Raw genomic sequence first — 72,089 nt, 5'->3', positions numbered from 1 at the left:
AAAACTAAACAACAATAAACAAGAAAAGAAAAAAAAAACTACTACTACTACAATAACAACAAAAAAGAAAATAACAACCTCTCCCTCCTTCTCTTTCTCCCTCCCTCTCCCTATCCCTCTCTTTCTCTCTTTCTCTATTATGTTTAATATTTTCTCCCTCTCTCTCTCTTTCCTTCTTTCCTTTGTCTCTTCCTCTCCCTCTCTTGTTTCCTCTCCCTCCCTCACCCTCTCCCTCTCTTTCTCACCCTCCCTTACCCTCTCCCTCTCTTTCTCTCTTTCCCTATTATGTTTAATGTTTTTTCTCTCGCCTCTCCCTCTCTCATTTCCTTTTCTCTCTTCCTCTCCCTCTCTCATTTCCTCTCCCTCCCTCTCCCTCTCCCTCTCCCTCTCTTTCTCTCTTTCCCTATTATGTTTAATGTTTTTTCCCTCTTTCTCTTGTTCCTTCTTTCCTTTTCTCTATTCCTCTCCCTCTCTCTTTCCCTATTATGTTTAATGTCTCCCTCTCTTTCCTCTCCCTCTCTCTCCTCTCCCTCCCTCTCCCTCTTCCTCTCCCTCTTCCTCTCCCTCTCTCATTTCCTCTCCCTCCCTCTCCCTCTCCCTCTCTTTCTCTGTTTTCCTAAACCGGTTTATTGTTTTTTCTCTCTCCTCTCCCTCTCCCATTTTCTCTCCCTCCCTGTCCCTGTCCCTCTCCCTCTCTTTCTCTCTTTCCCTATTATGTTTAATTTTTTTCCCTCTTTCTCTCATTCCTTCTTTCCTTTTCTCTATTCCTCTCCCTCTCTCTTTCCCTATTTTGTTTAATGTTTCCCTCTCTTTCCTCTCCCTCTCTCTCCTCTCCCTCCCTCTCCCTCTTCCTCTCCCTCTCCCTCTCTTTCTCTCTTTCCCTAAACCGGTTTACTTTTTTTCTCTCTCCTCTCCCTCTCTCATTTCCTTTTCTCTCTTCCTCTCCCTCTCTCATTTCCTCTCCCTCCCTCTCCCTCTCCCTCTGTCTCTCTTTCTCTCTTTCCCTATTATGTTTATTTTTTTTTCCCTCTCTCTCATTCCTTCTTTCCTTTTCTCTCTTCCTCTCTCTCTCTCTCTCTCATTTCCTCTCCCTCCATCACCCTCACTCTCTTTTTCTCTCTTTCCCTATTATATTTAATGTTTTTTCTCTCTTCATCTCCCTCTCTCTTTCCCCTATTATGTTTAATGTTTCCCTCTCTTTCCTCTCCCTCCCTCTCCCTCTTCCTCTCCCCCTCTCATTTCCTCTCCCTCCCTCACCCTCACCCTCTCTTTCTATCTTTCCCTATTATGTTTAATGTTTTTTATCTCTCCTCTCCCTATCTCATTTCATTTTCTCTCTTCCTCTCCCTCTCTCATTTCCTCTCCCTCCCTCTCCCTCTCCCTCTCCCTCTCTTTCTTTCTTTCCCTATTATGTTTAATGTTTTTTCCCTCTTTCTTGCGTTCCTTCTTTCCTTTTCTCTCTTCCTCTCCCTCCCTCACCCTCACCCTCTCTTTCTCTCTTTCCCTATTATGTTTAATGTTTTTTCTCTCTTTCTCTCCCTCTGTCATTTCCTTTTCTCTCCTCCTCTCCCTCTCTCATTTCCTCTCCCTCCCTCTCCCTCTCCCTCTCTTTCTCTCTTTCCCCCTTTCCCTATTATGTTTAATGTTTTTTCCTTCTCTCTCTCATTCATTCTTTCCTTTTCTCTCTTGCTCTCCCTCTCTCTCTTCCTCTCCCTCCCTCTCCCTCTCCCTCTCTTTCTCTCTTTCCCTATCTCTCCCTCTCCCTCTCTTTCTCTCTTTCCCTATTATGTTTAATGCTTTCTCCCTCTCTCTCTTGTTCTTTCTTTCCTTTTCTCTCTTCCTCTCCCTCCCTCACCCTCTCCCTCTCTTGATCTCTTTCCCTATTATGCTTAATGTTTTTTCTCTCTCCTCTCCCTCTCTCATTTCCTTTTCTCTCTTCCTCTTCCTCTCTCATTTCCTCTCCCTCCCTCACCCTCTCCCTCTCTTTCTCTCTTTTCCTATTATGTTTAATGTTTCTCTCCCTTTCCTCTCCCTCTCTCTCCCTCTCCCTCTTCCTCTCCCTCTTTCTCTCCGTCCCTCTCTCATTTCCTCTCCCTCTCTCAATACACATGAATTTTAACAAAAACAAGTAAAAGAGAAAGAGCAAACACAAAAACAAAGCAAGAAGGAACAATGCACTCACCGTAAAGACTTGAAGATGTATTCGGAGGCTCCTCTTCGTGACGGTGGCGGTGAGAAGCTTTCCTTCTCCCTGTTTCTCTCTTTCTCTCCCTCTCTCTCTCAAATGCAAGATGTTTGCTCTCTCTTTCTTGTATGCACGCAAAATAATGCACTTGGGTTTTAGCCCACATTTTTTCTGTCTGAGCACCATCGCTATTTGCATCGCTATTTTGCGTTGGAGAATGCCATCACTATATCTCCATATCCTTGTATTGATGATGAGAGATAAGTTTGAGATATTGAAAATACTAGATATGATGCGGATATTGAGAATGTAGAGAAGAAATCTAAGGATTATGGGAACCATACTAGAGTTGCAGGGGACTCTATAAATGCTAAGCAAAGTGAAGGTGTTGCAAGTGATGCTATGGATATTGTAGAACCCTTGGATACTTGGAGTGTCAAGGTTGCTAGGGATATTGAGATTTTTGGTTATAAAAAGGTCAAAGGTGCTTTCCACACCCATGACCCATGAAAATTTAGGAGTGAGAAAGGTTGCAAAGTTCTCTCTCATGGTAGTATGTAGAAGAAGGTTTTATCAAAACAAGCTTGCTAGATAATATCATCATGTATCTTCTTCAAGGTCTAGATTTTCAAAGGAAGTCTATTGTATTTTGAATTCTTATGGCTTTCTCATATTCATTTTGATTCTTGTTATGTCAATTGAACTGCAAGATTCTTAGAGACCTGAGTTTCAGGTCTTCAATTTTAGCTCTTTTGAACTTCACCCACACACTTTAGCTATCTAGAGCTCCAAAACCCAAGCCTCTCTAAACTTAGTGCATGCATGTGGGGCTTAAACTTGGATTTGAGCCTCACATTTGTATTTTACTATTAACACTAGCAAAAGAGATCTCAATGTAGTGTATAATTCCTCAAAGTAATAGCTAATATAATTTTTATTTTTCCTCATAGAGTTAGACCACAAAAGAGAGAAGAGAGGCAATACCCCTCAAATCGAAAAAGTGTCATCTAGTGGAGAAACTAAGTGCCATGATGGTAATGCTAGCATTAATAAAGAAGAGGTGGGAGAGATGGAACACAATGGTAAACTTGTTACACAAGCATCACCAAAACCTTGAATTGACTTAAGTAGAGAGATTGAGAGAATACCCATGAAGAGAGTTGGTGTAGAGGATATTGAAAACAAGGATAAAGGTAGTGAAGAGCTTCAACACAATAGACTTGTGCGACCAACAAGATAGAAGAATAAATTGGCAAAGGGACAGAAATAGTTGCATATGAGATAATGAAAGAAGACAAAATAGATCGAGGAAGGGAGCAAGTGATGGAAGCCTAAAAGGAAAATGAAGGTACATCTTTTTCCAATATAATCCATTTTCTCAATATCATCCCTTTTTTATATGATCTTGTTTGCAAAATACAAAAATACTAAGTAAGATTTCTGTTTGAAGATGTAACTCCTATTGAGAATAAGAGGTCAATTGTGCAAATATTGGAGTAACCTATTAAAAATTTACGCTTAGACACACAAAAAAATAGGCCTTTAGGAAGCTTAAACACTTTTGAGAGAGATGAAGATATAATAGTTTTTGAATCGTCACCACTTAATATAGAAATGCAGTAAGATTTAGAAGACAATATTATAGATGAATATGAGAGTATGAGAAGGTAATAAATTTTTGTGATACTTTTGGTAATGCAAATTTGTCTTACTACGTCAAATTTTTTTTCAAATATTTACAAGTAGGCCTAAAGCCACAAACCCTTTAAGCCTTTCAAGTAGCTTATTAAGGGCTACTTTGCAAAATTGATACTTCTTTTTTAATACACTGAAAATAGTAAAAAATTTAGACTTGTGACACTTTTAGATGCTTAATGAATATGCCTTTGCATTCACTCTTCCCCTTAGGGTCAAAGAGCAGTTCTATGTAAAATTCACTTAACACTCCGTTCCTTTGGCTAAGGCATATGTTAAGGTTTCAAACACTGTACAAGATGTAAGTTCTATAGAGCACCTACATTGATCAATAACACACCCTTCTTCCCAAACAAGTATAAAAGTATCAATCTTCTCTTTGCTTAGGGTTTCTTATCCCTAGAGCTCTCCACTTGCCTTTGAAGCCGGGAACTGTTGTTTGTACCTAGCCTAACCCCTAATTGATTTGACAACATAGTAGTTATCCCATGGATGTCAAGGCATCTTAGTTTTAATTCTTATACCCATTGTTGTACTAACTATGCACATCCTCAAGATCCCAATCTATCGAACATGAGCTATCAGCTTGTGATACGAGCAAGAGATTGGGCAAAGAACTTAGAGTTTTGAGAATGGATTTATTTTAGGCTAGAGTGCCTAGCATGAAGTCAGTCAAGCGTGCAAGCTACAACATACCTTCAGTGGGGTGAAAAACATTACTACTAAATTGCAAGAATGGGAAATCAACAATACCTTGGAACCTTATAAGCCGTTTATGCTATGCATAAATTTTATCGCATAGTATCTAGTCAAAGTTTTACTTCTTTTGATACAAATACTTTGCAAACTCCATCTTTTGAATATTTGGGGTGAACTTTATCCTTTCAATGAAACTATTCTCGTAGCATAGTACAGGTCTAATGCATCTCATGCGGGAATCAAAGCAAGCATAGTACAGGTCTAAGAAAACTTACAATCGGTGCCATAGTTGGATTAGTAGTGATGCCCTCACTCGAAGTTTTGTTGCTCCTTGAGGGATTTCCATCTACACGTGACATTTTCCACTTGGGGCCATCCTCGAACTTCTTCTCTTTTAGACGCGATTTGCATAAGACTTCACCAGCCACTAGCTCAAGAAGAGCGGCGATTGGGAAAAATCATCTTGCGGGTTAGGGGATGAGCTCGGGGAAAAGGAGAAGAGAAAATGAGTGTGGCCACCCTCTAAGGACAGGAAAGAGAGGAAGAACCTTCTAGAAGGTCCTCTCTCTCTCTCTCTCTCTCTCTCTCAGCATGCTGTCTTGGCATCCTTTTTCTAAAGGAATTGGTAAAGGAATTGGTAAAGTATATTAGTTTGTGATTCTCTTTCCCAAGTATGCGTGGAGAGAAAAGAAGAATAAGAAAATCTTTGGCCAAATTGATTCATCTAATGAAAAGATCGAGCCATGGACATGTGTCTTCATCCAAAGATGAGCAGTTGATGTGTATGCAAAAGTCTTTGAAACCAAACCTTTGATCTATGAAATTTTTCTTTTTTAAATGGAATGGCTAGTATACTTCAAGGTTTTCAAAACTGAGTTTTGAGAGCTTTGTTCAACATAGCTTTATGCTACATCATGGTTGGTTGAAGGAGCAAGGCTTGCGATTGGAAGAGCACTAGTCTTGTACGACCCCCTTTCAAAAAATGGAACTAATCACTAATGGTTATGAATCTATGTTTGCCATTGTAGTTTATAAATGTATTTGTACACTAATACCTATACATAAATGCGTAGCATGTGTGTTTAAAATCCTTTGAAAGCAATCGTACATCTCTATGGATGCATATCTATCTATAAAGAAACTAGACCTTAACTCAAGTTGCTAAGCTAGATTTTATACACTCTACCTTTCTACACAGAGCATGATGCGAGATGCATCTCCCTTTGTGCTTTGCTAGCAAAGGGAAGAAGTCTCGATGTTTAAAAAACGCATGGAGCCCTTGAGGTATGGTTGGCTTTGCAATTATGCGTTTCCACACAAAGCTTAATTCAAAGCTTAATTGACAATGAGGGATTCACAGGGTGACACCAAAAGGTACATTATTTGAAGGTTTTAGGAAAATAATTATGTAAAGAGTATGCACTATTTGACTCACATACTATCAGTTACTACCTCGAACTCCTTACTGAGGTCTAGAAGTTTTAGGATAGGTGCTGATACCAAACTTTGCTTCAATCTATCAAATCTCATTTGTTTGGCAGTCAACCATGCAATGGATGTTTGCTTCTTCAGTAAATCCATCAGAGGTGCTGCAATCAAAGCATAGTTTTTTATGAAGACCCTATATCATCCTGTTAATCCAAGAAAACTGCGTATTTCTTTGACAGTTGTTGGTATTGGCCATTCTAGAACATCTCTGACTTTGGCCGGATCCATTGAGATTCCTTCCGCTGATATGATGAATCCTAGATATTCAATCTGACACTTAAAGAATGCACACTTCTTTATCTTAGCATAGAGCTTATGTGCTCTCGTTGTCTCAAGGACAATCCGAAGTTGGGGTTCATGATCTTCTTCCTATTTAGAATAGACTAAAGTGTCCTCAAAGAAGACGAGTACGAAGTCATCAAGATATGGCCTAAAGATATTCTGCATTAACCTGTTGAAGGTGGCAAGGGCATTCGTGAGCCCGAATGACATAACTAGGAACTCAAAGTGTCCATATCAGTTACTATTTGGCTAGTATCAGTTACTACCTCACTAGAGTAAACTTGTTACCCAATAGGTAGTGTCTCCAAAGCTTTAGAGCATGGATGACAGCTAACAGTTCTAGATCATGGGTAGCATAATTCTTCTCATGGCTCTTCAGTTTCCTTGAAGAGTATGCTACAGGGTGACCTTCTTACATGAGCACACATCCTAAAGCAAGCGTGCTAGTATTAGTTACAATATAGCTGCCATAAATTGGTAAAGGAATTGAAATTGCATACTGTACCTACGCATTATCGCATAAAAGCTACATTTTTAGGCACTAGGTACAATGGCACACAAGAAGTACAAGATTTAGAAATTCAAATTGGTTCATACATTAAAAGAAGAAATTTCTTAGTTGTTCCATTACAGTTAAGCGACATTATTCTAGGAATGCCACGGAGACACCAGCATAATCCAAATATAGATTATTCCACGCACACAATGAATATTAATTTTCAAGGAAAATCTATTACATTATATGGTATGCATGCATCTCATATTTTTCCACTGCTTTCGCATACTCAAGCAAAACGTGCACTACGCAAGAATACTAAATCATATCTCATTTGGGTGAATGAATTGCACGCAAAGGAAAATTATATGCACCCTAGGCATAAGGAATTTCTTGCATATTTTAAGGACTGTTTTGCAGAAGACCTACCACCAGGTTTACCACCTTCACGTCCAGAAGACCATAAGATTGATTTAATATGGTACACAACCACCTTGCAAAGCACCATATAGGCACAATCAAATAGAGCAAAAAGAAATCTAGAGTCAAGTTGAAGAATTACTAAATAGAGGCCTAATTCGACCTAGCAGTTCTCCATTCGGTGCACCTGTACTCTTAGTCAAGAAAAAGAATAATACCTATCGTATGTGTATTGACTACCGAGCATTAAATAAGATCACTGTAAAGAATAGGTATCCTATACCTAGAGTTGATGACCTTATGGATAAACTGCAAGGATCTTCTATATTTAGTAAAATTGACCTTAAGTCTGGATATCATCAGGTGAGGCTAGATAGATCCGACATATTTAAGACCGCATTCAGGACACAGTTTGGCCATTACGAATTCTTAGTCATGCCATTCGGATTAACTAATGCACCTGCTACTTTCAGTAGAATGATGAACCGTATCTTTCTGAAATATCAGTATTGTGTGATTGTTTTCTTTGATGATATTTTGGTGTTCAGTCAAAGTGAAAAAGAGCATTATGAGCATTTATCATTAGTTTTTCAATTACTGAAAGAAAATCAATTGTTTGCAAATCCTGAAAAGAGTGAATTCTTTAAGACAGAAATAGAATATTTAGGTCATATTGTATCAAAAGAAGGAATAAAAGTTGATCCTAAGAAAATTGATGCAATATTGCATTGGCCTATTCCTAAAAATGTACATGAATTACGCTCATTCCTTGGTCTTGCTAGTTTCTATAGGAAGTTTGTACGTAATTTTTCATTACTTGCTTTACCATTAACCAAACTTCTTAAGAAAGGAATTGTTTATCAATGGACTGAAAATCAGCAGAAATCCTTTGACTTACTGAAACGTGCATTAACTAATGCCCCTGTTCTACAATTGCCTGACTTTGACAGACCATTCTTTCTAGTTGTGACCGATGCTAGCGGATCAGGAATAGGAGCCATACTAATGCAAGACAACCATCCAATAGCATATTCTAGTTCTAAGCTGAAACCCTCTGAGCTCAAATATTCCACTTATGACAAAGAACTATTAGCAGTTGTACAAGCATTAAAACAGTGGAAGCACTATTTAATGGGTTCAGAATTCATGATAAAGACTGACCAGCAAAGAATTAGACATCTACTTAGCCAACCCCAAATTTCTGACCGTCATATCAAATGGGCTTCCTTCATTCAAAGTTTTCATCCTATCATTCAATACTGTAACGTGTCCACTAGAATCCTCTAGGACACGTCTTAGCAGTCCATCGGAAAGGTTGTCTAGAAAGTTCCACCCGGCACTCCCATGGAATGTTGCGGGTTTTGCCATCTAGGACTTTCCGCGTCTGCCACGTAACGGAAGTGTCCTGGCCGTTTCCCACTTAGGATCGACCGGAATTGTTTGGTCATTTACTAGCAACAACTAGCGTCAGACCCAAGCGAACTACTTTACGCAGAAACGCCAGGTCTAAAGCGGATTCATGCTGCACTTGGTTCAAGGAGAATGGGAAACGAGAGGGATGCAAGGCTCGACCTCTCTGCCATAAGGCATAGTCCCATTCCGTTCCCCTAAAACAGCGTGAATCGGGTAATAGTTAATTCCAAGTCATCGTTCTCGTTACTTGCTTTGGGGATGACGATCGTTCTCTGTTCGTCGAAGACTTTGAGAAAAGTTCCCGGCTAACCGGGACCACCCATCCGTAGGACGGACCCATGGTCCATCCTCCGCACTTTCCTCGGTTTGTTTTAGTTATGTAATTACCTACCACATTAGTTTGACATATAACAAACAGCTTCCTTGATTAACCCTGTTAAGCACTGGTTCCTTCACATAATCTTATCACAGGACATAAAGAAAACAATGCCAAACAACTTCTTTATTATCATTTTATCCTTTTATCTTTGCAATACAAGGAGTTTCCGCCCGTAGGCGTATTCATAATCCGCCCGAAAGCTATCCAGTAATCCACCAGGGATCACTAATTCCAAGTTTCCGCCCGTAGACTAGTATGCGGGCCTTGAGATCCAATCCCGAGTCACGTTAGTCTCTTGTGCAGGGCCCGGAAGGCGAGGGATCTAGAGCCAGAGCCCCCCTGGCACCCAAGCGTCCTCCTGCTCCAAGTAGAGCTCAACGGCAAGACCTCTCACGGCGGGTTCGGTCCACGTTCCCGGCGCGGCTAACAACCCCCTTGGTTAGGGTCAGGCAGGCAGTCGGGGGTAACTGAAGCTGCCTCTCCCTTCAGGCTTCAACCTGAAGTATTTAGATATGTTTTCGTCCTTTAGTTCATTGAGCAAACAATGCAAACAGTGCTTCCTAAACTGTTACAAGCACAATCAAATTCCAGTGGTCGTTTAGCTGGCAAACTGTTAAGGAGTGACTCCTTTTCTCCGAATGCAACCCGCATTCGATCCGGAATCAATTGCAACTTGGCAAGATTCCAAGTATTCTTGGGTTAGGGTCATACCCTACCAATACTTTAGGTTTTGTTGTGATAGGTTCCAGCGACCGTGTCGCTTTAGTTTATTGTCTGGTCATTTGCTCCAAGGCAAATACCTAACCTTCCTTTTCCTTGGTAATTATCCCCCAAGAAAAGTGAATAACAGGATGATTACTCATCCTCTTGTAAGTTAAATTCTTTCAATAACTTGCCAACCTCATTTCGAGAGATGATAAAACTCTCTTGTGGACAAATCTTAAGTTTATACAATATTGCAGCTTTTTGCACATGTATTGCATCTATTCCACGGGATCATTCTACCCATTGCTTAGCGTTTTCCGGTCACGGAATTTACCTCTAGCCGAATAGCAGGGTTTTAGGGTATCCTCCAACCCATTCCTAATTATGTTGGCCCATGGTCTTAGAAGTTTGCAACTCCGTCGGAGTTTCGTCATTTTGAACGAATGATCCTTAGGATAAAACCTTAGATCATTTCATGCATGAACATCCAATTGATTCGACATTTCGTGAATATGTGTAAGATCTTTGGGTTTGCGGGTTTTGACTTGGCAACAAGTGTAAAACTAGGTCGAATTCTTATTGCACTTGGCACTTGGGATACCTATCATATCGACTGAGCCATGCCCATATGAATCCCTTGTGTTTTAGGTTACTTAGACAACTCAATAGACTTGTCTTGCGTCAAGGATGATCCTTTCCTCAAGGTAATAAACTAAATCTAATGGAGAAAAATGGTTACAACTACACCAATACACGTAAACATGCGATTTATTGCTTCTATGCAACACATGATTCACGATAACTTTATCTTTCCTTGGTGCGTGATAATCTGGATACTAACTTTTCCTAGGACCTACTAGGCCTTACATCAATAATCATACCTACAACCTTGTTATCTACACTTTGGCATCTTATGCTTTGATTCCTAAATGCGGCTCTTAATGAATGACATTTTTCGCATGACGACTACGCAATACACAACATTCTCCCAGCTACGAAGTAGTCAATGAAACTCATACAAGGCTAGTGTTAACTTATTCCATCTTACATGCTATTTGCAAGTCCATAAGATCATTTTCGTACTCTATTATTACTTTTCGGATAATATCTTATGGTGTTAACCTTGCCTCATGAAATCATTACGAGAAGGATGTTGCCTAACATGCGGCACACGCTTATTCCTACCATGTCTAGGACGAAAGAGAATGCACTTATAAATTCCATTTCTTTGCCTAAGTTTAGACTCATTACTTTGATAATGTACCAAAAAAACTACATGCGACTAGTCTTCTAAGGTGGATAACTCGTTCAAATTCATGATATATTTCCAATCTTGCCTAATGTTTCAAGAGATGCTTTATCAAATGTATTTTTTTCCAATTTCCATATGCATTAAGCGTAAAAATGCAATTCCCTTCATGAACTAAGCGCGCCTAATCATTTCTTTATGCGGAAATAACTCGAAAGAACCTGGACTTGAGGGCTCGGGGAGATGTCCACTTGTATATTCGGAGATGAGCCTCCCGCGGTCGCACCTTGTGATCTTTTGGGGCCATCGTAGGCGTAGATTCGGCTTCTGATTTGCCTTTGTGGTTTACGGATTGTCTTGCCTTGGCATGCAACCTTCCGACCTTTGCCTTTCCTCGTATGTGGAAGACTTCTTTGCGGGATGGCGCTTGCGGAAAAGGCTTTAGAAGATCTTTAGGGAAAACCCTGGGTTGGCACGGAGTTGATTCTTGGATGGCTTGCGTCTTTAATGTCTTTTTACGAAAGCCTTTTCAATGGGTCTAGTGGGGGTCTTTACGGCTTCACCTTCCCCTCTTCAAAGTCCCGGGGAGGGTATGAATGGGCCTTTGGGAAATGTGGTGGGAAGGGGCCTTAAGGAAGCCCCCTCCTTAGAAGCTTCTAAAGAAGCTTGTGAGAAGCTTCTGCTTCTACAGAACACGTGGGGGGGGGGGTCGTGATCAGCGTGGCGGCGGACTGAAGGCCTGGCGATTGGCGGACTGGGCGGCTGCGGCGGACTGGGCGGCAGAGCGACCGGTGGACTGGGCGGCAGCGCGGCGCTCCACGGCGACCTCCTTCTCCTCTCAGCCAGCCTCCTCCCTTCACGTCGGCACCTCCTCCTGCTCCTCTAGCTCTCCCTCTCTCTGCACGGCCCGTCCTCCTCCCAGCTCCTCTAGCACACCCCCTTGCTAGGGGGTGTTTATATAGGTATGGGGGGTGGGGAAGAGGGCCTCCACACACGTGGAGGACTCCCCCTCATGCAGACCTGACATCACTTCCCCTTGGCCATTCCCCCCCACACTCCCTCTCCTCCAGCCATGCATCGGCTGGGGGAAGAGATAATAATAAAAAAATTTGCCTTGAATTTATCTATTTGCCCTTCCCAAGCGGTCGTTTCCTCGTGGTTTTACGGTCTTTAACCCCGGCCTTTAATTCTCGACGTGGAGACCTCATTTTCGAGTGTGCATGGTGTGGATTAGGTTACCAATAATCACGAAGTAGGGAATACTCTTGCACAGGGTTTACACGGCGTGCGGGAAGTTAATATTTGCGGTACGGGGTACGCGGAAATATTACATTCTCTCCCCCTTAGAAGAATCGAGATGTCCTCATCTCGAGATAAACTGGGGATATTGAAGATTGAGAGAGCTTTCATCCATCCATGTAGCATCCTCTTCGGGATAATCTTTCCACTGGACGAGGCATTCTCTCAAGGTTCTAGATCTCAACTGTCTCTCCCTAACATCTAAAATCTTTTCCGGTCTTAGTTCAAGGATTCCTTGACTAGGCATTCCAATTTGTTGGTCATCAAGTACATGATTTGGGTTGGGTACATACTTTTTCAAGAGACTAATATGGAATACATTGTGAACTTTTAGGTTATCAGGAAGTTGCAATTTATAAGCATTGGGTCCTAGGCATTTGAGGATTTTATATGGTCCACAATACCTTGGACTTAGCTTCTTGCATTTACCTAGAGATAAAGAACTCTTTTTCGGCCGTACACGAATGAAGACCATGTCTCCTTCTCCGAAGATCCTCTCTTGGCGCTTCAAATCCGCATATGCCTTTTGTCTATCTTTGGCTGCTTGTATGTCTTGTCTTATTGACCTTATTTGGTCATCCATGTCCTCCAACATTTGTCTTGAAGCTTCCACTCTCAGGGTAGGATCAGAAAAATTTAGAGGACTTCGACAATCATGACCATACAATGCCTGGAAAGGAGTCATTTGAATGCTCTGCTGGTAAGAAGCATTGTAGGCAAATTCTACTAACGGCAAATATTGAATCCATCTCTTTGGCTCTCGACAGCAGTAAGCCCTAAGCATATCCTCAATGATTTGATTTACTCGCTCTGTTTGTCCATCTGTTTGGGGATGGTAGGCAGTGCTAAAACAGAGCTGAGATCCAATAGCTTCAAAGATAGCTCTCCAGAAGTGTGACGTGAAAAGAGAATCTCGATCGCTCACGATCCTTCTAGGTAGCCCATGTAGCTTGAATATTTCTTTGATAAACACTCTAGCAATGTCGGAGGCTTTATAGTTTGTCTTTACTGGAATCAGGTGTGCAACCTTAGTAAGCATGTCAACTACAACCATAATGGAGTTGTATCCTCCTTGGACTTGAGGTAAGCCCACCACAAAATCCATACTGATGAATTCCCATTTCATTTGGGGAATGTCAAGTGGTTGTAATTTTCCTGGCATCATGACATGTTCAGCCTTGATACGTTGGCAAGACAAACATTCGGTGACATATTTGAGGACGTCACCTTTGAGCCTCTCCCAATGATAGCTCTTCCTGACTGCATTGAGAGTTTTTGCATAGCCAGGATGTCCTGCGAAAGGGGAGTCATGAGCTTCCCACAATATCTTCTGCTTAAGTGACTGGCTTGCTGGTATACATAGCCTTGTTCTATAGTAAATAAGTCCATTGTCAACAGAAAATTCATGATACTTGGCCTGTAACTTCAAATTCTGATCCTTGGTAGATATTTCTTTTATCATTGCTTGGTAGGCTAAGTCATGGCATGCTTCCTCTCTAGCCAATTCGAGTATAGGGTTGCTTGGTATAGATACCTTTGTAGCCAGAGATCTGGCCGTTGATGGATTCTGCAAGATTAGTGAGTTTAGGAACGCCTTGCGACTGAGTGCATCGGCAACCACATTCTCCTTTCCTGGCCGATACTTGATTTCAAAATCATATTCCTCCAATACTTCAATCCATCGACGTTGCCTCATGTTGAGCTCGTTCTGGGTAAAAATCCAGTTGAGACTCTTATGATCTGTTACTAGAGTAAACTTGTTACCCAACAGGTAGTGTCTCCAAAGCTTTAGAGCATGGATGACAGCTAATAACTCCAGATCATGCGTGGCATAATTCTTTTCATGACTCTTCAATTTCCTTGAAGAGTATGCTACTGGATGACCTTCCTGCATAAGAACACACCCCAAGGCAAGAATGCTGGCATCGGTTACTACCTCGAATTCCTTATTGAGATCAGGAAGTTTCAGAATAGGTGCTGATACCAAACATTGCTTCAATTGGTCGAAGATATTTTGCTCGGGAGTTGACCATGTAATGGAAGCCTGCTTCTTTAGTAAGTCGGTAAGAGGTGCTGCAATCAAAGCATAGTTTTTGATAAAGACCCTATACCATCCTGTCAAGCCAAGAAAACTGCGTATCTCTTTGACGGATAATGGTATTGGCCATTCAAGCACATCTCTGACTTTGGCTGGATCTACTGATATCCCTTCTGATGATACTATGAATCCTAGATATTCAATCTGACGTTTGAAGAATGCACACTTCTTCATTTTTGCATACAGCTTATGAGACCTCATTGTCTCCAAAACAATCCGTAGTTGAGGTTCATGATCTTCTTCCTGTTTAGAATAGACTAAAATGTCATCGAAGAAGACAAGCATGAAATCATCAAGATATGGTCTAAAAATATCCTGCATTAGTCTATTGAAGGTGGCCGGTGCATTTGTAAGGCCGAATGACATAACCAAGAATTCAAAGTGCCCATATCTTGTATTGAAGGCCGTTTTTGGAATATCCTCATCCTTGATCCCGATTTGATAGTAGCCTGACCTGAGATCAATTTTGGAGAAGATCTTTGCACCTTGAAGGCGATCAAGAAGCTCATCTATTCTAGGAATAGGGTACTTGTTCTTGACTGTTGATTGATTCAACCCACGGTAATCAATACATAGTCGAAGTGTCCCATCTTTCTTTTTCTGGAATAGGACTGGAGCTCCCCATGGTGAATTGCTAGGCCGGATGTAGCCTTGGTTTAACAGTTGCTTGAGTTGTTCCTTCAACTCAATAGCTTCCGGAATGGACATTCTATAAGGTCTCTTTGCAATTGGCGCAGCTCCAGGTATTAGCCTTATTTCAGGATCAACTTCTCTTGGAGGTGGAAGTTCAGTTAATTCCTCAGGGAATACGTCAGCATATTCTTTTAGCCAAGAGGGTCCCTCATGAGACTCTTGCTTTTGATCTAACTTGTTGAGTTTGATCAAGTAAACAGGTAATCCTTTCCTAACCCCTTTTATGATCCGCGATACTTTGGCTAGCTGGATTCTCGGCACTCCTGCCTCACCTTGAGTCGTAACAAACTCTCTGTTAGAGTTTCGAAAGGAAACTTGACCCTTTCCACAGTGGATGTGGGCGTCATTGGGCTTAAGCCAATCCATCCCGAGTAGGCACTCATGGATACCTAAATTCATGACTCTGAATTTGACTGAGGTTTTCTTTCCTCCCAGATAGAACTCCTCCTTAGCAGTTTGCCTAGCACAAGTTACCTCACGACTGTTTGCCAATTCCACAAGTAGGGTGGGTGCTTCTACTGTGGCTATTCCTAATCTCTTAGCACATGCTAGTGAGATAAAGGAATGTGTACTGCCACAATCAATCAAGGTTTTGAAACCTTTACCTTGATAGTCCGACGGTGTTTGAATTACCGAGAACTGACGATTCAGCCCCTTTTTGTGTAAAGCGGCATGGACCGTTGCTCTTTCGAATTCCGCTTCCATAGTCGGATCTTCCTCTTCTTCTGCATTACATCTTTGCCTATTGGTAATGCAGGCAGCTCTTCCCCTTCCACGGGCGGCGGCTCCCTGACCGCGGCCAGTATTTTGACGGTGTCCCTCACTAAGCTTGGGACATTCCCTTCTGAAGTGACCGAGTTTGTTGCAGTGGAAACATTGGAGGTTTCGGCCATTACTGTGAGTAGGAACAAAGTTGTTGACGTTATTTGTCCTTGCTTTCTTCCTTTGCCCCTGATTGTGGCCTTGAACTCTCTTAACCTGAGGTCTGAATGCTCCTCTGCTTGGGTCGCTATAAGACCAATTCTTAATATTCCTTCGTTTAGCTTGTACTTCCTGAATTATAGGTGCCGCTCGAATGAGTGCATCCTGAAGATCTGATGGTCGCATAGATTCGAGACGGGTATTTACAGGTGGATTTAAGCCTGCGCAAAATTTGGACACTTGCTGTGTCGTGTCCATTTGTGGCGCATACTTTAAGAGTGAGACAAACTTAGAGTAGTATGCATCAAGCGTGAGTCCTAACTGTTTTAGCTCATAGAACTCATTCATTTTCTGAGTACGATATGCGGGTGGCAAATATCTCCCTTTCACGGCTTGCTTTAACTTCTCCCAGGTAACGGACCCCTCTGAAATCCCTTGATCCCTGCACCATTGCTTCCACCATAGTCTGGCTTCACCAGTGAGTTTTAATTTGGCGAGCATGGCCTGATTAGTAGGTGCAGTGCCGGCGGCTTCAAAGTAGTCCTCCATAGATTCAATCCAAATCTCAGCGTCTGACTGGACGAATCTGCCTCTCCTGTCAAACTCGGGTGGCTTTATCTGTTTGAGGAGGAACTTCTTCTCCTGGATCACATTCGTACTTGCCGTAGGGGGTGAATTTGGAACTTTTACCTGGGGTTGCGCCTGAGAAAAAGTTTTCTTATTATATGATAATTGACATTAGCTTATCTTTAGTTCAACTATTTCGTAACTCATGAAGCTATTTAACTTTTTTGCAACAACCTTGATGCACAATCGGATAGTGATAAAAAGAAGTCCTTATTTATATTTATATGGCGTAGCCTCATACAACATCTCGAGTGATGATAATCCAATCATTACATTTAGTTTGGGGAGAACAACATTGTATTGGATTTGTCTACAGGAACTGTGTAATAGTAGGGTTTTGGGTCATGTATCTTTAGGAATCGATAATTCATCGGAAGTTCGGGATATCCTTTCCGCTGGAATCCATACTTCCCATGGCGGCCCAATACCTTAATCCTATCAGCTGGAATTACACGGGTTACTTCCTCATATACATATGAGTTTAATTCAACTCTACGACCTCGAATATGCAAAGTCGAATTCACGTGAGCTTCCACAAAAATGAACAGCTTCACGACTTTCAAATCTTCCAACCACTTGATCCTCTTCAGGTTGGTCTGTAGATAAGCGAACCGGTGGGCAGCTATGTAGTAGATTCCTGAAGACCCAGTCCATCTTCGCTCTATATATAGAGGTGATGGATTATAAATCTGCTCCAAGATGTTCATCATTTCAATTCTCTGCCTATAATGCGGAGAATGCATCGCAGTCATGAACATGATCCGGAACACCAAAAACTTATTCCACGCCTCGTAATTCTGCAAGACAGTATTGAAGATGAGAAAATGTTTGGACAGGAACAATTTCTTTACTTCTCTTCTAATGAAATCTTATGAAAACAATTCCATTGTAAGTCGGCTCTGATACCAACTGTAACGAGTCCACTAGAATCCTCTAGGACACGTCTTAGCAGTCCATCGGAAAGGTTGTCTAGAAAGTTCCACCCGGCACTCCCATGGAATGTTGCGGGTTTTGCCATCTAGGACTTTCCGCGTCTGCCACGTAACGGAAGTGTCCTGGCCGTTTCCCACTTAGGATCGACCGGAATTGTTTGGTCATTTACTAGCAACAACTAGCGTCAGACCCAAGCGAACTACTTTACGCAGAAATGCCAGGTCTAAAGCGGATTCATGCTGCACTTGGTTCAAGGAGAATGGGAAACGAGAGGGATGCAAGGCTCGACCTCTCTGCCATAAGGCATAGTCCCATTCCGTTCCCCTAAAACAGCGTGAATCGGGTAATAGTTAATTCCAAGTCATCGTTCTCGTTACTTGCTTTGGGGATGACGATCGTTCTCTGTTCGTCGAAGACTTTGAGAAAAGTTCCCGGCTAACCGGGACCACCCATCCGTAGGACGGACCCATGGTCCATCCTCCGCACTTTCCTCGGTTTGTTTTAGTTATGTAATTACCTACCACATTAGTTTGACATATAACAAACAGCTTCCTTGATTAACCCTGTTAAGCACTGGTTCCTTCACATAATCTTATCACAGGACATAAAGAAAACAATGCCAAACAACTTCTTTATTATCATTTTATCCTTTTATCTTTGCAATACAAGGAGTTTCCGCCCGTAGGCGTATTCATAATCCGCCCGAAAGCTATCCAGTAATCCACCAGGGATCACTAATTCCAAGTTTCCGCCCGTAGACTAGTATGCGGGCCTTGAGATCCAATCCCGAGTCACGTTAGTCTCTTGTGCAGGGCCCGGAAGGCGAGGGATTTAGAGCCAGAGCCCCCCCTGGCACCCAAGCGTCCTCCTGCTCCAAGTAGAGCTCAACGGCAAGACCTCTCACGGCGGGTTCGGTCCACGTTCCCGGCGCGGCTAACAACCCCCTTGGTTAGGGTCAGGCAGGCAGTCGGGGGTAACTGAAGCTGCCTCTCCCTTCAGGCTTCAACCTGAAGTATTTAGATATGTTTTCGTCCTTTAGTTCATTGAGCAAACAATGCAAACAGTGCTTCCTAAACTGTTACAAGCACAATCAAATTCCAGTGGTCGTTTAGCTGGCAAACTGTTAAGGAGTGACTCCTTTTCTCCGAATGCAACCCGCATTCGATCCGGAATCAATTGCAACTTGGCAAGATTCCAAGTATTCTTGGGTTAGGGTCATACCCTACCAATACTTTAGGTTTTGTTGTGATAGGTTCCAGCGACCGTGTCGCTTTAGTTTATTGTCTGGTCATTTGCTCCAAGGCAAATACCTAACCTTCCTTTTCCTTGGTAATTATCCCCCAAGAAAAGTGAGTAACAGGATGATTACTCATCCTCTTGTAAGTTAAATTCTTTCAATAACTTGCCAACCTCATTTCGAGAGATGATAAAACTCTCTTGTGGACAAATCTTAAGTCTATACAATATTGCAGCTTTTTGCACATGTATTGCATCTATTCCACGGGATCATTCTACCCATTGCTTAGCGTTTTCCGGTCACGGAATTTACCTCTAGCCGAATAGCAGGGTTTTAGGGTATCCTCCAACCCATTCCTAATTATGTTGGCCCATGGTCTTAGAAGTTTGCAACTCCGTCGGAGTTTCGTCATTTTGAACGAATGATCCTTAGGATAAAACCTTAGATCATTTCATGCATGAACATCCAATTGATTCGACATTTCGTGAATATGTGTAAGATCTTTGGGTTTGCGGGTTTTGACTTGGCAACAAGTGTAAAACTAGGTCGAATTCTTATTGCACTTGGCACTTGGGATACCTATCATATCGACTGAGCCATGCCCATATGAATCCCTTGTGTTTTAGGTTACTTAGACAACTCAATAGACTTATCTTGCGTTAAGGATGATCCTTTCCTCAAGGTAATAAACTAAATCTAATGGAGAACAATGGTTACAACTACACCAATACACGTAAACATGCGATTTATTGCTTCTATGCAACACATGATTCACGATAACTTTATCTTTCCTTGGTGCGTGATAATCTGGATACTAACTTTTCCTAGGACCTACTAGGCCTTACATCAATAATCATACCTACAACCTTGTTATCTACACTTTGGCATCTTATGCTTTGATTCCTAAATGCGGCTCTTAATGAATGACATTTTTCGCATGACGACTACGCAATACACAACATTCTCCCAGCTACGAAGTAGTCAATGAAACTCATACAAGGCTAGTGTTAACTTATTCCATCTTACATGCTATTTGCAAGTCCATAAGATCATTTTCGTACTCTATTATTACTTTTCGGATAATATCTTATGGTGTTAACCTTGCCTCATGAAATCATTACGAGAAGTATGTTGCCTAACATGCGGCACACGCTTATTCCTACCATGTCTAGGATGAAAGAGAATGCACTTATGAATTCCATTTCTTTGCCTAAGTTTAGACTCATTACTTTGATAATATACCAAAAAAACTACGTGTGACTAGTCTTCTAAGATGGATAACTCGTTCAAATTCATGATATATTTCCAATCTTGCCTAATGTTTCAAGAGATGCTTTATCAAATGTATTTTTTTCCAATTTCCATATGCATTAAGCGTAAAAATGCAATTCCCTTCATGAACTAAGCGCGCCTAATCATTTCTTTATGCGGAAATAACTCGAAAGAACCTGGACTTGAGGGCTCGGGGAGATGTCCACTTGTATATTCGGAGATGAGCCTCCCGCGGTCGCACCTTGTGATCTTTTGGGGCCATCGTAGGCGTAGATTCGGCTTCTGATTTGCCTTTGTGGTTTACGGATTGTCTTGCCTTGGCATGCAACCTTCCGACCTTTGCCTTTCCTCGTATGCGGAAGACTTCTTTGCGGGATGGCGCTTGCGGAAAAGGCTTTAGAAGATCTTTAGGGAAAACCCCGGGTTGGCACGGAGTTGATTCTTGGATGGCTTGCGTCTTTAATGTCTTTTTACGAAAGCCTTTTCAATGGGTCTAGTGGGGGTCTTTACGGCTTCACCTTCCCCTCTTCAAAGTCCCGGGGAGGGTATGAATGGGCCTTTGGGAAATGTGGTGGGAAGGGGCCTTAAGGAAGCCCCCTCCTTAGAAGCTTCTAAAGAAGCTTGTGAGAAGCTTCTTCTTCTACAGAATACGTGGGGGGGGGGGGTCGTGATCAGCGTGGCGGCGGACTGAAGGCCTGGCGACTGGCGGACTGGGCGGCTGCGGCGGACTGGGCGGCAGAGCGACCGGTGGACTGGGCGGCCGCGGCGCTCCACGGCGACCTCCTTCTCCTCTCAGCCGGCCTCCTCCCTTCACGTCGGCACCTCCTCCAGCTCCTCTAGCTCTCCCTGTCTCTGCACGGCCCGTCCTCCTCCCAACTCCTCTAGCACACCCCCTTGCTAGGGGGTGTTTATATAGGTATGGGGGGTGGGGAAGAGGGCCTCCACACACGTGGAGGACTCCCCCTCATGCAGACCTGACATCACTTCCCCTTGGCCATTCCCCCCCACACTCCCTCTCCTCCAGCCATGCATGGGCTGGGGGAAGGGATAATAATAAAAAAATTTGCCTTGAATTTATCCATTTGCCCTTCCCAAGCGGTCGTTTCCTCGCGGTTTTACGGTCTTTAACCCCGGCCTTTAATTCTCGACGTGGAGACCTCATTTTTGAGCGTGCATGGTGTGGATTAGGTTACCAATAATCACGAAGTAGGGAATACTCTTGCACAGGGTTTACACGGCGTGCGGGAAGTTAATATTTGCGGTACGGGGTACGCGGAAATATTACAAATACCAACCTGGAATAGAAAATGTAGTTGCTGATGCATTGAGTAGAAGGCCTGCAATTCATAATATTTCTATCATATCTTTTGATTCTTTGATTGCTATGAAAGATACATATCACCAGGATATTACTTTTCATTCTGATTGGCAAAAATTAGTTCAAAATAATTTCATCCCTGTTGATTCATTGTCATATAATGATGGATTTATGTTTTTTGAAAAGAGACTGTGTGTTACTATTCCATTCCGATCTTTTGTTTTGAATGAAATTCATTGTCCCCCATATCAAGGTCATAGAGGTATCATATCTACATTACGCATATTAACTAAAGATTTTTATTGGCCGCATACGGATGCAGATGTATCTAATTTCGTTTCTGAATGTTTGATTTGTCAAAGAATAAAGAGACATCATGGTAAACAGTATGGATTATTAATGCCTTTGTCTATTCCATCTAAACCTTGGGAACATATATCTATGGATTTCATTACTGGTTTACCAAATACTAAATCTAATCATGATATGATTTGGACAATTGTAGATAGATTTAGTAAGCAAGCATATTTCATTGCATGTAAGAAAACTTTAACAGCATCACAAGCAGCACAGTTATTTTTGAAAACTGTTTTTACTAACCATGGATTGCCAAAAGTGATTATTTCAGATCATGATTCTAGATTTTGTAATAATTTTTGGATTACACTGTTTGCAAATCTAGGCACAAAGATTGATTTCTCATCTACATTTCATCCAGAAACAAATGGACAAACAGAAGCCACAAATAGTACCATTTTAGATCTTTTACGTGCATATACTATCTCTAAACCTCAGACATGGGATACTCATTTGCATTTATTACAGTTTGCATACAACAATACACCGCACACATCTACAAAGAAAGCACCTTTTGAAGTCATTTATGGATATAGATTATCTACACCTGTTGCATCTTTGTCTAATAGAATTCAGAGTGCTGATGATATTGCTACTATGCATAATAGTATTTTTGATGAGGTTAAGGATATGATTGCTAAAGCCCAACAATCATATACCAAACAAGCCAACAAGAAAAGACAAGCTATGAATTTCAAAGTTGATGATTATGTTTGGCTTAGAATAGAAAAGCGTAGACTGCAAAGTATAGATAGACATCCAGTTGTCAAATTAGCTCCTAGATTTTATGGACCATTTAGAATCATTCATAAGATTAATAATAATGCATTCAAGTTAGAATTGCCATCTCATTGGAAAATTCATAATACATTTCACATTAGTTTATTGAGACCATTTAGAAGCCAATTACCTATCCACCCTGTTTATGAAAACCCACCTTTATTAGAGGAAGAGACTGAAATACTTGAACCAGAAGCCATCATAGACACTGACTACATGACCACTAGAACTGGCCGAAGGTATTCTAGATATCTAGTAAAATTTAAGAACCATCCTGTAGAGGAAGCACAATGGATGCACGCTAGAGACTTAAATGCTTTCCCCACTCTGTTAGCTCCACATTGAGCTAATAGCAATTGAGGTCAATTGCTATCCCACCCCGGGGGTATGATGCCAGGAGGCATATTCCACAGTGGATTCCGTGCCACGGTGGATTCCGTGAGGTTTTACGGTGGATTCCGTAAACTTAGATGACCGGGGCTCATACACAAAGAGGATTCTTTGTGCGAGAAGTTGATGGGGACGCCTGTCCTTTTCGGGCGTTTCATTAATTTAGTGTGTACATGGGTGATTCCATAGCGGGTGATTCTGCAAAATGCATATTAAATTAATAAACGTAAATGAGTTTAGAGTGCGCACTCGTAATAAATTAAGGTTGGGATTTATTTCTAACCAGTTGATTTATTTATGTAGCTAAAGACTGCTAGGTATTCACTTTTGTCGGTTTAATTGTATTGTTTTATAACGATTGTGAATGCTTCAGTTGATGTGTAGAGATAGCAGCAGTGGCGGAGGAAAGCATTGGAGTCTAGCGAGTATTCGATCTTTGGATTATATTTTGATAGGCGCCACGCCTATATTTTGTTATGTCTATTGAGACATTGATTATTGATTATTATTTTGTATGCGTCTATGCGCACGGATATGTTATTTCTATTTGGACATTGAGATTGGGCGTGCCAGACTCTATGGGCACCGTCCATTAGCTTTATTTTCTTATTTTTGTAGAAAGCAAACTCAAAAGATAAAAGCTTGTCATATTTTTGTAAATTGGGCTATTATTGAGCATGAATATTGAAATATACATAAAATACATGCTTTGTGAAGCGCTCACACAAGGCATGGGGGAGATTGAGCCCAATTTGTCTCTTGCCTCTTGTCGTGCATGCTTTTATATTGTTTTTTGTGCAAAAAGGTAGAGTTCATTGTTCTTGGGGACCTTCCGGGATTCACCACGTGAGCATTCTGCGTCCGATCTGCGCACCAATCTTCTCTAGGCTTGATGTTGAACTCCAACACATGAAGCATGTATGTCTCCAAACCGTGAGCTTCAGGTCTATTCCAGATGTGTCCTCTAGCAATCCTTAGTAGTCCACTTGTAGGGCATTCTTGTATTTCTTCTTATCTTAGATCCGGATTTTCTTGTACCACTTTGACAACTTCAGCAATCTTCCTTGGCATCAATTTTTTCAATATTTTTTACACGCACACACGCACAAGCATTCATTCACACACACGCAGAGATAAATGTACACAGATAATATTATTTACAATGGAACAAAGTCCCAGCACATGCACATGTTTGAGATGATAACTGGAAACACACTTAGGGAAAAGCTAAGGTTCATACACACACAAACGCACAAGCCACATGCAGAACAAAATGCAAACAAAACGATTAGGTATACACAAAACACGAATGTCACACACACAAACTTTTTGGTGGATTCCACACCTCGGATACGCAGCAACACGACATCCACCCCCTCTGATCCTGTGCATCCTCTGGATGAGCCAACTACCCATGATCATTGTCGTCAAGATCCACGAATAGATCAATCTCTTCATTGTCTATTTCTGGTATATCAGTAAGGTAATCTTGTCTCTTCTACTGGAGTTTCTTCTCGTTGTTCTTCTCTTGCAAATTTTTCCAATGCATAATCCTCCTCTTCTCTTTTCTTGAAAATCTTGATTCTTTTTCCTGCAATGGGCACTCTAAGCACTGTCCCATCCAATTCTGTCAGCTCATATGTTGCATTGCCAAAGACATGTCTGACTATGTACGGCCGAAACCATCTTTTCACCATCTTCCGAAGTGCAGTATGCTGATTTTCAAGGCTGTTATCAAAGACTAATACCCAGTCTCCCTCTTCTATTGCTCTAGGCCGCAAAGCGATGCCTGCTGTCAAACATGTCCTTATTTCTAAGTCTAGCAACCTTCAACTTGTCAATAGCTAGTTGAATATCTTTTGGTCTTCTCTCCAATTGCCGGATCCGAGGAGCTAAGAGCTCCTCTCTCGTCAAATCCTTCTACCAAGGTAAAACTGACCAAGTCAAAGCACAAGTCTCAATCGGCATAATCGGTTTCTGTGAGAAATGCGGGATCTAGAGCATGGCAAAATCGGAAGCTATGGAGGATGAAATGAGAAGTGTGGACTCATGATGGAGAAGACAAGGACACTGTTTGTTACACAAGTGAATTAGGTTCCAAGATTGAGACTTGGACTCATAAATACAATCTTGTGTATGTGGACAATGACATTGACACTTCACTGAAAAGAAAAGAGTACTATCATTTCTTTAAGAAAGGAAGCAAGTACAATGCTTTATAGGAAAGTATGAAACTGTAGTAGGCACCATTGTGCATATGGGATAAGTTAGCCTGCATATCCTTGACCCTGAGGCTCCATACAAAGAGGCTGTTTTGTTGAGTGTGATTGCTAATTCTCAACACCCCTCCTCAATCACAACTAGAAAAGCACAAAGTGTGTAGAGGCTGTAATGAGAACCACTTGCAAAGTGTGGGCATACCACAAACATGGAAAAACACCAGAGGCTATCGCAGAAAAGGCTAAGTGTGGGTACCAAAAACATGGTGGACATCCAGAAGCTGTAACAGGGGCCTCACAAAGTGTACAGGGACTGTAATGCCAAGTTACATAAGGAGTTTACAAAGCTTATGGCAGGAAGCATTAGGGCAAGGAAAATACAAGGCTATTAAAACAATCTATCAGAATTATGAGAGTACAAGGACTGATGAGTCTTGTCCTTCCGATCCTGGTGGTCTTCATCTTCATCTTCTTCTTCCTTTGCTCCACTTTCTTCTTCTTCTTTGACTGCGACTAGATAGGCCTTTTGGGATCTCTTTCTTGCATGGTAGAACTTCTCGGTGTGTCCGGTCCTTTTGCAGAAGTCACAGAAGAGCTAATCCTTCTTGCCTTTGTACCTGTTGCCAACATATAATGCATGCTCATCTCTAGAGGTACTTGGTTCTTCTTTAGTTTTTAGCTTCTTTTCTTCTTCTAACAGTGATGCCTGGATATCAACAAGTTCAGGATTTGGCATGTTGATTAAAGTTGATACATTATTATATTCAGGAGGCAAGCTCTTAAGTAGAACACCGATGCAAACATCTTCATCCATTTTAATGTTGATTCCTGCAAGTTGGGTTAGGAGTCCTTCCATGTAATTAAGATGTGTGGCAAGTGATGTGCTGGACTTCATTTCAAGCCTGAAGGACTCAATCAGGAGACCATACTTTGATGATTTAGATTGTGCACCGAACAGGGTGTCAAGTCTTTTCCATGTATCCTGTGAGGTCTCACAGTTATCCACATGGTGGATATAACTGTTGTCTAGCTCCAGTTTGATAATGGCCTGAGCTCTGTCATCATTCTTTTGCCAAGTAGTTGCAAGGTCCGCGTCCCGAGGTTTCTTCTCTTTGCCATTTGTGATGGCCTAGAGACCCTTCTTCATCAGGATAAGCTTGATGCGGGTTTGCCAAGTGTGGAACCCGACCCCTTTGAATCGAGCATTTGGAGAGCCTTTGCCCATGTTAGATTTACGGGAACAGTAGCAAATCAACTTTAGACTTATTAGATTTGAGCAACATAAGAATTGGTTGAGAGACACAAGTGCTAAAAAACACTAACTGAGTGTCAATGAATACCAAATCTGCAAAAGTCTTTTACTCTTTTAAAATCCAAGTGATCTTCCCCTTCTTGATTTGATGCTGATGCCTTCAGATCTCAATGACAGTACTTTAATGGACTTCAGAGAGTATTGCTTAGTGATTAAAATCACTGTTGATAACTTCAGTGAGAGAAACAGTGAAAAATGTCAGAATTTTGAAGCTTTGGCTATGGTGGAATTAGGGTTTCTGAGACATGGGCTTGGTTTTTTTCTGATTGCAGGAGCTACAGTGGATCATTTTCAAAAATTTTTATATGTCTAGGAAGCTGACTTCATGGACTACCAAAGCCCTATCATAATCGTCAAGATTGTGGCCTGTATGAAGCACGCAAACAAGTCGAACAGAAGCAGGCGCAGTTCTGACAGGATTCCGCGATTTCCGCAATGCTAGAGCCAGGGCACAGTAATGCAGTTGATTTTTGTGCCAGGATGAAGCGCCTTGAGTAGAGGAACAACTCCCTAGAAGAAATCGTGGGCTGAAATGGCCTGATTGAAGAGTTATGGAAGCTCCAAGTAAGGTAGGTCCTGTCTGGCTATGGTAGACACAGAGCAGAGATTGAGGATTTTCACAATGCTGAGCTCCAGATGGTCCAATGTCCTGGATTGATGTGATACAGGGAAGCTTAGTGAGTTGGGGAATACTTTTCCAGAAGGAAGCTCCAAGAGATTTGACCTATGGAGTGAGATATAAGCAGCTCAATCTGATAGGGTACTACTGGCTATGGCTGCCATGGAAGCTTCAGTGAGAGTAGAGTTGGGAGATGAAGTCATGAGCTGACATTGAGCTAGACTGAGGTTGAAAGGAATCAAGAGAGGCTAGACAAGCAATGCCATGCCCAACTGGGCTCTGATACCATGTGAGAAATGCGGGATCTAGAGCATGGCAAAATCGGAAGCTATGGAGGATGAAATGAGAAGTGTGGACTCGTGATGGAGAAGACAAGGACACTGTTTGTTACACAAGTGAATTAGGTTCCAAGATTGAGACTTGGACTCATAAACACAATCTTGTGTATGTGGACAATGACATTGACACTTCATTGAAAAGAAAAGAGTACTATCATTTCTTTAAGAAAGGAAGCAAGTACAATGCTTTATAGGAAAGTAGAAAACTGTAGTAGGCACCATTATGCATATGGGATAAGTTAGCCTGCATATCCTTGACCCTGAGGCTCCATACAAAGAGGCTGTTTTGTTGAGTGTGATTGCTAATTCTCAACAGTTTCTGGCCATACATAAACTCTACGGGCATATATCCTATGGTAACACTGTGAGTCATACGATCAGCCCACAAAGCAAATGGTAGAAGTCTCGGCCATTCTCCAATCCATCCTTTGCATGCTTTGGCTAATGCTTTCACTATCGGTGGATGCCCTCTTTCACTCTTTCCATTTCCCTCTGGATTGTATGCTATGGTTAGAGCCAACTTGATTCCTAGTTGAGAGAAAAACTCCCTAGCTTCATCTGCTTCTAATTCACCACGATCTGTAGTGATCTTACCCACACAGCCATACCTGTAGAAAATTTCTTCCAATAAGAACTTACACACTGCACTAGTGGTCTTTGTTCTCAAAGGTCTACCCTCAACATGATTGGTAAGATCCTCTCTAGCCAATACAATATATCTCATCTGCCATAGACCCATCGGCATAGTAACCAAGTCAACTACCCACTTATAATGAACCATAGCGGATAGGTCGGGTGAAGCTCGTCTCGATGACGCACTACGGAATACATCTGACAGTCTCTGCAAGTCTCTACAAAGCGAGAAACATCTCTGTACTTGCCTTTCCACCAATATTTTTCCTTGATTTTCTCATAAGTAGCCCACACTCCTCTATGACCAGCCTAAGGACTATCATGAAACTCTCTCATCACCTGTAACTAGGTCTCTTTATCGCAGACAACCCGCAAGGGTAATCCACCTCTTTTCTTCGGGTGCTTTTAAAGAAATCCGTCCTTAAGAAATTAACCATAGGCTTTTCTCCTGATCTTCTTGAACTCTTTTGCTTACTGTACTAAGGTACTTGCCAATCTGCAATCAATCTCCAGTATAGAGTTCTTCTATGAAAGCTACAATATCATAGACATGGCAAACACGATCAACCATAGCGGCTGAAATTTTTGCATCATCCTCTTCTGCAAGTAGTGTCTCCTCATCATCATATCTGGCTCTAGACAGCATATCCGCCACTGGATTATCCTTCCCTACTATGTGTTTAAATTCTGGATTTAATGACTTGATGTATGCGATCCATCTCAGCATAGATATGTCCGGAGTAGAGCAACTCGTAATCATACCTATCAGTGGCAAGCAACCTGTCTCTACCACAATTGGGGTTCCAATAAAGTACTCCTTGTTGCATTTGAGAGCCGTAACAATCCCCACTAATTCTCTCTTGATTTGTGGATACCTCCTCTGTCTCTCGTTTAGGACTTTTGCCCCAAACCGAATAGCGTACATGTTTCCATCTGCATCATCTTGACCCACAGCCCAACCTATGCCAATTGGACTAGTGTCAACTGTCAATACAATAGGCTTTCCGCAATTATAATCTGCTTTCCTGAAAGTAGGAGCAGTCTGCAATAACTTCTTCAATTTCCGCATGGCTCTAGTGTGGCTCTCATTCCAATAAAATTTCTGCCCCTTTCGAAGCAGTTGATATAAACAATCTGCTATGTGTGCAAAATGGGGTATCCAAATCATGTAAAACACACAGGCTCCAATGAATCTCTGTACCTCTAAAGTGGTAGAACAATACTCTATGATCTTTCCTATAGCATCCACCTTTGCAGGTGAAGGTTTCCTGCCATAATACCCACACATATGTCCAACAATGACGACCTCATTTACTCCAAAAGCAGATTTCTGCCCTGATAGTGTCAAGTTCACTTCTTTTAACCTGGCCAAAATCTTTTCACAAGCTGCAATATGATCAGCCACAAAGTATCTGCATCCTTGCTCATTTAGACTCTCATTCTTCTCTTCTTCTACACACCCCTTAATGGGCACATCATCCAAGAAAGGCATGGTAAGCTGAGATATGTACTCGCGAAGGACCTTATGCATGGCATTCATTATATGCGTGACAGAACTAGTGGCACCTTGAGGCAAGGTACACATCCTGACAAGCCTAATAGGAGTTCTCATAGTGGTTAGGTCCCTGCTTTCCAAGGCTAGCTGAAACAGATCATATCTCGAATATAAGTCACCTAAATAATAGATGGCACATCCAACAAATGCTTTTGCAAACTCATCCACAATTGGACCTATACCAACATTCCTGATAGTAACTCTGTTTACTGGCTGCATGTCCTGTATAAATCAGAGAGTACCATTCTTCTTTGGAACCGTAAACCACCTATTTGAGTATGGCACAAATGATGGCTCTAGGATTCCCATCCTGATTTTCTCATTCAACAAGTTAACTACCTTTGGCAAGTGTGCCCTAGGAAGTCGAATAGGTTGAAGGTTCCAGGGAATATGAGGGATAGTAAAGATCACCATAGGGGCAACAATATCCAGATTCACACAGCCAATCTCATGCGAGAAGAAAGCAAACCCCCTTCCATGTCGCTCAAGCATATCCTAAAAGCACTTCTTCTCTGAAGGTAGCAAGAAATCACAATTTCCAATTTTTAATTCAGCAAGAGTCTCTGCTGAAAATTTATGGCCTATATGCTCTAGATTTCTCAAAATTGGCTGCTTGGCAGCCCTCTCTATTTTTGCTAATCACTGTCAGGTGGAAGCGGTCCAGCTATCGGCTTCACCTTCTTATCCACAGTCTTGTATTTCGTGTCAACCCTGGCTTCATTATGATCCTCTGCACTACTCAAATCTTGCTGTAAATCAGCATTTATGCCCTCTGGTGGCTGAATATCCTCAGCCCTCTACTCTATGGACTTCATAGAAACAGCCCTAAACTCTGGATGTTGAAATATTTCAGCAGTAAACTCTATTGCTTGAAAGTTTTCAGCCCTCTATGTCTTTGTAGGCTAATCATAATCAGCCGGAAACTCAGTTTGCTGAATTTCTTCAGCACTCAACACTTTTTGCTGAGTCACCTCAGCCTCTGACTCTATCTGTGACACAAAATCTGACATTTCATGAAACATGTCTAGGGACTGCACCGATACATTACTGGGACAACTCTACATATCGGCATTCAGTATATTTTCCATCTCTGTCATCGTATTTGTACAAACCATACTATCATACATCCTATCTATATGCTCATCATCCTCTAAAATACTTGCATTTTTCAAATCTTTCTCATTCCTGCATATGTATTGCCTAGCAGCTCTAGGCAACTCAGAAATCTTCTGATAACTCATCAAACTATTTGTTGACATTTCAACAAAATTGGAGGAGAAAACACTGCTTCCAGGAGACGAGAACTCCAATCTCCTCTGCTCTGTACCACTATCGTCTCGCGGGACAGCGATACCTAATGAAAATCTGAATCCCTTGCAGTGGGCAAAGGCGCATCTCGAAGAGTATCCCTATTTCTAGCATGATTTACATACATAGTCATAAAATGGACTGCTCTCATACCATCTTTACTGCGAATCCGTGCATAAGCAGATCCGTCATCCATTACTTTCGTCTCCATGTGCATCTCTGTGATGAATGACCGTCCTAGGATTATGGGGTAAGAGCATGAATTGTGCACAAAGAAATGGAAATCCTCCTCTACATCTCCAATAGAAATCCTGACACTGGGATAGGTAGCATACAAATCACCTCCAGTGTTGTTGGCGGCTCTCATATGCCACCCATGCTCTACATCCATAGGCCATCTATTACTTTCATAAACTCCGTGAACTATGAGATTAATCTCTGAACCATGATCCACCAAAGCAACATAAGGCACCTGTTTCTCTTGAATTTTTACAATTGTTTCTGTAGTTGCCCTAGCCCAATGACTCTGTGAAAAGTGACTGCGCGGTACCAAGATAGGCTCATCAGTTTAAGTATAATGCATAGGTTGAACCCTCTTCTATGTCTGCGGAAAAATAGAAGCATTCTCGACCATAACCTCATCCTCATCCTCATCCAACTCCCCAATCAAAACTCCCTATGTATCAGTAGTAGGCAATGTATGTCTTTTTCTCTTCAAGACTTCTTGGAACTGATCTTCAAACTCTCTTTTCGAGATGCCCAAAACCTTAGAAATAGTAAAAGTCACCTCACTGCCAAGTATCTTGTCATTAAAGATTTTCTTCATATCCGTGGATTTCTCAATATTAGACATTAATCTAAATCCTGGCTGCTTTCTTTGTCTAGGTTCCTGCCTCTTTTCTTTCTTCTGAGCATCCTCCATTTGTCGTTCTGGCCCTGGTCTCAAAGACGGCCCTGCAGTAGGTGGAGTAACAAACTCACCCCCTCTAGTCTTTTTAGTTGCATTTGGATTCTCTTCATCTCTCTTACGCTTCTCCTCAACAAGTACATCTGCTCCATGAGATTTAGCTAGGTAGGCATAAATAGTGTACCTGTCAACAGGTGAATCCCAACCTGTCTCAGATCTGATACTAGAACCTGCACTAGACAAAACAGTCTACTGGATTTTTCCCTTGTTTGCCATCTCTATAGCATAGGTCCATAATGATGATTGATTCTCTGGCCCTTTCTCAATTTGGACTCCATATGCAGAGGCATCTCCTCTAGCTGCTACATAAGAAGTACGCACAGCCATGTCATCCACTAATTTCTTCATTCCGCCTTTCCCAAAATTGGTAGCAACCGGAGCTCCTATTTCAGTCAACCAGATCTTGCCATCTTGTCCCCAAAATACCAAGTTCTTCCTCCTTGCATCTTGAAAATATTCGGAATCCCTGCAATGCTGATGGTCTGTACTATCACACGAAATACATCTTCGATCTCTCCTAGGTGCACTAGGAGCACTAGAAGAAATAGTAGGCATGGTCAAGGCAAACTGCTCTTTTAATTTTCCCACCAATTCTGCTTTAACTGACTCTAGTTTCAAATCTGTTACGTCTTTGATTATGTCATCAAGAGAGGAAGGAACCAAAGGAGTGGATGATTTTGGAGCAGAAGGAGCTGGCATTGGTCTAGGAAGAAAAGGAACGGGAGGATTAGAAATAGTAGGCACTGGCATAGGCCAAATAACTGGCTGAGGAAGAGAAGAAATGACAGGGGTAGAAGCAGACATAGGAGCAAAAGATGACGTTAGAGTCATAGATCCATTCTATAGGTGGGTCTTCCATATCCGCCTCTTGGTCAAAGTTGAGATCGCATCCTGAGCATCCTGCCAATCTGTTTTAAGACCCATAGGCTTCGTGCGATCCTCAAGAAGCTCTCCTAATTCTTCCTGAAGAGCAGGATCTGTAGCTTGCAAGAAAAGCTCAACTTTCTCAATATCCAATGCTCTTTGTTCAGTGGCATCAAGCTGACTATACCTCTCTTCAAATTCTCGTATCAATTCTGAAGCAACTAGACCTTTGTTTGGCATTTACAGCCTCGTTTCCCATGATTTTTCCCCCCTAAAAGCTTTTTTATAGCTAAGCTTTTTGTAGCCTCCAAATCTCTATGCAAATAGTCCATCCCCTTGGATACATCAATAGCTACTCAAAGAAGGGTTGGCAGTTTGAAGATACCACGCTGACTGTGAAGATAATCATACACACTTCCACCAGACATGAACTCTCATGTTCATCCATCAAGAGGCTTGCTTCTTAGGATAAACAGGGTGAAGAGTCTTCTCTAGGCTTGATGTTGAACTCCAACACATGATTGTGAAGGGTTGGCAGTTTGAAGACACCCCGCTGATTGTGAAGATAATCATACACACTTCTACCAGACATGAACTCTCATGTTCATCCATCAAGAGGCTTGCTTCTTAGGATAAACAGGGTGAATAGTCTTCTCTAGGCTTGATGTTGAACTCCAACACATGAAGCATATATGTCTCTAAACCATGAGCTTCAGGTCTATTCCAGATGTGTCCTCTAGCAATCCTTAGTAGACTACTTGTAGGGCATTCTTGTATTTCTTCTTATCTTAGATCCGGGTTTTCTTGTACTGCTTTGATAGCTTCAGCAATCTTCCTTGGCATCAGTTTTTTCAATATTTTTGACACGCACACACGCACAAGCATTCATTCACAAACACGCAGAGATAAATGCACACAGATAATATTATCTACAATGGAATGAAGTCCCAGCACACACACAAGTTTGAGGCGATAACTGGAAACACACTTACAGGAAAGCTAAGGTTCATACACACACAAACACGCAAGCCACACACAGAACAAAATGCAAACACAACGACTAGGTATACACAAAACAAGAATGTCACACGCAAAAGCTTTCTGGTGGATTCCACACCTCAGATGCACAGCAACACGACAACGAAGTTGAGGACTATTGTGGCCCCAATGTCTTTGGCATTGGAAGATCCTATTCCAGATAAAGGATGGAATTTTTCGTGCCATGTGATTTGGACTACACTACAAGGATATGAGGGTATAGCGACGGCCATTAGCGTCGAGAAATAGCGGCGTCGCTATTTGCGTCCCATTTGCGACGCAAATAGCGTCGCATTTGCGACGCAAATAGCAACGGTACCCAAACAAAAGAAACGTGGGCTGAAACCCGAGCGCGTCAATTTTTCGTGCAATCACGAAAGAGAGAGCGAGAGGGAGAGCGAGCATCTTGATGAGAGGGAGAGAAAGAGAGAAAGAAGGCTTCTCACCATCACCACCACCGCCGCCGCCATTTGCGAAGAAGAGGAGGAGGTATACGGAGGGCGAAGAGGAGCCACCGTCGCGAAGAGGTTCCGCCAAACCCTTCTTCGAGCCTTTACAGTGAGTGCATTGTCCATTCTTACTTTGCTTTTGTGTTTTCTCTCTCTCTTTTACTTGTTTTTGGTATAATTCGTGTGTATTGAGAGAGGGAGAGGAAATGAGAGAGAAAGAGAGGGAGAGGGAGAGGGAGAGGGAGATGAAGAGGGAGGGAGAGGAAATGAGAGAGGGAGAGGGAGAGGGGGAGGGAGAGAAAATGAGAGAGGGAGAGGGAGTTTTCCCTCTCTCTTTTATTTGTTTTTGGTATAATTCGTGTGTACTGAGAGAGGGAGAGGAAATTAGAGAGAAAGAGAGGGAGAGGGAGAGGGAGGGAGAAAATGGGAGAGGGAGGGAGAGTAAATGAGAGAGGGAGAGGGAGAGGAAGAGGGAGGGAGAGGGAGAGGGAGAGGGAGGGAGAGAGAAAGAGAGGGGGAGGGAGAGGGAGACATTAAACATAATAGGGAAATGAGAGAGGGAGAGGGAGAGGGAGAGGGAGAGGGAAACATTGAAAGAGAGAAAGAGAGGGAGAGGGAGAGGGAGGGAGAGAGAAAGAGAGGGGGAGGGAGAGGAAAAGAGAGAAAAAACATTAAACATAATAGGGAAAGAGAGAAAGAGAGGTAGAGAGTGAGGGAGGGAGAAGAAATAAGAGAGGGAGAGGAGGAGAGCAAAAGGAAATGAGAGAGGGATAGGAGAGAGAAAAAATGAGAGAATGAGAGGAGAGAGAAAAAGAGAGAAAAGATGTTAAACATAATAGGGAAAGAGAGCAAGAGAGGGTGAGGATGAGGGTGAGGGAGGGAGAGGAAAAGAGAAAAGAAAATGAGAGACGGAGAGAAGAGAGAAAAAGAAATGAGAGAGGGAGAAAAGAGAGAAAAAGAGAGAAAAAACATTAAACATAATAGGGAAAGAGAGAAAGAGAGGGAGAGGGTGAGGGAGGGAGAAGAAATGAGAGAGGGAGAGGAAGAGAGCAAACGGAAATAAGAGAGGGGGAGGAGAGAGAAAAAATAAGAGAAGGAGAGGAGAGAGAAAAAGAGAGAAAAGATGTTAAACATAATAGGGAAAGAGAGAAAGAGAGGGTGAGGGTGAGGGTGAGGGAGGGAGAGGAAATGAGATAGGGAGAGGAAGAGAGAGAGGAGAGAGAAAAAGAAATGAGAGAGGGAGAGGAGAGAGAAAAAACATTAAACCTAATAGGGAAAGAGAGAAAGAGAGAGTGAGGGTGAGGGAAGGAAAGGAAATGAGAGAGGGAGAGAAAGAGAGAAAAGGAAATGAGAGAGGGAGAGGAGAGAGAAAAAATGAGAGAGGAAGAGGAGAGAGAAAAATATTAAACCTAAAATAGGGAAAGAGAGAAAGAGAGGGTGAGGCTGAGGGAGGGAGAGGAAGAGAGAAAAAAAAATGAGAGAGGAAGAGGAGAGAGAAAAAACATTAAACATAATAGGGAAAGAGAGAAAGAGAGGGAGAGGGTGAGGGAGTGAGAGAAAGTGAGAAAAAAATGAGAGAAAGAGAGAAAAAAATGAGGGATAAAAAATAAGAGAAAGAGAAAAAAATGAGAGAGAAAAAGAGAGAAAAAACATTAAACCTGATAGGGAAAGAGAGAAAGAGAGGGAGAGGGTGAGGAAGGAAGCGCATACAAGAGAGGGAGAGAAAGAGAGAAAAGGAAATGAGAGAGGAAGAGGAGAGAGAAAAAATAAGAAAGGGAGAGGAGAGAGAAAAAGAGAGAAAAAACCCATATACCTAATAGGGAAAGAGAGAAAGAGAGGGAGAGGAAATGAGGGAGGGAGAGAAAGAGAGAAAAAGAAATGAGAGAGGGGGAGGAGAGAGAAAAAAATGAGAGAGGGAGAGGAGAGAGAAAAATAGAGAGAAAACATTAAACCTAATAGGGAAAGAGAGAAAGAGAGGGAGAGGGTGAGGGAGGGAGAGGAAACGAGAGAGGGAGAGAAAGAGAGAAAAGGAAATGAGAGAGGGAGAGACGAGAGAAAAAAATGAGAGAGGGAGACGAGAGAGAAAAAGAGAGAAAAAACATTAAACCTAATAGGGAAAGAGAAAAAGAGAGGGAGAGGGTGATGCAAGGAGAGGAAATGAGAGGGAGAGGAAGAGAGAAAAGGAAATGAGAGAGGGAGAGGAGAGAGAAAAAACACTAAACATAATAGGGAAAGAGAGAAAGAGAGGGAGAGGGTGAGGGAGGGAGAGGAAATGAGAGAGGGAGAGGAGAGACAAAAAATGAGAGAGGGAGAGGAGAGAGAAAAAGAGAGAAAAAACATTAAACCTGATAGGGAAAGAGAGGGTGAGGGTGAGGGAGGGAGAGGAAATAAGAGAGGGAGAGGAAGAGAGAAAAGTAAATTAACTATTGTTGTTTGTAGTAGTAGTAGTAGTAGTGTTTTCTTTTCTTTTCTTGTTTATTGTAGTAGTAGTAGTAGTTTTTCTTCTTTTCTTGTTTATTGTTGTAGTAGTAGTAGTAGTAGTTGTTGTTGTTTTTGTTTTCTCTCCTTTTCTTGTTTATTATAGTGGTTGTAGTCGTGATAGTGGTAGTGGTAGTGGTAGATGTGGTGGTCATAGTCGTGATCGTAGTTGTGGTAGTGGTAGTGGTAGTGGTAGTCGTGGTCGTGGTCGTGGTCATGGTCGTGGTTGTGGTTGTGGTCATGGTGATGGTCATAGTCGTAGTCGTGGTCATGGCCATTGTAGTCGTAGTCATAGTCATGGTCATGGTCATTGTAGTCGTAGTTGTTGTCGTATTGCTACGCATTCGAGGTGTGAAAACCACCCAAAAATTGTGTGTGTGATTTGATACTTTGTATATACTTAGTTGTTGTGTTTACATTTATTTTCTGCGCATGAGTATAGTGAGGAGGAGTTAGAGGCATACTGGTGAACATGATGAGATGCTTTCAGCCTATGTTGATACATGTTGCTGCAAAAAGGTCTGGAACCATTGCTTGCCAAAATCCATCAGCACTATTGCTCGTAGACTCAGCAGAGGGGAGCCATTGACAGTAGGACGGATTCACGGTTTGAGCTCAATGACTGAGGCTGCTCCATCTGTGGCAAGACATGTTGTGGCAGGGCACAACGAGTTCCATTCCGGAGGCTTGCATTTCCATTCCTCGAAGCGATGGCAGGTTCGAGTTGGTGAGATCATGTGCTCCATCATGTGGTTTTGGGTTTTCTACAGAGTGAAAGAGGATGGCCCTGTCCTCCTGGGTTTGCGGCATCCATGGGAGCACGGTGGCCATGGCCATGGGCACACACAGGTGCATGCATATGTGACTACACACGCCTCGGAGGAGAAGGAAGAAGCCAAGGCTCATCATTGAATTTGAAGAACAGATGAGTTGCGGACCATTGAATGTGAAGAACTGATGAGTTGTGGTTTAACGTTGATCCTTGAATGTGAAGAATAGGTGATTTTCAAACTACAATTGTTGGAGATATGCAGTGTAGTCAAGAGCTTTTGTATAAGCTAAAACTTCTGCAAGCTCTGGAACAGATAATTTGAATTTGAACCAAAAATAATGTCATGTGAGCTATCGTGGGCAAAGGAGGGATTTTTTTTAAAAGAGCTAAAGAGGGAGGGAAAAAAGAGGCGTATGTGACAGAAAAAGAAGAGGAATTACGCTAATCTGGGAAGGAGGGAGGAACAGAGCATTAGAGGAAAAAGAGTGCTCTGCAATCTGGGAAAGAAGGGGAGAAAACGAAGAAAAGCTGGAGAAAGCTCGGAATCCAGACTGAATGCTGGAGCCTTGCGCAAGAGAGAGGAAAAGGAACGCTTGCGTCAAATGAAGAATTACAGAAGAAAATAGGAGAAACAGGGGATTGGAAGGGGAGCTACGAGAACTGTGGTGTGCCCTCTGACGAAGAAGAATCGTGCTTGCTTCATCTCCAGTGGATAAGCTGCCATAGCTATCGACAATCTAATTTTTCCCTGTGTCACTCGTAATTAAGAGATCAGAGAGCTCTAGTGTTTCAAGAAGAGATGCAACAAACGGAGTAGAATTCTATTGAATATTCAGGTCGCCTTTGCATCAATTCCTTTACTTCCTTCTTTCCCATCCCTTGTCGGCACTGTAGTATGGAAGATGTAGAGGGAACTTACCTTCTCATCTCACTGGAGCACAAATCAGACAAGGCCAGATCCGGTGCAAGATTGTAGACGATAGGGATGTAGAAAGTGTGATAAAGGAAGCTCTAAGAAAGAAAAAGCGAAGAAGATGAGTCAGAAAAGAAAAGACGACTGCAGGAGGCCGAAATGAAGCTAAGTGAGGAGGAAGTAAGAACCAGGGACAGGGAAAACCATGCTTACTAAGGCTGTTGCTCACCATACAACTGCTGCTTTCATTCGTGTAGTTGGATCGGAATTTGTCCAGAAGTATTTGGGTGAGGGTCCTCGAATGGTCAGAGATGTGTTCCGTCTTGCCAAAGAAAACACGACAGGTTCAAATTATTACGTGCGTATCCTCAGCACCATCGACAGAGAGCTGCTAAAGCCATCCTGATTCACGCGAACGCTGCCTGAAGCACTATGAATGCAACCATGGACAGCTACAATTACACACTCTGAACAGCGCACTAATGTACCAACCCGCCATCATTTCCAGCATGTCAATCTATAGTAATGTGACAAACCACTTTTCTCTCTTTAACAAAGATAGAGAGACAGAGAACAATCGAATAATCTGAGTATAGAAAGTTTACATTAACATTTATTCAGTGGGACATTGACAGAAATTCGTTGAGCCAATGCATCAAGCATATCCATCAGTAACAAGTGGATTAATCGAGCCTGTTCTGGTCATCAGACATATACAATCAATCATGGAGTGATGGAGCATGGCAGCAGATTGCGCTTCAATAACTGTCCTCGTTACAAGCACAAGGAAATCATTTCCACATGAACTACTTGCTCTTTCTGAAAGCTGAAGTTGCATTCAGCCTGGTCACATACCCTTTTTCTCTGCTTATGCTGCTATGATTGGGCTGCTGCTGGTTGTAGTACATGGGCTTTCAAAGTTCTGAACTTAGCACTGATGAAGGTGCTTAAGACATAGTAATAACTATGAATGGGAAGAGATCAAAGACTACAGTAAAAGCACTATAGAGTTTGACAATCTGACTTGTAGTAAACAGAGAGATAGAGCTTTCATTGCATGTCTAGGCCAGAGCAATCTTGCTGTGAGAAAAGACGGATCTTCAACAACTGTGGATTTGAACTTAGACAATAATTAATTGCCTGAATTAAAAGTTCATGTTGTCACAACAGAGCTTTACTAATATTGACCTTCTATCCTGAAAGTATTCAAAGTCCTCTGTGGTTGCGACATTGCTTTCACAAACCCTTCGACATCTTTGGTGAACCCGACGTGAAAGCGTCGCAGAAATTTCAGGTTGGGAGATACTTCAGCCTCTATTTCAGCTTCTTCTACAACTTCAACTGCGTCTACTTCACCTCCATCAATGACTGCTACGTCAAGTACTTCAACGGAGGATCTAAAACATATTTTGTAGAATATGTCCATGTATATGCAGCTCCAAAATCAGCAAACACAAATGTATATGCAGCAGCAACAACAATTGCATCAACAGCAGTTGTCTCAGCAAAGGCAACTCTATTCGGAGCAGGAGAATGCAAACAGCGCAACTAAGGCTATTGAAGCAGTTGAGAGTGAGAAGAAGCTATTTGATGGGCGTAATGTTTCAGCATATTTGAAGACATATGAGATCAAGATGGGGTTTTTTGGAGTTCCTGCTGGACTTATGAGTAAGTACTTCCTTCGTCTTGTCACACCTGCTTTAAGGACAAAAGTGACTGATCTTTTTATTCAAAATACACATTGGCAAGATTTTAAGAAGGCCTTGAAAGAAGAATACTTCCTTGAGGACTTTGGTATGGCTACTCGACGGTCATTCCGAGAGTGGGTCTACATGCCAAACAAAGGTCTTGCTGCTTCGGAGTTGATTCGAGAATTCGAAGAGAGGTATAGTCAGCTTGATGCTATTGAACAAAGAGCATTGGATGTTGAAAAAGTTGAGCTTTTCTTGCAAGCTGCAGATCCTGCTCTTCAAGAAGAATTGGGTGAGCTTCTTGAAGATCGCACGAAGCCTATGGGTCTTAAAACTGATTGGCAGGATGCTCAGGATGCAGTCTCGACTTTGACCAAGAGGAGGATATGGAAGACTCGCCTACAGAATGGTTCCATGACACCTACACCATCATCTGCTCCTATGCCTACTTCTATCCCTGTTATTTCTTCTCCTCCTCAGCCAGTTTCTTGGCCTATGCCAGTGCCTACTGTTTCCACTCCACCTATTCCTCCTGTTCCACGACCGATGCCTACACCTTCTGCTCCAAAACCATCCGCTCCATCGGTGCCTACCTCTCTTGATGACATAATCAAAGGCATCACAGATTTGACACTTGAGTCAGTCAAAGCGGAGTTAGTGGGAAAGTTGAAGGAGCAGTTTGCTTCAACTGTGCCTACTACTTCTTCTAGTGCTCCTACTGCACCTAGGAGTGCTCCTAGTGCACCTACAAGAGATCGAAGATGTATTTGGTGTGATAGTATGGAGCATCAGCATTGCAGGGATTGTGACTCTTTCCAGGATGCAAGAAGGCAGAATTTGGTATATTGGGGGCAAGATGGTAAAATTTGGTTGACTGAGACAGGAGCTCCACTTGCTACCAACTTTGGTAAAGGTGGAATGAAGAAGTTAGTGGAGGACATGGCTGCGCGTACTTCTTATGTGACAGCTAGAGGTGATGCTTCTGCATATGGAGTACATATTGAGAAGGGATCGGAGACTCAGTCCGCACTATGGACTTATGCTATGGAGACTGCAAACAAGGGGAAAATTCAGCAAACTGTTTTGACTAGTGCAGGCTCTAGCATCAGATCAAAGACAGGTTGGGACTCGCCTGTTGACAGGCATTCTATTTATGCTTATTTGGCTAAATCTCATGGTGCAGATGTACTTGTTGAGGAGAAACGTAAGAGGGATGAAGAAAATCCAAGTGCAGCTAAGAAGACTAGAGGGGGTGAGTTTGTTTCTCTGCAGGACCGTCTTCAAGACCAGGGCCAGATCGACAGATGGAGGATGCTCAAAAGAGAGAAAAGAGGCAAGAGCCTAGAGAGAGAAAGCAGCCAGGATTCATATTGATGTCCGATATTGAGACATCTACAGACATGAAGAAATTCTTTAATGATAAGATACTTGGCAGTGAGGTGACTTTCACTATTTCTGAGATTTTGGGCATCTCAAAAAGAGAGTTTCAGGATCAGTTTCAGGAGGTCCTGAAGAGGAAAAGACATGCATTGGCTACCACTGATACACAGGGAGTTTTGATTGGAGAGTTGGATGAGGATGATGATGAGGTTATGGTTGATAATGCTTCTGTTTTGCCGCAGGTAGAGAAGAGGGTTCAGCCTATGCATTATGTTGAAATTGATGAGCCTGTTTTGATACCGCGTAGTCACTTTTCGCGGAGCCATTGGGCTAGGGCAACTACAGAGACGATGGTAAAGATTGGAGAGAAACAGGTGCCTTATGTTGCATTGGTTGATCATGGTTCAGAAATTAATCTCATAGTTCGTGGAATTTATGAGAGTAACAGATGGCCTATGGATGTAGAGCATGGGTGGCGTATGAGAGCCGCCAATAACACTGCAGGTGATTTGTATGCTGCCTGTCCTAGTGTCAGGGTTTCTATTGGTGATGTAGAGGAGGATTTTCATTTCTTTGTGCAGGATTCATGCTCTTATCCCATAATTCTTGGTCAGCCATTCATTACAGAGATGCGCATGGAAACTAAGGTCATGGATGATGGATCTGCTTATGCACGGATTCGCAGTAAAGATGGTATGAGAGCAGTTCAGTTTATGACTGTATGTGTGAACCATGTTAGAAACAGAGATACTCTCAGAGATGCACCCTTGCCCACTATGAGGGATTCAGGTTTTCATTAGGTACCGCCGTTTCGCGAGACGACAGTGGTACAGAGGAGAGGAGATTGGAGTTCTCGCCTCCTGGCAGCAGTAGTGTTTTCTCCTCCGGTTATGTTGGGATTACAACAAACAATTCGATGAGCTATCAGAAGACTTCTAGGTTGTCTAGAGCTGCCAGGCAGTATATATGCAGGAAGGAGAAAAATTTGAAAAATACAGGAATTTTGGAGGATGATGAGCACATAGATGGGATGTATGATAGTGTGATTTGTACAGATACGATGACAGAGATGGGAGATATGCTGAAAACTGATATGCTGAATTGTCATGGTAATGTATTAGTGCAGTCCCTGGACATGTTTCATGAAATTGCAGATTTTATGTCACAAATTGAGTCAGAGGCTGAGGTAACTCAGCAAAGAGTGTTGAGTGCTGAAGAAATTCAGCAAACAGAGTTTCCAGCTGGTCATGATCAGCTTTCAAAGAGACAGAGGGCTGAAAATTTTCAGCCAACAAAGTTTACTGCTGAAATATTTCAGCATTCAGAGTTTGGGGCTGTTTCTATGCAGTCCATAGAGCAGAGGGCTGAGAATATTCAGCCATTGGAGTGTAGAATTGCTGATTTACAGCAAGGTTTATGTAATGCAGAAGAGCATAATGAAGCCAGGGTTGACACGAAATACAAAACTGTGGATAAGAAGGTGAAGCCGGTTGCTGTACCGCTTCCATCTGACAGTGATCAGCAAATAGAGAGGGTTGCTAAACAGCAGATTTTGAGGAATCCGGAGCATATTGGTCATAAATTTTCAGCAGAGACACTTGCTGAATTGAAAATTGGAAATGGTGATTTCTTGTTACCCATAGAGAAGCAATGCTTTCAGGATATGCTTGAGTGTCATGGAAGGGGATTTGCTTTTTTGCCACATGAGATTGGATGTATGAATCCTGATATTGTTGCTCCTATGGTCATTTTTACTATTCCCCATATCCCATGGAATCTCCGACCTATTCCAGTGCCTAAAGCACACTTGCCAAAGCTGATTGATTTATTGAATGAGAAAATCAGGATGGGAATCCTTGAGCCTTCATCTGCACCATACTCAAACAGGTGGTTTACAGTTCCAAAGAAGAATGGTACTCTTCGATTTATTCAGGACATGCAGCCAGTGAACAGAGTTACTATCAGGAATGTTGGTATAGGTTCAATTGTGGATGAGTTTGCAGAGGCATTTGCTGGACGTGCCATCTATTCTTTGGGTGATTTGTATTCAGGATATGATCAGTTTCAGCTGGCTTTGGAAAGCAGGGACATAACCACCATGAGAACTCCTATTGGGCTTGTCAGGATGTGTACCTTGCCTCAAGGTGCCACTAATTCTGTTGCGCATATGATGAATGCCATGCATAAGGTCCTTCGTGATTACATACCTCAGCTTACTATGCCTTTCTTGGATGATGTGCCCATTAAGGGGTGTGCAGAAGAAGAGAAGAATGAGAGCCTAAATGAGCAGGGATGCAGATACTTTGTGGCTGATCATATTTCAGCATGTGAGAAGATTTTGGCCAGGTTAGAAGAAGTGAACTTGACACTTTCAGGGCAAAAATCTGTTTTTGGAGTGAATGAGGTTGTTATTGTTGGGCATATGTGTGGATATTATGGCAGGAAACCCTCACCTGATAAGGTGAATGCTATAGGTAAGATTGCAGAGTATTGTTCTACTACTTCAGAGGTACGGAGATTCATTGGTGCTTGTGTGTTTTATATGATTTGGATACCTCATTTTGCACACATAGCAGATTGTTTGTATCAGCTGCTTCGAAAGGGGCAGAAATTCTATTGGGATGAGAGCCACACTAAAGCCATGCGGAAATTGAAGAAGTTATTGCAGAATGCTCCTACTCTCAGGAAAGCGGATTATAATTGTGATAGGCCTATTGTATTGACAGTTGACACTAGTCCAATTGGCATAGGTTGGGCTGTGGGTCAAGATGATGCAGATGGAAATAGGTATGCTATTCGGTTTGGGGCGAAAGTCCTAAATGAGAGACAGAGGAGATATCTGCAAATCAAGAGGGAGTTATTGGGGATTGTCACGGCTCTCAAATGTGACAAGGAGTACTTTATTGGAGCTTCAGTTGTGGTAGAGACAGATTGCTTGCCATTGATTGGTATGATCACGAGTTGCTCTACTCCGGATATAGCCATGTTGAGATGGATTGCATACATTAAGTCATTAAATCCGAAATTTAAACACATAGCAGGGAAGGATAATCCAGTGGTAGATATGTTGTCTAGAGCCAGATATGATGATGAGGAGATTCTACTTGCAGAAGAGGATGATGCAGAAATTTCAGCCACTATGGTTGATCATGTTTGTCATGTCTATGATATTGTGGCTTTCACAGAAGAACTCTATGATGGAGATTGGTTACAGATTGGCAGGTACCTTAGTACACTAAGAAAAAGAGATGAATGGACAGATGAAGAGTTTAAGAAGATCAGAAGGAAAGCCTATGGATATTTTCTTAAGGACGGATTTCTTTGGAAGCATCCGAAGAGAAGAGGCGGATTATCTTTGCGGGTTGTCTGCGATAGAGAGACACAGTTACAGGTGATGAGGGAGTTTCATGAGAGTCCTTGGGCTGGTCATAGAGGAGTGTGGGCTACTTATGAGAAAATCAAGGAGAAATATTGGTGGAAAGGCATGTATAGAGATGTTTCTCACTTTGTTGAGACTTGCAGAGACTGCCAGATGTATTCAGTAGTGCGTCATCGAGATGAGCTTCATCCGACCTATCCACTATGTATTCATTATAAGTGGGTAGTTGATTTGGTTACCATGCCTATGGGTCTATGGCAGATGAGATACATTGTTTTGGCTAGAGAGGATCTTACCAATCATGTTGAGGGCAGATCTTTGAGAACGAAGACCACTAGTGCAGTGTGTAAGTTCTTATTGGAGGAAATTTTCTGCAGGTATGGTTGTGTGGGTAAGATCACTGCGGATCGTGGTGAATTGGATGCAGATGAAGCTAGGGAGTTTTTCTCTCAGCTAGAAATCAAATTGGCTCTAACCACAGCATATAATCCAGAGGGAAATGGAAAGAGTGAAAGAGGGCATCCGCCGATAGTGAAAGCATTAGCCAAAGCATGCAGAGGACGGATTGGAGAATGGCCAAGACTTCTACCATTTGCTTTATGGGCTGATCGTACAACTCATAGTGTTACCACAGGATATATGCCTGCAGAGTTGATGTATGGTCAGAAACCTGTTATGCCGATTGAGACTTGTGCTTTGACTTGGTCAGCTTTACCTTGGCAGGAGGATTTGACGAGAGAGGAGCTCTTAGCTCTTCGGATTCGACAGTTGGAGAGGAGACCTGAGGATATTCAGCTAGCTATTGACAGGTTGAAGGTTGCTAGACTAAGAAATAAGGACAGGTTTGACAGCAGGCATCGCTTGCAGCCTAGAGCAATAGAAGAGGGAGATTGGGTTTTGGTCTTTGATAGCAGCCTTGAAAATCAGCATACTACAGTTCGAAAGATGGTGAAAAGATGGTTTGGGCCATACATAGTCAGACATGTCTTTGATAATGCAACATATGAGCTGACAGAATTGGATGGAACAGTGCTTAGAGTGCCTATTGCTGGAAAAAGAATCAAGATTTTCAAGAAAAGAGATGATGAGGATTATGTATTGGAAGAATTTTCAAGAGAAGAGCAACGACAAGAAACTCCAATGGAAGAGACAGATGATATGACAGATAATCTTGTTGAACTACCAGAAATGAATAATGAAGAGATTGATCTGTTTGTGGATCTAGATGATAACGATCATGGGTAGTTGGCCCATTCGGAGGATGCGCAGGATTAGAGGGGGTGGATGTGGTATTGCTGCGCATTCGAGGTGTGAAAACCACCCAAAAATTGTGTGTGTGATTTGATACTTTGTATATACTTAGTTGTTGTGTTTACATTTATTTTCTGCGCATGAGTATAGTGAGGAGGAGTTAGAGGCATACTGGTGAACATGATGAGATGCTTTCAGCCTATGTTGATACATGTTGCTGCAAAAAGGTCTGGAAACATTGCTTGCCAAAATCCATCAGCACTATTGCTCGTAGACTCAGCAAAGGGGAGCCATTGACAGTAGGACGGATTCACGGTTTGAGCTCAATGACTGAGGCTGCTCCATCTGTGGCAAGACATGTTGTGGCAGGGCACAACGAGTTCCATTCCGGAGGCTTGCATTTCCATTCCTCGAAGCGATGGCAGGTTCGAACTGGTCAGATCATGTGCTCCATCATGTGGTTTTGGGTTTTCTACAGAGCGAAAGAGGATGGCCCTGTCCTCCTGGGTTTGCGGCATCCATGGGAGCACGGTGGCCATGGCCATGGGCACACACAGGTGCATGCATATGTGACTACACACGCCTCGGAGGAGAAGGAAGAAGCCAAGGCTCATCATTGAATTTGAAGAACAGATGAGTTGTGGACCATTGAATGTGAAGAACTGATGAGTTGTGGTTTAACGCTGATCCTTGAATGTGAAGAATAGGTGATTTTCAAACTACAATTGTTGGAGATATGCAGTGTAGTCAAGAGCTTTTGTATAAGCTAAAACTTCTGCAAGCTCTGTAACAGATAATTTGAATTTGAACCAAAAATAATGTCATGTGAGCTATCGTGGGCAAAGGAGGGATTTTTTTTAAAAGAGCTAAAGAGGGAGGGAAAAAAGAGGCGTATGTGACAGAAAAAGAAGAGGAATTACGCTAATCTGGGAAGGAGGGAGGAACAGAGCATTAGAGGAAAAAGAGTGCTCTGCAATCTGGGAAAGAAGGAGAGAAAACGACGAAAAGCTGGAGAAAGCTCGGAATCCAAACTGAATGCTAGAGCCTTGCGCAAGAGAGAGGAAAAGGAACGCTTGCATCAGATGAAGAATTACAGAAGAAAATAGGAGAAACAGGGGATTGGAAGGGGAGCTACGAAACTATGGTGTGCCCTCTGACGAAGAAGAACCGTGCTTGCTTCACCTCCAGTGGATAAGCTGCCATAGCTATCGACAATCTAATTTTTCCCTGTGTCACTCGTAATTAAGAGATCAGAGAGCTCTAGTGTTTCAAGAAGAGATGCAACAAACGGAGTAGAATTCTATTGAATATTCAGGTCGCCTTTGCATCAATTCCTTTACTTCCTTCTTTCCCATCCCTTGTCGGCACTGTAGTATGGAAGATGTAGAGGGAACTTACCTTCTCATCTCACTGGAGCACAAATCAGACAAGGCCAGATCCGGTGCAAGATTGTAGACGATAGGGATGTAGAAAGTGTGATAAAGGAAGCTCTAAGAAAGAAAAAGCGAAGAAGATGAGTCAGAAAAGAAAAGACGACTGCAGGAGGCCAAAATGAAGCTAAGTGAGGAGGAAGTAAGAACCAGGGACAGGGAAAACCATGCTTACTAAGGCTGTTGCTCACCATACAACTGCTGCTTTCATTCGTGTAGTTGGATCGGAATTTGTCCAGAAGTATTTGGGTGAGGGTCCTCGAATGGTCAGAGATGTGTTCCGTCTTGCCAAAGAAAACACGACAGGTTCAAATTATTACGTGCGTATCCTCAGCACCATCGACAAAGAGCTGCTAAAGCCATCCTGATTCACGCGAACGCTGCCTGAAGTGCTATGAATGCAACCATGGACAACTACAATTACACACTCTGAACAGCGCACTAATGTACCAACCCGCCATCATTTCCAGCATGTCAATCTATAGTAATGTGACAAACCACTTTTCTCTCTTTAACAAAGATAGAGAGATAGAGAACAATCGAATAATCTGAGTATAGAAAGTTTACATTAACATTTATTCAGTGGGACATTGACAGAAATTCGTTGAGCCAATGCATCAAGCATATCCATCAGTAACAAGTGGATTAATCAAGCCTGTTCTGGTCATCAGACATATACAATCAATCATGAGTGATGGAGCATGGCAGTAGATTGCGCTTCAATAACTGTCCTCGTTACAAGCACAGGGAAATCATTTCCACATGAACTACTTGCTCTTTCTGAAAGCTGAAGTTGCATTCAGCCTGGTCACATACCCTTTTTCTCTGCTTATGCTGCTATGATTGGGCTGCTGCTGGTTGCAGTACATGGGCTTTCAAAGTTCTGAACTTAGCACTGATGAAGGTGCTTAAGACATAGTAATAACTATGAATGGGAAGAGATCAAATACTACAGTAAAAGCACTATAGAGTTTGACAATCTGACTTGTAGTAAACAGAGAGATAGAGCTTTCATTGCATGTCCAGGCCAGAGCAATCTTGCTGTGAGAAAAGACGGATCTTCAACAACTGTGGATTTGAACTTAGACAATAATTAACTGCCTGAATTAAAAGTTCATGTTGTCACAACAGAGCTTTACTAATATTGACCTTCTATCCTAAAATTATTCAAAGTCCTCTGTGGTTGCGACATTGCTTTCACAAACCCTTCGACAAGTCGTAATCATGGTCGTGGTCATGGTCATGGTTGTGGTCGTGATTGTAGTCGTAGTTGTAGTTGTGGCCATGGTCATAGTCGTAGTTGTAGGCGTGGTCATGGTTGTGGTCGTTGTAGTCGTAGTCGTGGTCGTGGTCTTCATTGTAGTCATAGCCATGATCGTTAAAGAAAATGAGAGATGGGGAGGAAGAGAAAAAAGAAGAAGGAACGAGAGAGAGGGAATAAACATACATCATAATAAAGAAAGAGAAAAAGAGAGAGAGATGGAAGGAGAGGACATAATGAATGGATAAAAAACAAAGAGATAGTGGTGGCGAGGTCCGGTGCAACACCACGAGACGGGAAACACTCTGACATATATATGTTAATCTGTGGGTGGGTGGGTGGAGACTTTACATACATTAATTTTTGTTGAGTTACAAGAGAAGAAATCCCTTCTCAAACAATTTAAGAAAGAAAGAAAGAATGATAACAAAAACAAATTGTTTTGTCATTATCAAGGTTTCTCCTAAGCCATTATCTCATATATATTGGGGCTATTGTCTTGAAACACAAGGTTTGAGCTATTTTCTCAAGTGCATATATTGATTCTTATATGCTCACTACAAATTCAATCTAACACTTCTCTACAAATCCTAATGGTGATTCTTGGATCTTAAATTAAGTCTCTTTTATTTCTTCTTAATATGAAAAATTCTTCTCTTTGAATCCCTCTAATTAAAGCCTTCAATTAAATACTACCCCATGAACTCAACATGAAAGTCATCGAAAGGGTGTAAGATGGCTAATGCTTCAAGTTCAGGTTTGTTTATAGGCACAAGTGATGAGATGAAATAGTTGATTCAAAATTTCAATGCAGTTTAAGAAAAATCTATCTTGATTGACATTTTCTTTTTGCAAGGAATATTTAATCATAGTGGATGCAACATATTGGCCTCCAACTATGCATGAGAATTCTACCTATTTGTCAGCTAAGTGAGTTAATACAACATTGAGGAAAATCAATTTCATGGAAGTGGATTAAAGTCTTAAAAAGAAGTGATTCTAATGCATATGACGTTGGTGACATTGGAGATAGGTACCAAAGACAACATTAAGGATGAGGATGAGGGTGATCTTGCAGTAGAAGATGAGAGATATGCACTTGCAAAAGAGTGATAGTCGAGCATATGCTGGACGATTGTATTTAAAGTGCTCAAATACATCACTCTTTTCCTTCAAAAAGTATACCCATAGCTTCCTTGAACAATCGTCAATAAATGTGACAAACTGTTTACTACTACCAAGAAATACAGTTTGTGTAGGCCCCCCAACCTCTATATGCACAAAATTAAGTATATTTCTACTCACATCTCTATCACAAAAAGGGTTGTCTTGCTTGCTTATCAAATTGGCATGCTTCACACACTTTATGAAATTCTACAACTCTAAAAGCAAGCAATCTTGTAACCAATCCTTTGAATTACATTAATTTCAATCTTTGTACATTTATATATACAATACATTTATGCCATATTTCATTATCTACAACCACTCCTTTTTCTTTAGCATACATAGCAACAGTCATTGAAAGAATTCCAACATCTAAAGTGAACAGGTAGCCAACTCTACTTCCCTTTGCAACCAATATACACTTACCATTAAAGTCTTATGCAAAACAACCTTTTACATTAAATCAAACCTACAACCCTTTCTCTAAAATTTGGCGAATAGACACTAAATTCTTTGTGATTGATGGGACATGCAATACATTTGACAGACTCTTTGTGTGGCCATCATGCAAGGATAAGGAAACCTTTCCAATGTGTGAAAGAGGGTTGCATGAATCATCTCCCGTCTTCACATAACCTGGATTTTGTAAGTCCTGTATCTCTCTAAACCATTCAACATGACTCTTCATATGATTAGATGCACATGAATCGATAGACCATAAATCATCATGTGTCCCTTTTCTTATAACAACATTCATCATATGCTGCATAACAAAGAGACACTCATTTTTGTCTTGATTTTGTTGTGAAGATGCTTTATAGTTTCTTTGCTACTATTTATCACTGTGGATATTATCCTTCTTAGCAGAACAATGGGTTGCAATGTGACCTATTTTAACATAATAATGCCAAAAAATAGCACAATGCCTCCTAACGCTTGCATTTCACCAAACTATTGATTTAACTTTTTTTTGGTGGTTATCACCAGTATGTCCCATACCATAGCCTCTTCAAGAGGATCTGCCATGTTTTCTTCTTGAACTTAAGTTGGACTTGCTCACCATTTCTTTCAGATGTGTAACGTGTCCACCTGTTCCCTTTAGGACACGTCTTAGTAGTCCATCAGAAGGGAGGTCTAGAAAGCTCTGCTCGGCACTCCCATGGAATGTTACGGGGTTTGCAATCTAGGACTTTCCACATCTACCACGTAGCAGAAGTATTCTGGCCGTTCCCACTTAGGACCGACCTGAATCAGGGTTTTCCCTAATGGTCATTTCCTAAACGGCAACTAGCGTCAAACCCCGAGCAAACTACTTTACGTAGAAATGCCAGGGCCGAAGCGGATTCATGCTGCACTTGGTTCAAGGAGAATGGGAAACGAGAGGGATGCAAAGCTCGACCTCTCTGCCATAAGGCATAGTCCCATTCCATTCCTCTAAAACAACATAAATCTGGAATTATTATCAGCTAGAATCTAGGTCAGCGCCTTTGCTATTCATTTGCTTTGAGAAGATCTCCTTGATGTCCATCATGATTGAGAAAAGTTTTCGGCCAACCGAGACCACCCATCCATAGGACGCACCCATGGCCACATCCACTGCAATTTCCTCAAGTTGTTTTAGTTGTCTAATTACCTACCACATTTAGTTGGACATGCATCAAGCAGCTTCCTTAATTAGACTGTTAGGCACTGATTCCTTCACGTAATCTTAGCACTTAACATAGAAAAGTAGTGCCAAACAAGTTCCTTTTCAACATGCTATCATATTTATCTTTGGAATACATTCATAAAGTCCAACCCGTAGGCTTATCCATAATCCGCCTGAAGGCTATCTAGCAATCCACATGGATTACTAATCCAAGATTCCGCCCGTAGATTAGTATGTGGGCCTCGAGATCCAATCCTGAGTCATGTTGGCCTCTTGTGCAAGGCCTGGAAGGCGAGGGATTTACGGCCAGAGCCCCCCCTGCACCCAAGCGTCCTCTTGATCCAAGTAGCGCTCAACGGAGACATCTCATGCAACGGGTTCGGTCCACCTTCCCAACGCAGTTAACAACCCCCTTGGTTAGGGTCAGGTACACAGTCGGGGGTAACTGAGGCTGCCTCTCCCTTCATGCCTTCAACCTGAAGCATTAGATATCTTTTCATCCTTTAGTTCATTGAGCAAACAAAGCAAATAGTGCTCTTTAAACTGTTACAAGCACAATCATTTCCAATGGTCCTTATTTGGCCAACTGCTAAGGAGTGAATCCTTCTCTCTGAATGCATCCAGCATTCAATCCGGGATCAATTGCGACTCAGCAAGATCCCCAAGGGTTTGTTTGTTAACCCGTATGTCCTTGGGTTAGGGCCGTACCCTATTAACCCAACTTAACCAATACCTTAAGTTCTATTAATAGTAAATATGTTGCTCCAAATTATTGATTGGTCCTTTGCTTCCAAGCAAATATCTAATTCCCTTATCTTGGTCACTTTTCCTAAGAAAGGTGCTATAACAGGATGACTACTCATCCTCCTGCAAGATAAACTTGCGCAAGAATCTGCTAATCTCATTCCGGGGAATTGGCCATTCCCTTGTGATCAAACCACAAGGTCATGCGACTTTGCAACCTGTTGCACAACTGTCGCATCTAATCCATGGGACTATTTTACCCATCGAATGACGTCTTCTAATCACGGAATCATGATTAGATAGGAAACATGTTTTAGGGTGTCTTCATATCCAATCCATTCTCGATTGCACTAGGCCGACATCATCGGTCCTAGGGTTCCAACTCAACCCAAGTTTCAACTTTTTAACGAGCGATCCTTAGGGTAGAAACCCTAATTCGTTTCTTGCAAATACATCCTATTGTCCCTACATTTCGTAAATGTGGGCAGGACTTTAGGGATATGAAAGTTTCGACTTGGCAATAAGTATGTCTAGGTCAAGTCCTTAACGTGCTAAACCCTAGTTAGCACTTGGAGTATATTGTATCGATTTAACTATCCTAAGCGATTCCTTTGCGGTTTAGGTGTTTAGGGTAAACCAATTTACTTGTCTATTCATGAAGATATTGTCTTGATCAAATAGGAGAAAAACTAGTTGCATTACGATACCATTCTTGTAAGCACACGATTCATTGCCTACATATGATTAGATTTACAACCCCTAACTTTTTTGGTTAAGATCAAAGCGTATGTTAAGTTACGGCATAGTTTCCATTGATCCTTCTAGAACATGCATTCACGATTCATGCCACTAAACTTTTAGGGTTTTATGTTAAAATGAACCATGCAGCCTTTCCCTAACTTCATTTCTGAATGAAATATTCATACGCTGAATGAGAATTACACAACCTTTCCTAACTACTTATGTAGTTGATTGAGATTTATGCCAATTGACTAGAGTTTAGCCTTCATGCAGCCCTAGAATCATTTCCATGCCTTGCAAATTCCGACGGTTGTTAGCAACCTTCTTTAATGAATCATTGCAAAGAAAGAGATGTCTAATAATGCGACATGCGATTTAATCTTTCCATGCATAATCGAAGTGTACTACAATAATTTCGACTTTGTAATGATGGTCATTAGTTGATCTAGATTCGTTACTTTGCAATGCATAAAAACAACTTGCTAAGAATGCGTAGACATCTTATGTTCTTTTTTTGTTCATTTCATTGAAAATACAAATGACCGACTCTTGAATCGTGAGTTATTTCCTTTAAAATAGCCAATGTATTTCAATCGCAAAAATGCATCTTACTTCCGTGAATTAACCATGCATAATTGCAATATTTTGACGTAAATCAAAAATAGGAAGAAAGCATGGACTTGTGGGTTCAGTGAAATGTCCACATGAATGTTAGGAGATGATCCCCCTGTGGTTGCGCCTTGTGCCTTTTTAGGGGCCATCGTGAATTTGACCTTCTTGCATTGGCTGCAATCTTATGATCTTGGCCCGTCTCCCTCATACGCGAAATTCCCTTTGCGGTATGGCTTCCTTGATTTAAGCACCGTCTTGCGGAATTGGGCTTTGGAAGGCCTTAGGGTTCGGAGCTTGTGCCTTCTTTGTTTAAAAATCGCGGAGTTTAAGGAAATTTTGGGAAAAATCGAGTGGAAAGGGCTTTGTAGCTCCCTTTCCTTCAAAGCCCTGGAAAGGCGTATTAGGGAACTAATGGGAAGGCCTTATAGGCTTCCACTACGAAGCTTAAGAGGGAAAAAAAAAGATTTGGGAATGGCCCTATTCGCCCCACGACCTCCAGCAATAGTGCTGACACATCCGCGCCACCTTCCTCACCTCCAGCACGGCATTCGGTTGGGGGAAAGAGGGAATAATAAATAAAAATTTGAAATTTTTTATCCCCACATTATCCTCTTAACCTCCTTCCAAGAGGATGTTCACCTGCGGTTATGTGGGTTTTTAAACATTGGTCCCGTTTTGCCAGTGGAGAGTTATGATACCTCGCGTATAGCTTAAAGTTTGCACCATTGGTAACTTCAATGCCGGAATTGTCATTTGCATGAGTCTTACGCGGGCTAGTAATATTTTTCAACAGAAATATTACATTCTCTCCCCCTTGGAGGAATCGAGATGTCCTCATCTCGAGATAAACTAGGGATATTGATGGTTGAGAGTGCTTTCATCCATCCAAGTGGCATCCTCTTCAGGATAATCTTTCCACTGGACGAGGCATTCTCTCAAGGTTCTAGATCTCAGTTGTCTCTCCCTAACATCTAAGATCTTGTCAGGCCATAGCTCAAGGACTCCTTGGCTAGGCATTACAATTTGTTGGTCATCAAGTACATGGCTTGGGATTAGGTACATACTTCTTCAATAGGCTGATATGGAATACATTATGAACCTTTAGGTTCTCAGGGAGTTGCAGTCTATAAGCATTAGGTCCTAGGTACTTGAGGATCTTGTATGGTCCACAATACCTTGGACTTAGCTTCTTGCAATCTCCTAAGGATAGGGAACTCTTCTTTGGGCGTACGCGAGTGAAGACCATGTCTCCTTCCTCGAAGATTCTATCTTGACGCTTCAAATCCGCGTATGCCTTCTGTCTATCCTTGGCGGCTTGGATGTCCTGTCTTATTGACTTTACTTGGTCATCCATCTCTTCCAACATCTGCCTTCAAGCTTCAACCCTCAAGGTTAGGTCTGAGAAGTTTAGGGGACTTCGACAGTCAGGACCATACAATGCTTGAAAAGGGGTCATCTGAATGCTTTGTTGGTAAGAAGCATTGTAGGCAAATTCAACCAAAGGCAAGTATTGAATCCACCTTTTTGGTTCACGGCAGCAGTGTGCCCTAAGCATATCCTCTATAACTTGATTGACTCGCTCCGTTTGGCCATCAGTTTGGGGACGGTAAGCTGTACTAAAATAGAGTTGAGTCCCAATGGCTTCAAAGATAGTTCTCCAAAAGTGTGATGTGAAGAGAGAATCATGATCACTAATGATTCTTCTGGGAAACCCATGTAGCTTGAATATCTCCTTGATAAACAACCTTACAATGTTTGAGGCTTTATAGTTTGTCTTAACAGGAATAAGGTGTGCAACCTTAGTAAGCATGTCAACCACAACCATGATGGAGTTGTATCCTCCCTGAACTTGGGATAGGCCAACAACAAAGTCCATACTGATGAATTCCCATTTCATTTGGGGAATGTCAAGTGGTTGCAACTTTCTAGGCATTTTGACATGTTTGGCTTTGATACGCTGACAAGACAAACACTCAGTGACATATTTGAGAGTGTCACCTTTAAGCCTCTCCCAATAGTAGCTCTTCCTAACTGCATTGAGAGTCTTGGCATAGCCAAGATGTCCTGAGAAAGGGGAATCATGAGCTTCCCATAGTATCTTCTGCTTAAGTGACTGGCTTGCCGGTATACATAATCTCGTTCTATAGTAGACAAGTCCACCATTGATAGAGAATTCATGATACTTGGCCTCTAGCTTTTGGTCCTGGTCCTTGATAGGGATCTCCCTTAGTATCTTTTGATAGGCTGGATCATGTCATGCTTCCTCTCTAGCTAGCTCAAGTATTGGGTTGTTTGGCATGGATACCTTTGTGGCTACTGATCCAGTTGTTGATGGATTTTGCAAGATTAGAGAATTAAGGAATGCCTTGCGACGACTGAGTGCATTGGCAACTACATTCTCCTTGCCTGGTCGGTACTTGATTTCAAAATCATACTCCTCCAGCACTTCAATCCACCGACGTTGCCTCATGTTGAGCTCGTTATGGGTAAAGATCCACTTGAGACTTTTATGATCAGTCACTAGAGTAAACTTGTTACCCAATAGGTAGTGTCTCCAAAGCTTTAGAGCATGGATGACAGCTAACAGTTCTAGATCATGGGTAGCATAATTCTTCTCATGGCTCTTCAGTTTCCTTGAAGAGTATGCTACAGGGTGACCTTCTTACATGAGCACACATCCTAAAGCAAGCGTGCTAGTATCAGTTACTACCTCGAACTCCTTACTGAGGTCTAGAAGTTTTAGGATAGGTGCTGATACCAAACTTTGCTTCAATCTATCAAATCTCATTTGTTTGGCAGTCAACCATGCAATGGATGTTTGCTTCTTCAGTAAATCCATCAGAGGTGCTGCAATCAAAGCATAGTTTTTTATGAAGACCCTATATCATCCTGTCAATCCAAGAAAACTGCGTATTTCTTTGACAGTTGTTGGTATTGGCCATTCTAGAACATCTCTGACTTTGGCCGGATCCATTGAGATTCCTTCCGCTGATATGATGAATCCTAGATATTCAATCTGACACTTAAAGAATGCACACTTCTTTATCTTAGCATAGAGCTTATGTGCTCTCGTTGTCTCAAGGACAATCCGAAGTTGGGGTTCATGATCTTCTTCCTATTTAGAATAGACTAAAGTGTCCTCAAAGAAGACGAGTACGAAGTCATCAAGATATGGCCTAAAGATATTCTGCATTAACCTGTTGAAGGTGGCAAGGGCATTCGTGAGCCCGAATGACATAACTAGGAACTCAAAGTGTCCATATCTTGTGTTGAAGGCCGTCTTTGGGATATCTTCTTCTTTGATCCTTATCTGATAGTAAGCAGACCTGAGATCAATCTTGGAGAAGCTCTTCGCACCCTGAAGACGATCAAGAAGCTCATCTATTCTAGGAATAGGGTACTTGTTTTTGACAGTTGATTGATTCAACCCTCTGTATCAATACACAGTCGAAGCGTTCCATCTTTCTTTTTCTGGAACAATACTGGAGCTCCCCATGGTGAACTGCTAGGATGGATGTAGCCCTGATCTAGCAGTTGCTTGAGTTGTTCCTTCAGCTCAATTGCTTCCGGGATGGACATCCGATGAGGTCTCTTTGCAATTGGTGCAACTCTTGGCACTAGCTTGATCTCATGATCTACTTCTCTTTCAGGCGGGAGTTCTATCAACTCTTCAGGAAATACGTCCATGTACTCCTTTAGCCATGAAGGTTCTTCACTAGACTCCTCCTTCTGATCTAACTTATTGAGCTTAATCAAGTAGACATGTAGTCCCTTTCTAACTCCCTTTATAATCCGAGATGCTTTGGCCAATTGAATTTTCGGCTTTCCAGCCTCTCCTTGAGTTGTGACCAATTCCCCTTCAGAGTTCCGAAAGGAAATTTGGCCCTTTCCACAATGAATGTGGGCGTCATTAGGTTTAAGCCAATCCATTCCGAGTAGACACTCATAGATACCTAGGTTCATGACTCTGAATTTGACCGAAGTCATCTTTCCTCCCAGAAAGAATTCCACCTTAGCAGTTTTCCTGGTACAAGTGATCTCATGACCATTTGCTAATTCCACAAGCAAGGTAGGTGCTTCTACTGTGGCTATTCCTAATCTTCTTGCACAAGCTGGTGAGATAAAGGAATGTGTACTACCACAATCAATCAAGGTCTTGAAACCTTTACCTTGATAGTCCGACAGAATCAGCGAAAACTAGTGATTCGGCCCTTTCTTGTGAAGAGCGGCATGGACTGTTGCCCTTTCAAACTCTGCTTCCATAGTCGGATATTCTTCTTCGTACAATTCCTTGTTGGCAACACAGGCGGTTCTCCCTCTACCTCGGGTAGCGGCGAGTTCCTTGGAAAGGTGCTTGGCGATGTCCTCCTCCAAGCTTGGGACATTGCCTCTTGAAATGACTATTGAGATATTGAGCTCCACTCGTGATATGCCAGGGTGACCATTGTGCATTTATGTCACCGACTTGTCAGTTGCAGATGCGGTTGGTACACCGCCCATGAATAATAGCTAGATGACAACTATCCTTATCTACTCTAGTTCGTGGCTCAGTTAGTATGCCACCTTAGTTAGTTGAGTTTGGTTTGAGACCCATATATAGGGTTCTTCTATTTCTTTGTATGAGAGTTCTTTTTGGCTTACACAACTAAGAAGAGGAAAACTATTTTTAGCCTCCACCTCTGTGTGTATTCCCCCATTGTGCAAGCAAGAAAGCTACAAGTGAGACTCCTTCCTTCTCTCCCACAATCTTGACATGGTATCAAAGCCTTGTTCATGGTAAGGAGCACAAGAAAGCAAGCCAAGTTCGCGGTGTTCTGGTAAGAGGACCAGTGTTGCTTTCATTTTTCTATTTTGGGAGCAAGTCTCTGTAGGTAGCACATCAAGAAAGTACAAGAGTGCATTGTCTCAGATTGAGACGCCCTTCGCAGTGTAGCAGGAGGGCAGTATATGCTGCGGGTGGGGGCTTTAGCCCTCGGTTGCTCTGTTTTTTTGATTTGAGGCCATTTCGGGGCCTGTTTTGGAGGCGGATGTTTTCTACATGCACTTAGGAAAAGGCCCTATTTTATACTGTGCGACCACTGTTCTACAGGTCGGTGAAAAGTTACTGTAGAAATTGCATCGTATGCATGTGCGTAGAGACATTGGGAGTTACAGAATCATTCTTGTTGCCTGTTGATACAAAATTGTCACTAAGAAGTGACTGTGTGGTCAAATACCACTTTCGTCAGTTTTGCAGATTTGCCCTTGTGAGGCTGAAGCTATGTTCTTTGCAGTGACAGAATTTTTTGCAATGTTCTACAATGGCGTCTGATTCTCTTTCACAGATTGTCACTGAAAAGCTTGACAAGAACAACTTCCAAGCATGGAAGTTTAGAATGACGAATTTCCTTATGGGAAAAGGATATTGGGAATTCGTTGCAGGAAATGAAGAAGAACCAGTTCTTCCTGATGTTCCCAATCAACAGCGAATGCAGGCATTTAAAGCATGGCATGAGAGAGCCAGAAAAGTTATGTACTGGCTGTCTATCAGCATTTCAGACTCTATGATTGTGCATATTCAAGATGTAAGTACGCCAAAGGAAGCATGGGATACTTTTCAAAAATGTATAGCACAAATACGCAAGCCAGGAAAATGCAGCTCAAGCAAGAGTTGCACAATGTGCAAAGAGAAAATATGAGCATCAATGACTACCACATGAAGGTGAAGAAGATTGCAGATGCACTTGCTTCCATTGGTTCGCCAATGGAAGATGATGATTTAGTTTCTGTGACCTTGAATGGTCTAGGAAAGGATTATGCACAGTTTCGAACATCCATTTCCGTCCGTGAAAGATTTCCTGATTTTGAGGAGTTGATTGCTCTTCTAATTTCTGAGGAGCAGAGAAATGGTGGTGCATCTTCTTCAGGAGGAACTTCAAAAGAAGATGTCTTCTACTCAAATGCTGGAAGAGGTAGAGGCAGAGGTAGAGGAGGCCGATCTAGAGGCCGTGGTAGAAATCAGAATATGCAGTAAACTCAAGAAAACCAGTCCTATGGAGGAGAACGTGGTAACTCTAGAGGCAGGGGGAGCCAAAGAGGTCGTGGTGGATGGCAAAGAGGCCAAAATGCAAACAATAATGTTGAATGCTACTGTTGTGTTAAAATGGGTCATATGGCTAAAGACTACTATAAAAAGCAGAATGACATCATGAATGGAAAATTGCAACAAGGGAATTATGCATCTTCTAGTAGACAGGGTGATGACAGAAATGAGCATTTGTTTATGGTGCAGCACATGAACAATTCTGTGACAAGTGCAGAAGAAAGCAACGATGTATGGTATGTTGATTCAGGTGTATCAAACCACATGACAGGTCATGCAGAATGGATGGAGGATGCAAGGAAAATGGAAAAACCAGGATTTGTGGAGACTGGTGATGACACTGCACATCCTATTGTGCAGATTGGAAAAATTCCTTTGTCTATGCAGGATGGGAAAAAGAAATACCTGTCTGATGTATTTCATGTCTCGAATATCACCAACAATCTGGTTTCTGTTGGTCAAATGGTTGAGCAGGGCTTGCAGGTCAGATTTAATCCTCATGGATGCTTTGTTGAGGATATGAAAAATAAAGGTCCCTTGATAGCAAAAGGAAAGAAGAAGGGCAGAATGTTTACGTTGGATGCAGACATGCCTGAATTGAGTGCAGCAATGTTTGCACATGGGACCGGTGTAGTTGCAGATATTGATATCTGGCATAAATGCATTGGTCATGTTAATGTACAACGACTTAAATCAATGCAGGCCCAAAATATTGTTGCAAGATTGCCTAAATTCAAGGTTGCAGAAATGCATAAGGTATGTGAAGCTTGTCAATTTGGAAAACAGGCAAGGAAACCATTTCCTAGACATGTTCAAGAGAGTAAGAAGCCATTGTAATTAATCCACTCTGATGTGTGGACTACTAAAGCTGCATCTCTTGGAGGCTGTCATTATTTTGTCACTTTTATTGATGACTAGAGTAGAAAAGTTTGGGTGTATTTTATGAAAAAGAAAAGTGAAGTTTTTGGGCATTTCAAAACTCTTAAAGCTATGGTTGAAAAAGAAACAAGTTTGCAATTAAAATGCCTAAGGTCAGATGGAGGGGGAGAGTACCTCTCAAATGAGTTTACAAGGTTCCTGCAGGAGCATGGCATAAAGCAACAATATTCATGCAGTCATACCCCACAACAAAATGGAATTGCAAAAAAGAAAAACAGGCACATTGGAGAGGTATCTCGTGCCATGCTCAACGAAAAAGACTTGCCAGATTTTTACTGGGCTGAAGCAGTTGCTGCAGCAGTCTACATAATGAACAGGACTCCCACTGCAGCAATACATGGGATGACTCCAGAGGAGAGGTATACTGGTAGGAAACTAGATATTTCTCATTTGAAGATTTTTGGTTACATTGCCTATGTTTATGTGCCAGATGAGTTGAGATTCAAGTTGGATCCAAAAGCTGAGAAGTGCATCTTTATTGGTTACTCTCTGCAGCAGAAAGGGTATAGATGCTATAACCCTTCTACTTGTAAGTTTACAGTGAGCAGAGATGTTGTTTTTGATGAGATGAGTAGCTGGTATAAACCAGTAAATGTGATTGATGATGTAGATGCACAAAATGGTAATGCTGCACAGAATTCACAGCAGCAATCACAAAATATTAGTGGACCTGGAGCGTCCTCTAGTAGTGGTTCACATTCTTCACCATGGACAGGTAGATTAAGATCAGGAGAATCTTCTCAAAGCAATGTAGATAGTGGTATTCAGGTATCACGAAAAGGAAAAGAGAAGGTAGATCAGCCCATGTTTGATGTGAATGCAGGTCACTCTTATGTGGATGGTGAATCCAGTGGCTCAAAACAGAGCATTGATGATGAGTTGGGTATTCCATCTATTGTTACACCTGGAGTAAGGAAGACCAGGGATGTTTTGAGAGCACTTGGGAGTGAACCTACTTTGCGCAGGTCTACCAGAGCTAGGTATCCTGTGGATAGGCTGAAATATGATGGATTTACAGCCATTCACTATGCCTATATGATCAAAGTGATACAGGAACCAAAACCCACTTCTTTTGAGCAAGCCATGGGAAAAGAAAAATTGGAGAAAGCCATGGATGAAGAAATGGATGCCTTGGAAGCAAATGCTACATGGGAATTGGTACCTTTGCCTAAAGGTAAGAATGCAATTGGTTGTAAGTGGGTTTATAAGGTGAAGCACAATGCAGATGGTTCTGTGAATAGATACAAGGCAAGATTAGTAGTCAAGGGGTATGCACAAACATATGGCATTGATTATGAAGAAACATTCAGTCCGGTTGCAAGGATGGCAACCATAAGAGCAGTCATTGTTATGGCTGTATCAAAGGGATGGTCTTTACATCAGGTGGATGTAAAGAATGCATTCTTGCATGATGATTTGCAAGAAGAGGCAAGAAGAGGTATATATGGAGTAGCCACTAGGTTATGTGCATGCTGTTCATCATGAGTTTGTTTGCAGGTTGAGGAAAGCATTGTGTGGCTTGAAGCAAGTACCTAGAGCATGGTCTGACAAGATAGGACAATATCTTGTCACTATTGGCTTTCAGATTTTCAAGGCAGATTTCTCACTTTATGTGAGAAAAACAGAGAAAGGTATTATGCTGCTTGTCATTTATGTTGATGATTTGATTATCATAGGTGATAGTGATGAAGATATCCTTCATGTGAAAATGCTATTGAAGCAGAAGTTTGAGATGAAGGATTTGGGAGAGCTGCATTATTTCTTGGAAATTGAGGTGATTAGATCAACAAGTGGGATATGGCTCTTGCAGAGGCAGTATGGATCGGACATGCTGTCCAAATATGGGATGACAGGCTGTAAGCCTATTTCAGTTCCTTTGGAGCAGAATGTGAAGCTTAGCGCAGATGCAGGTGAGCTTTTGGAAGACCCTACTATGTACAGACGCATAGTAGGAAGTTTGATTTATATGACTATTACCATGCCAGATTTGAGCTATGCTATTGGATTGGTAAGTCAGTTTATGCAAGCTCCAAGGAAACCGCATTTGGATGCGGCTAGACGCATACTCAGGTATGTGAAGTCCACATTGCAGTATGGACTACTTTATGAGACTCGGGTTTAGATACAATTGTATGGATACACTGATGCTGATTGGGCTGGTAGAATTTTTGATAGACGATCTACCAGTGGATATGTGTTCTCTTTTGGGAGTGCTGTAGTCACTTGGAGCAGCAAGAAACAGCCTACAGTTGCCTTGTCAAGCACAAAGGTTGAGTATAGGGGCACAGCAATGGCTGCATGTGAGGTAGCTTGGTTGGATAAGCTACTTTATGATATGGATCAGCCCTACAGATGGGCCAGTTGTCATTTATTGTGACAACATGAGTAGTATACACTTGGCAAATAACCTAGTCTATCATGCTAGAACAAAGCACATTGAGGTGTATTATCACTATGTGCGGGAGAGGGTTTTACTAGGTTTTATTGATCTAGTCTATATCAGCACAGAGGATCAGGTAGTTGACATATTTACGAAGGCATTGGGCGTAGAGAAGCTGCGCAAGTTCAGAGACCTACTTGGTGTGCAGGAATTGGGATTGAGCTCAGGGGGAGTGTTGAGATATCGAGCTCCACTCGTGATATGCCAGGGTGACCGTTGTGCATTTATGTCACCAACTTGTCAGTTACAGATGCGGTTGGTACACCGCCCATGAATAATAGCTAGATGACAGCTATCCTTATCTACTCTAGTTCGTGGCTCAGTTATATGCCACCTTAGTTAGTTGAGTTTGGTTTGAGACCCATATATAGGGTTCTTCTATTTCTTTGTATGAGAGTTCTTTTTGGCTTACACAACTAAGAAGAGGAAAATTGTTTTCAGCCTCCACCTCTGTGTATATTCCCCCATTGTGCAAGCAAGAAAGCTACAAGTGAGACTCCTTCCTTCTCTCCCACAATCTTGACAATGACCGGGCTCGTTGCAGTGGAAACAACGGAGATTTCGGACATTGCTTTGGGTAGGGACAAAGTTGTTGACATTATTAGTCCTTGCTTTCTTTCTTTGTCCCCGATTCTGACATTGAACTCTCTTCATTTGAGGCCTATATGCTCCTCTATTCGGGTCATTATAAGACCAAATTTTGTTACTTCTTGGCCTAGCTTGCACCTCCTGAATTATAGGTGTAGCTCGAATGAGTGCATCCTGAAGATCTGATGGGTGCATAGATTCGAGACGGGTATTCACTGGTGGGTTTAAACTAGCACAAAATTTTGACACCCGCTGTGTCATGTCCATCTGTGGCGCATACTTAAGAAGTGAGATGAATTTTGAGTAGTATGCGTCAAGAGTGAGTCCCAGTTGTTTCAACTCATAGAACTCATTCATTTTCTGTGTGCGATACGTAGGTGGTAAGTATCTTCCTTGCATAGCTTTCTTCAGCTTTTCCCAAGTAACGAATCCTTCCGTGATCCCTTGATCTCTGCACCATTGCATCCATTAGAGCCTGGCTTCGCCGGTGAGCTTCAGCTTGGCGAGCATAGCCTAGTTGGCGGGTGCAGTACCGGCTGCTTCAAAGTAATCCTCCATGGACTCTATCCAAATTTCAGCATCCGCTTGGACAGTCCTACCTTTCCCGTCAAATTTAGGTGGCTTAATCTGCTTGAGAAGAAACTTCTTCTCCTGGATCACGGCAGTACTTGATGTAGGAGGCAAATTGGGAATCTGTACCTGGGGTTGTGCCTGGATAGAGGTTTCTTAATGTTATCACTCGCTAATCATTATGATTTATATTTCATACCCATTTCAGCTATCAACCAAGAAACCTAGACACTTAACTTTTTATTTATTCTCATAAACAAAATAGACATTGATAAAATGAAGTCTTATTCCATTTATATGGGTCTAGCCCTTCCAGAGTACAATATTTCTTGGGATGGCAAAGCAACTGTTATATTTAGTTCGGGGAGAATAATGTTGTATTACATTTATCTATGGGAACTGGATAATAGTATGGTTTCGGGTCATGGATCTTCAGAAATCGATAAGTCATCGGAAGATTAGGATATCCTTTCCTTTGGAACCCATTCTTCTCATAGCATCCCAACACCTTGATCCTATCGGAGGGGATTACATGGGTCACTTCCTTGTATACATATGAGTTTAGTTCAACCCTCCGACCTTGAATATGTAAAGTTGAGTTTACATGAGCCTCCACAAAAATGAACAACTTCACGATCTTCAAGTCTTCCAACCACTTGATCCTCTTTAGGTTGGTTCGAAGGTATGCAAAATCGGTGGGCAGCTATGTAGTAAATCCCTGAATCACTTGTCCATCTCCATTCCATGTGCAAAGACGATGGATTATAAATAGGATCTAGGATGTTCATCATATCAACCCTTTGGCGATAATCCGGGGAATGCATCGTAGTCATAAACATGACTCGGAACACTAAGAACCTGTTCCATGCTTCATAATTCTACAAGACAGCATCAAAAGTAAGGAAATGTTCTGAATAGCAACATTTTCTTTACTTCTTCTTATTAAGATTTCTTAAAAAGAAATCCTTTGTTGGTTCGCTCTGATACCAATTATAACGTGTCCACTTGTTCCCTTCAGGACACGTCTTAGCAGTCCATCAGAAAGGAGGTTTAGAAAGCTCTGCCCGGCACTCCCATGGAATGTTACGGGGTTTGCGATCTAGGACTTTCCGTGGTCTGCCATGTAGCAGAAGTATTCTGGCCGTTCCCACTTAGGACCGACCTAAATCAAGGTTTTCCCTAATGGTCATTTCCTAAATGGCAACTAGCCTCGAACCCCAAGCGAACTACTTTACGCAGAAATGCGAGGGCCGAAGCAAATTCATGCTGCACTTGGCTTAAGAATAATGGGGAACGAGAGGGATGCAAAGCTCCACCTCTCTGCCATAAGGCATAGTCCCATTTTGTTCCCCTAAAACATCATAAATCTGGGATTATTATCACCTAGACTCTAGGTCAGTGCCTTTGCTATTCATTTCCTTCTCCTTGATGTCCATCATGATAGAGAAAAGTTATCGGCCAACCGGGACCATCCATCTGTAGGATAGAACCATGGCCACATCCACTGCACTTTCCTCAAGTTGTTTTAGTTGTCTAATTACCTACCACATTTACTTGGACATGCATCAAGCAGCTTCCTTAATTAGCCCATTAGGCACCGATTCCTTCACGTAATCTTAGCACTTGACATAGAAAAGCAGTGTCAAACAAGTTCCTTTTCAATAGGTTATCATATTTATCTTTGGAATATATTCATAAAGTCCAGCCCGTAGGCTTATCCATAATCCGTTCGAAGGCTATCCAGCAATCCAGAGGGATTACTAATCCAAGATTCCGCCCGTAGACTAGTATGCGGGCCTTGAGATCCCATCCCGAGTCATGTTGGCCTCTTGTGTAGGGCCCGAAAGGCAAGGGATTTATGGCCAGAGCCCCCCCTCTCACCCAAGTGTCCTCTTGCTCCAAGTAGCGCTTAACGGAGAGACCTCACGCGGCGGGTTCGGTCCACCTTCCTGGCGCGGCTAACAACCCCCTTGGTTAGGGTCAGGCAGACAGTCGGGGGTAACTGAGGCTGCCTCTCCCTTCAGGCCTTCAACCTGAAGCATTAGATATCTTTTCATCCTTTAGTTTATTGAGCAAACAAAGCAAACAGTGCTCTTTAAACTGTTACAAACACAATCATTTCCAGTGGTTTGGCCAACTGCTAAGGAGTGAATCCTTCTCTCCAAATGCATCCAACATTCGATCCAGGATCAATTGCAACTCGGCAAGATCCCCAAGGGTTTGTTTGTTAACCCGTATGTCCTTGGGTTAGGGCCGTATCCTATTAACCCAACTTAACCAATACCTTAAGTTCTATTAACAATAAATATGTTGCTCCAAATTATTGATTGGTCCTTTGCTTCCAAGCAAATATCTAATTTCCTTATCTTCGTCACTTTTCCCAAGAAAGGTGCTATAACAGGATGACTACTCATCCTCTTGCAAGATAAACTTGCACAAGAATCTGCCAATCTCATTCTGGGGAATTGGCCATTCCCTTGTGATCAAACCACAAGATCATGCGACTCTGCAACTTGTTGCACAACTGTCGCATCTAATCCATGGGACTATTTTACCCATCGAATGATGTCTTCTAATCACGGAATCATGATTAGATAGGAAACATGTTTTAGGGTGTTTTCATATCCAATCCATTCTCGATTGCACTAGGCCGATATCGTTGGTCTTAGGGTTCCAACTCAACTCGAGTTTCAACTTTTTAATGAGCGATTCTTAGGGTATAAACACTAATTCATTTCTTGCAAGTACGTCCTATTGTCCCCACATTCTGTAAATGTGGGCAGGACTTTAGGGATATGAGAGTTTCGACTTGGCAATAAGTGCATCTAGGTCAAGTCCTTAACGTGCTAAACCCTAGTTAGCACTTGGAGTATATTGTATTGATTTAACCATCCTAAGCGATTCCTTTGCAGTTTAGGTGCTTAGGGTAAACCAATTTACTTGTCTATTCATGAAGATATTGTCTTGATCAAAGAGGAGAAAAACTAGTTGCATTACGATACCATTCTCGTAAGCACACGATTCATTGCCTATGTATGATTACATTTACAACCCCAAACTTTTTTGGTTAAGATCAAAGTGTATGTTAAGTTACGGCATAATTTCCATTGATCCTTCTAAAAAATGCATTCACGATTCATGCCACTAAACTTTTAGGATTTTATATTAAAACGAACCATGCAGCCTTTCCCTAACTTCATTTCTAAATGAAATATTCGTACATTGAATGAGCATTACACAACCTTTCCTAACTACCTACGTAGTTGATTGAGATTTATGCTAATTGACTAGAGTTTAACCTACCTCATGCAGCCCTAGAACCATTTCCATGCCTCGCAAATTCCTACGATTGTTAGCAACCTTCTGTAATGAATCATTGCAAGGAAAGAGATGTCTAATAATGCGACATGCGATTTAATCTTTCCATGCATAATCGAAGTGTACTACAATAATATCGACTTTGTAATGATGGTCATTAGTTGATCTAGATTCGTTACTTTGCAATGCATAAAAACAACTTGCTAAGAATGCATAGACATCTTATGTTCTTTTTTCGTTCATTTCATTGAAAATACAAATGACCGATTCTTCAATCGTGAGTTATTTCCTTTAAAATAGCCAATGCATTTCAATCGCAAAAATGCATCTTACGTCCGTGAATTAACCATGCATAGTTGCAATATTTCGACGTAAATCAGAAATAAGAAGAAAACCTAGACTTGAGGGTTCAGTGAAATGTCCACATGAATGGTAGGAGATGATCCCCCTACGGTTGCGCCTTGTGCCTTTTTAGGGGCCATCGTGAATTTGACCTTCTTGCCTTGGCCGCAGTCTTATGATCTTGGCCCGTCTCCCTCGTACGCGAAATTCCCTTTACGGTACGTCTTCCTTGACCGAAGCACTGCCTTGTGGAATTGGGCTTTGGAAGGCCTTAGGGTTTGGAGCTTGGGCCTTCTTTGTTTAAAAATCCTGAGAGTTTAAGGAAATTTTGGGAAATTTTGAGTGGGAAGGGCTTTGTAGCTCCCTCTCCTTCAAAGCCCCGGAAAGGCGTATTAGGGAACTAATGGGAAGGCCTTATAGGCTTCCACTACGAAGCTTAAGAGGGAAAAAAAAAGATTTGGGCTCTTGGAGGGTTCAAAAGGGAAGGGCCTTTAAAATCCCGGTTACAATGGACTTAATAGGGTCTCCATGCGTAGGGGTTTTAAAAGAAAACTGGGATAAGAAGGCTTGTGGGAGTTGCAATGGGAAGGAGGGATTTAAGTCCGGAGGGTAGAGTGGACTTAAAGGATATTCAATGGGAAAAGGGGGGTTAAAACCCGGCTAATATGGCTTTATGCGAATCCGCAGGAAGGGCCTTTAAAAACCTGGGCTAAGGTGGGCTTTATAGGGACTTGGGTGGGGAATCCACGGGCAGGGGGGCTTAGAGGATTCCCCTTAGAAGCTTCCAAGAAGCTTCTAAGAAGCTTCTAGGGGCGTGTAATGTAGGACCACGTGGAAGAGGTAGGGATGATGGTTACATGGAGGGGGAAAAAGGATGATACCCAATTAGGAAGAGGGATGTGGCGGCATAGCTAGGCCTCTAGGGGCAGCTGCCAAAGGATTAGCTGAAGATGATGAGTGTGGGAAGTCGAGGTACTCTACAGTCAAAGAGGGAGGCAGCATTCTGATTGGCAACTCCCGCTGGCACGGCGGCTCTATGGACTTTAGGAGCTTCTTCCTCCCCCACGCAGCACAACGGCAGCTTCAATACCTCCCTCCACAGTCTGGCGTCGTCTTCCTTCTCTCACGCTTGCCTTACCCCCTCCCAAAAGGGTGGTTTTTATATGATAAGGGAGAGGAGACCTCTCCCCCCACGTGGCCTATTGCATGGCCCTATTCCCCCCACGACCTCCAGCAATAATGCTGACACATCCGTGCCACCCTCCCTCACCTCCAGCACAGCATTCGACTGGGGGAAAGAAGGAACAATAAATAAAAATTTGAATTTTTTAAATCTCCACATTATCCTCTTAACCTCCTCCCAAGAGGATGTTCACCTGCGGTTATGCGGGTTTTTAAACCTCGGTCCCATTTTGCCAGTGGAGAGTTATGATACCTCCCGTACAGCTTAAAGTTTGCACCATTGATAACTTCAATGTCGAAATTGTCATTTGCATGAGTCTTACGCGGGCTAGTAATATTTTTCAACAGAAATATTACAAGATGAGTCACCCTACATATTGATCTCTTCAGTAACATGAGAGAGACTAACTCATCAAAATCTAGAAATGGCTTTTATACATATAGAGAAGTGACAAATGATTTTCAATCACCCAAAGTAGATGAAACTTTTTCGGGCATACATCACGAGAAAATAAAGAATACAACAACACATCATCACCTTAAAAATAGAGAACATGAATCCAAATATACTATCTACGCAGACTTCAATCACCATAGCCGAGAGTCTTAGTGATTCCATAATGGAAACCAGAGACTCAAACATGTAAAGATCATGACACAATCATTAAGAATAGCATGTGGTGTCGAAGCATTTGTGGGGTCGAAAGTCTACTATAGGGGTAAGAAACAATAGGGTGAAGGGAGATTTAGGGAGAAGAGGAGTAGATAGAAGACAAGGGGTTGAAAGAAATAGGAGAGGTAGAAGAATACTCACATAAAGAAATAGAAGATGTAGAAGAATACTCACATAAAGAAATAGGAGAGGTAGAAGAATACTCACAGAAGTGAAGCCTGTCAATTTATTTCTGCATTATGAGAAGATAAAACTCTTGTAAACAAAACTTGCCTAAAATAATGTATTCCTCTATGCTTCTCAGATCACCAATCTGATGCTTCCATTGGCTCCAAAAGGGGGTAAAATACTAGCACACTTGGCTAGAATTCTGCCAGATCACTCTTTCTTCATCTCCCCCTTCGGAGTGTTGTTCATTGCCTGAAAACAGCGATCGCGCATCACACAATTTCACCAATCTTTCTTTTTACATAAAATCCTCTCAAAATGGCTAAAAGCCACCTACTTTCTTTTACATGTCATCCTAATCTAGAAGTTATCTATAGTTTTTGGGTTTTTACAAGAGATAATATCTAAAACATCAAAAATTAGCTAAACTTGCCCAAAAATCTAATATTTTTGAGCCATGGATACTAACACTAATGTCTAAAATGGCATTTGCTCTCTAGATCAATAAGAAAGCCACTCTAGAGTTTTTCACAAGGTGTGCATGTAGCAGCATGACAATGGTAGTCATAAAAGCATGGCATTGCCTTCCTGTTTGTATTTCAAAATCACATGACTGACTTCAAGAAAAGTAACTCCCCAAATAACAGAATCAATGCTGTGACATATAGGTAATCAATCCCATGACATTGTAAGATACATTTACATAGGCTGATCCATATATGAAAGTAAAAGACTAAGGTTACTAATGGAATTCATGGTCTAGGGATTTGTGCCCCTAACACCTGGCATAGCTCAGTGGCACAGACATGACCCGAACCCACAAGAAAAAAAGTAAGAAACTGTATGACATAAAGAACATACTTATACTTTGCGAGAGGCCTTGCACCCCTAACAAGCCACAGTGAGGAGCAGTGAGTAGAGCCCCTCTAGGATACTCAAAGCCCTCTGATGCAGTTTCATAAGCAGCTCTAAAGCCACTGAACAAAATGGCTGAAATAGAAAGATCAAAAAGACATAACAACATGATATTAGAATAACTAAAAAGTAATGGAAACATAGACAATAATGTCTCTACAGGATGAAATCTACATTCCAGGAGATTTACCCTCATGACCAACAAATACATCAGCTCTCATCTCTTGGAATTCTTCATGCACCTCATGCCTAACCTCTTCCTCAACATTACTGGCATCACCAGCATGAAAATGCTTTTCTTGCAACAAAGTAGCCACATAATCCTCACTATTTCTTTTTGCCTCGAAAGCCTCTTGCAATTTGATCTCCAATTCATGGCATTTACTCTCAAGCAAAGGTAACTTCATATGGAACTCTTCACTTCCATGCATATCAACCTACTGTTGTACCACAAACACATCCTTTAACATACCAAATGGTTGGGACACTAAAGCATCCAAGGCTTGAGCAACCTTTTGCCAAGACTGCTTTACTTCCAAAAGAAAAGCCTTATGAAGTTCATCAAATTTTGATTTAAGCACTACAAACCCATCCACATCTACATCCAGATTTTGCAAAATTTGCTGCTCAACCACTTTCACAGGCTCAAACCTGCAACTGCGCATACATATCCACAAAATTTTGCATACTACCCGAACATTGAGATTTCAGTTCTTCAGTCCATCTTTCAAAAACACTAATTGAAATATTGTTATGATCTATCTGCTATTTTAATGCTACAACTTGCTCATTGTGTTGCACCAACAAAGCATCATACTCTACTTCTTTATGGTCAACCTGCTGAGCTAGATCCTTAGCCCTCCTCCTCTCAATAGTCAACTAATCTTGCAAACTCAGAACCTATGTTGCCATACTCGAATGACCTTTTTTATGTTGTCCCAAGTAAACTATAAATTTTTGCATCATGCCCATGACATCAGTCATACTAGTAACCCCAAAAACATTAGCACCCAGCTCACTTGAAACCAAAGGAGTACCAAACACATGAGCGGACTCAAAGTCTCTATACAAAGCCTTCTTGCTAGCAGCAGATGCACTAACCAAAACCTGTTGTGGCCGATCATCCACCTTGGATGTACCCGTGAACCAAAATTTACCAATCTTTTT

Source organism: Lygodium microphyllum, chromosome 9, assembly GCF_053477565.2.
Source record: "Lygodium microphyllum isolate KBCC chromosome 9, Lygodium_microphyllum_v1.1.10, whole genome shotgun sequence".
NCBI classification, from domain to species: domain Eukaryota; kingdom Viridiplantae; phylum Streptophyta; class Polypodiopsida; order Schizaeales; family Lygodiaceae; genus Lygodium; species Lygodium microphyllum.
The sequence above is the reverse complement of the archived record's forward strand: the minus strand, read 5'-3'. Positions refer to the sequence as shown.